This window comes from Lycium barbarum, chromosome 11 (genome assembly GCF_019175385.1).
Source record: "Lycium barbarum isolate Lr01 chromosome 11, ASM1917538v2, whole genome shotgun sequence".
Lineage (NCBI taxonomy): Eukaryota > Viridiplantae > Streptophyta > Magnoliopsida > Solanales > Solanaceae > Lycium > Lycium barbarum.
This window is the reverse complement of record NC_083347.1, coordinates 53711631-53783719: the sequence shown is the minus strand read 5'-3', so window position 1 is coordinate 53783719 and position 72089 is coordinate 53711631. Positions and strand designations below refer to the sequence as shown.

The window sequence follows — 72089 nt, the reverse complement described above, 5'->3', positions numbered from 1 at the left end:
CACCTGATACAATACGTCCGAGAAAAGCCATAGAGTTCAACTAGAACTCACATTTGGAGAACTTCGCATACAACTTCTTATCCTGAAGAACCCTGAGCACAACACGCAAATGATCTGCATGCTCAGCCTCTGATCGAGAGTAGACTAGAATATCATCGATAAACACAATCATGAACAGATCTAAAAAGGGTCTAAATACGCAGTTCATCAAATCCATAAATACTGCTGGCACATTAGTCAACCCAAAAGACCTCACAAGGAACTCAAAGTGACCATATCTGATCCTAAATGTTGTCTTCGGAATATCTTTCTCTCTGACCCTGGCCTGATGAAAACCTGATCTCAAATCTATCTTTGAAAAACATCTGGCACCCTACAACTGATCAAATAAATCATCAATTCTCAGGAGCGGATACTTGTTATTTATCGTTACCTTATTCAGCTGTCTGTAATCTATACACATCCACAACAAGCCTTCATTCTTGCTTATAAATAACACCGGTGCTCCCCACGGCGACGTACTAGGCCTAATAAAGCCCTTCTCGAGAAAATATTTCAATTGCTCTTTCAATTCCTTCAACTCGGCAGGGGCCATCCTATAAAGAGGAATAGATATATGCTGAGTATCTGGTAGAACATCGATAGCAAAATCAATCTTCCGTTCTGGTGAAATGCCTGGAAGTTCGTCTGGAAATTCATTAACCACTGGAACACACTGAAGGGTCAGTGGTTTTGCTTCTGCATTATGGACTCGAACGATGTGATAAATACAACCCTTTACAATCATCTTCCTTGCCTTGAGATAAGAAATAAACCTACCTCTCGGCGAAGCTGTATTACCTTTCCATTCCAGAACCGACTCTCTTGGAAACTGGAACCGAACCATCTTTGTTCTACAATCAACGTTGGCATAATAAGAAGCCAACCAATCCATACCCATAATAACATCAAATTCCACCATATCCAACTTAATCAAATCTGCTATGGTATGACAATTACAGACTATAACTACACAATTCTTGTATATTCGTCTAGCTATCACCGGGTCTCCAACAAGTGTAGACACCTTAAAAGGCCTAATCTTCTCAGGTTCTATCCCGAACTTACCAGCAATAAAAGAAGTGACGTATGATAAAGTAGATCCTGGATCTATCAATGCATACACGTCATGGAAGGAAACTGATAATATACCAGTAACAACATCAAGTGATGACTCAAGATCCTGTTGACCAACCAATGCATAGACACGGTTCTGAGGACCGCTCGAGCTGGACGCTCCATCTCTGCCTCTACCACGACCGGTTGATGTCTGAGAACCCTGCCCCATTGGGCGCACTGATGACGAAGAACCAACTGCATATCCTATCAGCTAAACTACACCTCCACCACCTCTCGGCGGATAACCTCGCATAATATGGCCTGGATGACCACAAGTATAACACGCATCTGAACCCAAACGACACTGTCCACCGTGCAACTTACCACACTGAGAGCAACGTGGCAAAAATGGCCTCATCTGGCCGGAATCACCCCTAGATTGGGAATTGGAAGCCCTGGAACTCTGGCCTGGAACAAAATAAGTAGGTTGATCAAACCTCGGTCCTGGAAACTATGAAGGCACACTAGCCACTAAATAGACTGGACACCTAGGAAACTACTGTTATGACTACCCCGATATTCGCCAAAGGAACCAGAAGATCTAGCCCTCTCACTCTGGCCCCTATCACGCTTTCGATTAACTAGCTGATGCTGCTTACGTTCCTCTAAGCCCTGAGCATAAGCCTGAATACGAAAAATATCCATACCCTCCTAAAGTGAGGCCGTCATGCAACCATTAATCAAATTCAGCCCAAGTCTAATCACAAACCGGTGTACCCGATCCTCCATCTCAGCTGCTATCATGGGAGCATACCTGGCTAGTGAGTTAAAGTGAAGACTATACTCCTAAACACTCATATTCTCCTGGCATAGATTCAACAATCTATCAACTCGAGCTCGCGGAGTCTCCGCTGGAAAATAGTGTCAAAGAAAAGCCTCTATGAACTCCTGCGCTACTGCTGGAGGTGCATTAGTCCCCCTATACAACTCCAACGTCTCATACCACTGAACGGCAATATCCCGCAAATGGTAGGAAGCCAACTCTACTGACTCAGTGCTAGAAGCTTGCATTACCCTCAATCTCCTCTGCATCCGATCTATAAAATTCTGCAGATCCTTATCTAGTTTCGATCCTGCAAATACTGGAGGGTCTAAATTGCTGAAGTCCCGAACCCTAGCACTAACAGCCCTGTCAGCATAACCGGTACCCATGCCCTGATGTTGGGCCGAGCGGCCATTAACTGAGTCAATAACTGAATAGCATCCCGCATCTCCTGGTCGAGTTTATCATATGGAGGAACTACGGGTGTTGTAGCTGCAGCCTCTCTCGAATGGAAGGATTATGAGAAGATCAAGATGGGGCCTCACTTTGGGACACACCTTGGGCCACATCTACCGGTGGCACCCTACTGGTACCCTCATCTGTCATAGCCTTACCTCTATGGCTAGCTGAAGCTCTCCTCATCACAGGTCGCTGAGATCAGAACACGTTATTAGAAAAGGAATCCTGATGATACAGCTCTAACGCACGATCTAAGATGAGAAAGAAGGACAACCTTCATAAATACCCTGCAGCCTCCTATTTATAAGTGTGGTGCACAACACACCATAAACAAGACTCTGCTAGACACGGCTTGTAGACAACCCTTGGACAGAACTGCTTTGATACCAAGTTTGTCACGACCCAAATCGAAGGGCCATGACGGGCACCCAGGCCCTACCTGCCCAACACCATTAATCATACTGTTAGATCGTAATCATAAGCAAGGGTGGACCACTAGGGTAGTCAAATGGAAACCCACTAAATCATAAGAGAAATATACCGAAAAGCAATGAGCCCAAAGAACATGCGTATATAGCTGTGATGGACAAAACTGTACAAGCCGACAAGGCCATCATGGACAACTATAAAAATAAATATAGGCTGAGGGGACCATACAACGTCTAACTGTAACCCAACTGTCTACAAGCCTCTAATAGAGTACATGGCATAACAAGGCTGGAACCGAGCCCCGCCATACCCGTATATACAACAAATATATAACGTACCTAAACACAACAGAAACTCTGGGACAAGAGGAGGGCTCCAATAGCAGTTGAATAGCAACCTACGGAGGCGGATCATCAACCTGTCTGCCTGAACCTGCGGGTATGAAACGCAGGGTCCCCCGGTGAAAGGGGCGTCAGTACGAATAAAATACTGAGTATGAAGGCATAAAAGTAACATAAAGAAAACATAAAAGTATGTAGAATAAAAGGAATGCAACCTGTACATCTGAACTGCCACTAAGGGCCAATGACATGCATAAGTACTATATATATATATATACGTATATAATGCTTCATCATACATTTATATACGCATTTATAATGCATGTCAAACCTCTGTGTGCATCCCATCGTATCATATCGACCTCTGTGGGCATAATCATCATCAGATCGGCCTCTGTAGGCATACTCATAATCACATGACCAACTGATCAGGTGGTAGTGCGTATCTAACGCCGTCACCTTCCCCATACCCCATATGGATATAATATAAATATACGCGTATATAACGCCTCTGGGGTCATAGTATGTATGTGTGTGTATATAATCCAATGCGTGAATATGATACGAGTGCATCCTGAATCTGTCAGAGTAACGTAAGGTCGTTACACCTCCGATCATCATTATGAAATAGCGTATTCATCATCATGTGACTCTATGAAGCATATTGAATCTGAAGAAGGACAAACTATGAATAATATCATTGGAACATGAATCGACATAAGACACCTCCAGCTGCTAATAATGGAATCATTATGGGTAGCATTACGTTTACGTTTCAGTCATAAGGGTCACGCCAAAAGAAAGAAAGTTATCCTTAACATACCTCAAGTCGTCAATACAAACCCACAACGAATCTGACAGACCAGTACCCCTATCTGTTTAGTCACTACAACACGCCTAACAGCCAACAACACAACAACAACCTCATCAAAACAGCCCAATATACGCTTGTATACGACACTTATACCCTTTCTTCTTCTAATAATACCAAGTATAACCTCCTTAATACAATCTCAACACCAACTACTATCCTTACAACAAGATTCTTGCTCAAAAATACATCAACAATATGACTCAACTTAGATTACATCTCAACATAATCTCAAGTTCGTATTTGAGCCTTCCCTCAAACTTCTTTCCCTTCAAACCTAGCATAACCATCATATTAACTCGTAAACATGGAAATACGATAAAATTGTTATACCCCGTATATTTATACGTCGGATTATTCGCAAGCAAACCGACTCAAGGTAAAGCCAGAATTATTTTTCGGACAAGAAATAGAAACCTTTAATTTTCAAGTTTAATTATTACATAAATTGTTTATAAATTTTACTTAGTGTATAAATATTAATGGAGATTAGGGATTATTTAACCATGATTAGATTATTAAGTGGGGATTAAGAATTAATTATTCACTAAATATTGCACTAGTGGTCGTGTGGGCCACATCCATGACATGGCAAAATTTGATTGGCTCTAGCCTTGAGTGGGACACTTGTCACTCCCTAAGGCATCATATAAATATCAAAGTGGATGACTAATGAATTCATTTCATCATCTTCACAATATAGAAAACTTAGAGATAGAGAGAGGAGCTCTCAAACCTAAAGAGAGAGAGAAGGTCACGGCTGCACTGTTCACGGCGGCGCCACTATTCACGGCGGCGCACTATTCACGGCCGTCACTGTTCACGGCCAGCCTTGTTAAAAAAAAAAATTGATTAAATCTCCAAGGTGATTTAAATGTCCCAAGGAAGCAGCAAGTTAGGGTTTAAATTGAAGAAAGAAGAGGCGGTGCAATTGGTGCAAGCGAATGTAGAATTTGCTCCGATTAAATTAAGGTAAGATCTTCTCACTTTATGGTATAGTTGGATTAATGGTGTGGTAATGGAAAGATTAAAATTGTATGAAGTGGAATTGGAAGTAAGAAAATTGCATGATTAAGTGTTGGTGTTGAAATGGACAGAATTGAAGTTGTTTAAGTTAGAAATTGGTTTGATTGTGGTTGTTGTTATTATTGTTGTGAATTATGTGTTAAAAGTAAAAGGTTATGTATGTTGATGTTGAATTATAAATTGAGCCGTGTAAGGGGGGTGTTTTGAGTAAGAATGATGAATTGATTTTAGTAGCATTATAGAGGAATTAAATGGTTAAATTTAAAGTTGTGTTGTTTTATGGACATGTTGTTATCCTTGCTGAATTGAAAGGATTGAGGGTATGATTATGTTCATATGATTATTGTTGTTGTTATCATGGATTATGTGATGAGAATGAAGGAATTTAATGGTTAGAGTTGGAGTTAAATTTGTTGTGGGTTGTTGTAGGGATTATAATGATAATAATGTGGTTTACTTGCATATGGATAGATGATGTAGTTGTGGTGTAGCTGCTGTAGTATTTCATTAAATTTGCTGAAAAGATTGCATGAAATAATGTATAAGTAGTGTATGTGGGCTGCTTGGTGTATTGTAGGTGTTCGGTAGAATTTCGGGCATCTTTATGTTATAGTTGGGGGTTGTTTTGATATGTTGTTGTTCTTGTTGAATTAAAAAGAATTGAAGATATGGTTGTGCATATATATTGTTGTTGGTATTTTTGTGTCTACAGGAGAGTAATTGGAAATTCGGGATAGGCGAATATATAGGGGAGGTGCTGCCCGATTTTCGTCAAGTCTTTAGATAATAGAAAGCCTTAAAACGAAAATATGTGAACTAACGGATAAGTTCTATAAGGAATGGGCTATGGAATTGTGAACCAGAAAATGTAGTTACTAACGACAACGTTACTTTATATAAATAGGCTAAAAGAGCGATAAGGCGAAAAGGATTCGCGAATAAGCGCTAAAGGTATGTTAAGGCTATTCCTTCTTTCATTTTGGCATGATCCTTGTTGTTATTCATTCTATAAGTACTCCATATGATTCCATTCTTAGACGAGTAAGGTCTAAATGTTTCTTGTGATGGTTTATTGATATTGTACTCCTATTCTGTTCCGAAGGGAACATCCATAAGGTGCCAGTTGAGATGTGTATAAGGTTTTACTAATGATTTCGAGGAAATTAGTTTTATACTAAAGGAAACATAAAGTTAGATTTTCAAAACCACTCCGAAGGGGGTGCGAGATTTTACTATTTAGATTTTCAAAACCACTCCAAAGGGGGTGCGAGATTTTACTATTTCATTTCATTTACGACTTATGTTTACATTCCACGCCATTATTATTATTGAGCCGGAAGCGGCTGCCCGAAGGGGCCATTATTATTATTGAGCCGGAAGCGGCTGCCCGAAGGGGCCATTATTATTATTGAGCCGGAAGCGGCTGCCCCAAGGGGCCATCATTATTATTAAGCCGGAAGCGGCTGCCCGAAGAGGCTATCATTACTATGCCGGAAGCGGCCGTCCGAAGGGACTATTGTGATACTAGCTGGAAGCGGCTGTCCAAAGGGACCATTTTATTAATATGTCGGAAGCGGCATGTGTGTTAGATTGCATTAATTACTTAAAGAATGTGTGCTAGATTGCATTATTTACTTAAAGATTGTTTTGGAGACTTCGTGTATATGTTTATGTTTCTTCCAGCGAAGGCTGCAGGTATTGAGTTAGATTGTGATTTCTTCTCTCCTAAATCAAATTATGATTATGATTTGGTACCACCTTACATACTCAGTACATTGTCCGTGCTGACGTCCTTTTGCCTGGGGACGCTGCGTTCATGCCCGCAGCCCCAAATTGTTTGGTAGGTTAAGTATATAGCTAGGATGCTTGGACGTCAGCTGGGATTGGCAAGTTTCACCTCATTCGGGAGTTGTGCTGAGTCATGTATAGATACGTATGATTACGGGTATGTCAGGGCCCTGTCCTGACTCATAGTGTTCAGTTTACTCCTTAGAGACTTCTGCAGACAGTGTCCTGTGATATGTTTGTCGAGATGTCGACAAAGTGATATCAGTTGAGTCATTTATGGATTTTAAAAGAGTATGTATTTTTTTGATGATTTAGATTGGTCTAAAGTACTTATTGATTGAAGTTTTTCATAATCTGTATAAAGGTAATGACCTCTATTTGGAAGAGTTTCATGTTTTTAAAAGTTTTTGAAATGACAGGTTTTAACAGAGAGAATGTCTAAGGGTTCGCTCGACTCTGATGAGAGTCGGGTGCCCGTCATGCCCTATCAAGATGAGGGTGTGACAGAAATCTTACCTTAAGAGCTCAAGAACACTTCAATTCCAAGATTACTTCACCTTGGAGTATCTTTCAAAGCTTGTACAAGAAAGAGAAACAAGCTTCAATCAATACTTTTTAAACACTTAGCACTTGATCTTCTCCGTTGATCCTTGATTTTACTAGGGGGTTAATTAGGTATGTTGGAGAGAGTTTCTAGAACGTTAGAGGTCAGAGGAGATGAAGGAAATGAGATAAAATGAGGGGTATACAAAATATTTTTTTAAAAAAAAAAAAATCTGAAACCGACATAGAAATACAGCTATAAATACTAGCCGTATATATATACGGTCTAGAATGCTAGCCGTATATATATACGGTCCAGAATACTAGCCGTCTATATATACGGTCCAGAATACTAGCCGTATATATATACGGTCCAGAATACTAGCTGTATAACTGGACCGTACTTCCCAACGAAATTTCTGCCCTCTCTGCCAAGAGAAGTGTGGATCGTATTTCAAGGAACGGTCCGTATTTCTTTTCCCAAACTCAAACTCCGATAGAATGTATTCTCTTCGATTCGTTCATCCTCTAATCCTCCAACACATACTAAACATGAACTTAAACCTTCGTATACTCAAGATGAACATGTCTAATCCTATAAAACCTTGAAGATAATTCTGCTCTCAAAATCTTTAACCAACAACTCACAAAGATGATTAACATACAAAAGTACGGGGTGTAACATCGCAGATGCGAGCCTTGGCATATAAACATCGCTTCGCATCTGCAACCCATCGTCCGCAGATATGGTTGCACAGATGCGACCCTTCTTTTCACATACGCGAGATGACTGAAGCCAGAAAGGAAAATCTGCTAAGTCTAGAACTTTGACACGACATCCGAAACTCGTCAAACCTCTCCCCCAGCACAAACCCAGCATACGCATCAATCCAAAATACACTACAACTAGATACCAATTGGAATCGACTAGATTCCAATTTGAATCAACCATATACCAATTTGAATGAAATGGCACGATATGAGTGAAAGAATGGAAGTTTCCTAAATGTCCTATAGCCTCTCGCGGACAGGTATGAACTTCTACATACCATTCCACGAGACTCTACTAGGAATTGCTCTTGTACTCGTGAGACCAGTAACCTAGGGCTCTGATACCAACTTGTCACAACCCAAATCACGGTCATGATGGCGCCTACACTATCCCCCGCCCCGGTAGGCATATGATTCCTAAATCATTAACCTCGTTTAGAAAACAAGTGCGGAATTTAAGTGTGTAAAAGCATAACTAGAATCATAATGACATTAACAAAGGAAGAAAAAAGACTTTTATAAATAAATTTCCCAAAATCTGGTCTTACACGGTACAAGAGCTTCTATACGGAATTACAAGAATTGAAATAACATACAGACTCCAAAAGTAAGTAAACATTGTCGGTAAGGGTATAATAGAGAGAGTACATAAGAAGAGACTTTAGAATGCAAAATTGGCTAGTGGCTCACCCAGAACGTCTCTGTGAAATCCTTGGAATCTACCCCGATATCTCAAACATCAACTTGGAACAACTCTACACCCCGAAAAAAGGTGTAGCAAGAGTATGAGTACAAACACACCTACTCCTAGGTATCATAGGCAGACAACGATTAGTTCACATATATAAAAACCAGTAATTGACAGATAGAGCAGATAAGCAGATCATATAGACGCTCAACGTCAATAATAATTATATATCTCGTAAACCACAAGTTATAAGCCTAGGTTGAGCCATCTAACCCACAAGTCTGTCAAATAAATACGGAGTCCTCACCACAAGCAACAACTCAATATCACACACAAGAATCAATAGTAAATGAGATGTGATGATGTGAAATGGAATGTAATGATATGTCATGCAATGCAATGCCCCCAGGCCTCCTCTCCGTATCGTACACAAATGCTACAGACAGAGTCTCATAGCCATAACCCATGTGGGACCTGCAAATTCCATGGACCGCTCGTTCCAACAAATGACCTCAGACACGAGCACTCTCTGCTCCGCTAAAGACCTCGGATCACGGTCACACATTCCGCTCCAGTAAAGACCTCGGATCACACTCTCTCATCTAACTTTTACGCTCTCCGGCAAAGACCTCGAAGGCTACACTCTCTCACTCTTCATCATTTCCAGTTTCATAATCATATCAGAACCACAGTTATATCATGAAATAATGAGATAAGATGTTATGCCATGCGTGAAATCAATTCAATCACTGCACAGTAACAGGGTTAAATTGGAGATAATCCAGGGCCAGAAAGTAAATTAAAGCATAGTCACTCATCACAATTCCGATCATGGAATTCATAACACATATCAAGAATACAGAACTCGACCCCACATCATTGTACCATTCCCTCCCGATCTATAATTCAGGCAAAAAATCACAAACCACAATTCAACATGTTTCATGGAACCAACACATATTACTGCCCTTTTGAAGATTGATAAGACCTTTCCCACCATATATGCATCAATTCTAAGCACAGTCAATAACAAATATGGCGAGAAGCCCAAATAACAATTGACAGAACCAACCTAATTGGTATCAACCTCCACGCCATGCCTGAAAGCTTATCATGCTTTCCCCGTCAACAACTTTCTACCTACATATGATTCGCTAATTGGAGTCTTTGCTAAAGTAGAATGTAACCTACCTCGAAGCCGAACAGGAGCCACGAACCATCTATCTTGAGCTTCATCCCTTTTTGGCACGCATCCAAATGGGCGAGGTCTAGTCAAATAAGAATTCAAAATTAGTAAATGATATGGCGAACACTCAAGCTACCAGACTCCTAGGACTCAAAACGACTTTAAGAAAATGACCCCTGGCCCACAAGGGCAAAATCAGAAATTTTACGTAAAATTAGTCTACTTGAAGCTCCAACAATCAACAACCTAAGTTTCATACTCCTGTAACCCCAAACGAGCTTCCAATTCCTCTAATATACTAAAATCCCCAAAGTTCAACCAAAACCCAAAAGTTAACCCATTTGCAAATCCATTTTAGAAATTGAGATTTGAGTTGAGAACAACATGCCCAAGCCAAAAATTATGAAATCCTTCTAAACTAATCCATGATTTAAAAATAAGAACAACCTTCTATCCACCTAGGGCTTTACAAGCCCAAAAGGTTTTCCCCAAACCCAAAACCTAACTTGGATTTAGCCAAAGTAAGAGGTAAAGATTAAGAAGGAGAAATGAAGTACGGTTAAGATTGTGACCCAAGCCAAAACCATGGAGGTCTCTGAAATCACTTTAAAACCATCTCTAGGAACATTTTGGGGGTGAAAATAAGGTCCAATCCTGAAGTGGGGAAATAAATATATGATTTGTTCAGCAATTTACGCTCAGGCTAGACATCGCCCACCTACGCAATTTCGCGTCTGCGAAAAGTATTCCGCAGATGCGGATTCATTAATCTCTCAGATTTCTTGCATACGCGGATGAGTTCCCGCAGACACGGACTCGCCGAAGCGGCCCATCAATTGCAGGTGCAAGGCACCTGTTCAAAAAATTCTAAGTTGATTTATTTCTTTCCAAATCAGCTCTAGGTCACCCTTACCCGCTAATCCCGCGCGTAAAATGCTATCGTTACGGATCCAAACGAGGGGTACTTTGGAGAAAAGAGAAGGAATTCTCATAACGACCAAAAAGATCGTTACATCAGATACCAATTAAACAATCGTTCGTCCCCGAACGTAGAGTGACGGAAAGGAGGTACGTAGAACCGGTAAAGAGTCAGAGACATTCATCGCGCCTGCTAGCCCTGGCCTCTTAAGGGATTCTTCCTAAAATGCGTAGAACGACTAACTAGGGAATGACGCTCCTTATTGTACCAAAACCCAAAGGCACCAACCTTTAATCATGAATGCTCTCGTTGTGAGTAACTTGGGGCTACCAAACCGAAAACACATGTTGAAATTGTAACTCCCCAGAATGAAGGTAATCGGGATACTTCAGCTCGAAAGATAGAAATGAGTGCTTCAAACTACCGGTCAACCTCGCAACGCATGTCCTTACTTCCTCCTTTGAATTATAGAAGAGTTGGTCCAGAAGGTATGACACGGTCTTGGTTTTCCAAGCATGTTCCAATGGTCTCAAGTTACCCCACATCTCTGGTGACTTCGACACACTACCCACGACTGTCTCCTCTCCATTGATAATGTCGTTGCAAATCACAATACATCTCTCAGTGCTAGAAATGGTGGAATGCGTAGGTGGTGAATTCTCCCTGTCTAAAATTTGTCGCGTATCCTTGTCTGCTAGATTTGAAGAGCCATTTTCAATAAAGGATTGTATCCCCTAGAAGTCCACCATCTGATAAGATTTTGCCTTATGGAGTTTCTCTTATTTGATATGCCATATAAATTGTTGAACTGAAGCCAAACTGCTTGGGCAATGCCACTCTTTAGGAACAAGTGCCCCTCAGATTCTTGGACAAGATTGGTGCAGCAAGAGCATTTGGAAGCAAAGGCAATACCAAATCTATAAATGTTGGTATCCACAGCGTCTTGTTTCTGATAACCCTCCAAGTGAAAAAAGGACACTTTAAAGGTTCCTTTTTATGCCAAATAATGTTGTTGATCAGAGATTGGGGGTGCTATTTCCTTACTGCATTCCAAGCTGAGTTACAACTAAAATTTTCAGGTAGATGTGGAGATCTGACGTTAACTCCTAGAATGTAATGAGCAATGTCTGGTGGAAGGCATTCATGAAGCTTCTGAAAATTCCATCTACTATCTATTAAGAAGGAAGAGACATGTATATTAATAAAAGTGGAGGCATTTATATATTGGGATAATTGTCCCTTACCAGACCAATTATCCCACCAAAAAACTTGCATTTCCACAATCGATCTTCCAAAGAATAAGATGATCAATTTTATCTCTGATCTTCATTAGCCCTCTCCAAGCATGAGATTGAGTGTAACTAAACTTCTTAGTCAGAGGGTGAACCCTCCTGCAATACTTAGTTTTAAGAAAGTTAGTTCATAAAGAAGTTTTGGATCAAATATAACAAACTTAATGATTGAGATATGAATGATTAAGATGAAGATGAGGCCACCTAACTATTCCATCTGCTAATTGCGTTGGGCAGTTCATTAAACTTAAATATATCATTTTTGCACAATTATTAAATGGAGGCAAAATATAAATCTTGCCATATATCTGTTATATTTCTGCAAATCACTCCAAGTTTATTCATTTACTAGTGAATTAAACCACGCTCCGCACAGTTATTTTATGAGAAAATATCAATAATATATATGCAATTGTTTTTTAGCTAAAGTTTAATCAAGAGATGAAAGAAGAACCACAAACTATTAATTCCATCTATAAAATCACGCCTATTAATATCATTATAACAATAATTTAGGTAAGCTGAATAATGAAAGAAAAAATGTAATGTTTATAATCTACATCTTTTTTTTTATTATTATTTCATATGAGCTAGTCCTAAAAATTTAGGAAAACTCAATTATTCAACGTATATTAGCAGTGCATCACTATTTATACTTCTAAAATTTTACTAAATGTGCTTTGAAGAGATTTGGTGACATTATATTATTTAAAAGTTGTAACCCGTAATTCCTTGAATAAAAGGGAAAAGAGAATATAGGTTTCCAAATTTCAAATTTATATTGCTATTACTAATATTCCACTTTAGTTTCTTCTGTTTTTATGAGAAGATAAATTACAAAGAAAATTATCTTTAATCTACATATTCCGTTAAATGCTTATAGAAATATATTTGATTATATTTCTCAAGAAGAAACTTTTTTTTTTTATATAATTTTTTAAGCATTTGAATAAACAATATTTTGATGTGCATTTACTATTTATTTGATTTTCTTATACATTAATATTTATAAGATGGTAGTTTCAATTTTATTCCTCAATTATAGCGTGAGTTTTACTTTCCAAATTTTTTTGGTTTATTTTCTTTTTCTCCACCCACCCCCACCACCCGGTCCCGCCCCGCCCTGTTCCCTTCCCCTACACGGTTATTCTTACCTTTTCCCTCTTCTTTTTTTAAATTATATTTTTTCCTTTTTTTTATTCTCTCCTTTTTCCCCGTAATTGTTATTTTATTCCAGATATTTAGAGTTTGTTATCCCTCCTGAATAATTATATTTTATTCTTCTGCCTCCCAAAATTTTTCGTAAAATTTGAAAAATGCATTTCTTTCTTTAAATATCTTCTTTTATTGTTTCGACACCCGCCCTTTTTTCCTTTTGCTTAGACACCCCTTCACATATAGACATTTTGTTGTCATTAAATCTTGCCAATAGTCACTTCCTTTATTTTCGTTTTAGAATGACAAAAAAGGTTCAAACTATATAATAAAGACACGACTAAAAATTTGTTAGATAAATATAATAGTAATAGATCTTCACAATATTGTAATATCAATTACAACCATGCATAGGGTGTAAGAAGTAAGAAAATGCATGATACGATGCAACATATGTCAAATTCTTCACATAGCACTCTCCCCACACTTAAAAAAAAAAAGTGTTTCTCCGCAAGGCACAATAAAATTTACCAAAATTCATAGCAAAAAATATTTATTTATAGATATAGAAACTTTACCCTCTATTTGAAAACAAAGGAAGAAAAAAGAAAAAGGAGGAGATAATTGAAGAAAGATTTTTTTTTTTTGAATCCTCATATTTGGTTTAGGTATAAACAAAACTAATAAAAATAGAATATAAAACTAACTGACCTTCGTTTCTTTTTCACATGAAATTAAATCTTTAGATGAAGATTTTATTTTGAAACCAAAACTTCATCAAGAAGGCAATGATGTATCAGTTAGCATTCTTCATGATCGACTTTAGATGTTCTCTAAATCACAATTGCTCCAGAAAATGTCAATTAGAAACGCTTTAATGATATCCTCACAAACAAAACACACCAATCAACCTGCAAAAAGACAACCAAAATCAGTGGCAAAAAGAAAGCATCACAAACTTATATAACGTGCTAGGTAAAATTAAAGCAATTCAAGCAACAAGAAAAAAAAAAACGTTCCGCAAACATAGTTTATCACATTGAAAGATGGGGAAGGAGTAACTGCAAAGGAGAGACATATACCTAAAGAGAGAAAGCACAAAGAAGCAAACAGGAATTATCAAACACACATAATCACATTGAAAGATACCAATCAATTTAGTTCATGAAATTTCCTCATCTTTTTTCCCACTATTGTCTGTCTGTTTAGGTCTTGATTGATATTATCTACTGGTTATCAATAACAAAAAAGAGTTGAAAAGAAGAATGAAAAGGGTAGCAGCTACATATTGTAGAGATATTACAATTTCTTTTTTTGTTCTAGTTGTGTTGCTGTTGCTCATAATATACTGATAAAAGTATACATGAAAGTTACACTTCTGAAGAAGAAAAAGAAGATATCTGCAGAAATTTAGGACACAGGGTTACTTCTTTCAAGCTTACTCTTTTATATCCTAGTCTCCTTTCTCATCTTTCAGTTCTTACAATAGGAATTGCACTACTTACTTTTGTTGAATTCTAAATAGTGATTGAACAGCTTCAACCAAAAAGACTAATAGCTAAACCAAAAAAGAGTGATTCACCCACAAATCCCCATATTCACTCCCTCCCTGATGATAGCAATTATTTCAGGAGAGTTTTTCTTCTCATCCTTAATCTTTTTCAACAGTCATATGACAGATTTTTGCATGCCTTAAAAATGTATATATAATCTAATGCATTGGTATTGCTTATAATTTTGTTCTTGCCATGCTTAAGCCAGTTTGAGGCTTGTAGTTTAGAGGGATCATTAGCAATTACTTCACCCACCAGCTCTCTGTCATATTCCCTTACAGGCCTTATATTTGCTTCAGAAGAGCCATATTTGGGAGCTATATGTTGAACGCTCTATGTTCCTACATATATGCTATTAAAGATTTCTCATTTATATAACATTCTATACAACCAATAGCTGCATTATAATATAATGCAGACTAGTTAAGGGCACATAAAAGCACCATAAGTCAGTATACTGTCACATGAGGTAAATAATAGCATTATGTATGTAGACCTTTACCAATAATCCTAGTTAAAGGATGATCAAGTAGTCAACAGACCTTTAAAATTGATTTTTTAATCCAAAAAATAACCTTTAAGTTATAAGGTATTTCCACCCTAGTAATAATCAGTGACTGAATCTGCATCTTTGTCCCCTTAAATTTGGAAGGAACTCCAAATCTACTTGAATAATATTGCACTTACCCTTTAAGATCTATAATTATATTAAGGAAGTATCATCAAGGAAGTAAAATGTTTATTTCAAGAACAAAAATGCAGATTCAGTAACTGATTCGGATATGCCGCAAAGGAAATAAAAGGAGTTCACTATACAAGCCAAGGATAGCTGACTATATGTTCCACATAGAGTGAAAGCACAAGCAAATAACACGTGATCTACTTTTATATAATTAAGCTACTACTCTGGCATTCCAATTATTCAAGGGCTATTACGGTAATGGAAAAACTATTTGGGATTGGCCAGTCACATCACAGTAGAAAAATAGATGATTTTTACCTTCTGTTTCATTTCAATAGAAATAGCAACTGCTACAAATAGCAAGGCCCCTTCTCTGAAGTTTGTCTTGTCTGAGGCATGCTTCCTTGTCTACCAACCATGGAAAACAAGCAACTGAAAATGAACTTGTGTTTTCCAGATTCGACTCCATGGCCACTTCCCAAGGTTGCATTTGGAAGACATTAATCAGCATGTAGTGTGTCCAAATTCCATCAAGCTTCAAAATCCTGATATCAATTTACTTGAGTTAAATTTGACTAGCTTTCATCTTAACCAGGAATCTTGACTTATATTAATACTGTTCTGACAAAAGTATCAGCCTGTGCTCTCACATATGCACTAAACTCATGTTTAGCCTAACAAGTCAAATGATAATCCAACGTAACCATCAGTCTAGCCAAAGAACAAATTTACATAGGATCAACAAACAAGATAAGATACACCAGTAAATTAGAAAAATCTAGAAGAAACCTAAACCTGTCCAGCTTTATATTCAAAGGTTACCCACATAAATCATCCCGACATTGATCCAGTTAATTAGGTGACATGATCGGAATTTAAAGTATTGAATCCTGATGCTTTTGGTTTCTACTTTGGTTAAGCTACTGACTAATGCTTAGTCGCTATTAAATCAGCATATCAGTCCATAGATTTATGATGGACCCCCAAAATTCTACTATCGACCAACAATGTGTTGATGAGCCACCAAATTTTTAGCACACCCACTGGTTTGCCTTTTTTGAAGAAGAGTGACTTCTCACCTAATTCAAGCAATCAAAATAAAGAACATCTCGTCACATCAATTTCCCAAGGTAGCATTTGGCAAACCATGAGTTATAGTAGCTTCCTTCAAGCAATACTTTCATACTTATCTCTTCTTCTTTTTTCAAATCTGTCGATACTCCTTGTGCTTCTCTTTTCTTAAACAAGACTTGAAAAATAAAGAAACTAATGAACCAACAGCAAGAATAAGAGATTGGCACTCAATCTCAAATTGTTCTTTAATAATAACGTAGGAATCAATGTATAAAAGCATTTACATGTTCCGGCCAAAACTATTAGCTGAAGAATATAAACAATTATATCTAGTAGATATCAGAACTGAAAAGATCAAACTTGCTAGGCAAATTGAAGCATTTGAAAGCCCTTCTAAACATTCAACCCCAACACATCACGGAAGAAAAGATAAAAAAGGACTAGATTCCTTTATAAATACTCATCAAGTCATAATGCATAGTGAAATATAATTTGCATACAAAAATCATGTCGAAAGAATGTGGAAGGGTTATTAGATAATTGCACATAGCATGTTATAATTGTAAACGGTTGGTCAAAACCTGTTATATTCATGCTTCTTGTTCACTTGAAGATGGTGTTGATGAAGGGTGACAAGACCGTGCACTTGTAATCTGTTCAACTCTACTCTCTAAGTCATCCATGCATTTTTTTAGTGATGCATTTTCTTTTCGAGTTGTATTCAACTCATCCGGCAGTGCAGCCTTTGAAGAGTTAGCACCTTTCAATCTAACAAAACAAAGATGATAAATTCCTAATAGAAGCAAATGTAATTGATATCACCCTCTGTCACTTCTAGATGATGTCACACAAAGTTCCAAGACAGATCCTATGGAAATGCTTGGAGGCTAAAGTGTATCTGTGGCGTACATTAGGGTGATCAAGGACATGTATGAGGGAGCCAAAACCAGGGTGAGGACAGTAGGAGGAGACTCAGAGCACTTTCCAGTTGTGATGGGGTTGCATCAAGGATCAGCTCTTAGTTCGTTTTTATTTGCCTTGGTGATGGATGGATTGACACGACAAATTCAAGGTGAGGTGCCATGGTGTATGCTTTTCGCAGACGACATAGTCCTGATTGACGAGACTCGTAGCGGAGTTAACGCTAAGCTGGAGTGTTGGAGACATACTCTGGAGTCTAAAGGGTTTAAGCTGAGTAGGACCAAGACAAAGTACTTGGAGTGTAAGTTCAGTGAAACACCTCAGGAGGCTGACTTGGAAGTAAGGCTTGGTACCCAGGCCATCCAGAAGAAAAGTAGTTTCAAGTACCTTGGGTCTATTGTGCAAGGCAGCGGGGAGATTGACGATGATGTCACACATCGTATTGGGGCAGGGTGGATGAAATGGAGGCTTGCTTCCGGAGTGTTATGTGACAAGAAGGTGCCACCAAAACTTAAGGGCAAGTTCTACAAAGTGGTGGTTAGACCGACTATGTTGTATGGGGTGGAGTGTTGGCCAGTTAAGATTTCTCACGTTCAAAAGATGAAAGTTGCCGAGATGAGAATGTTGAGATGGATGTGTGGCCACACCAGGAGTGACAGGATTAGGAATGAGGATATTCGGGATAAGGTAGGGGTGGCCTCGGTGGAAGACAAGATGCGAGAAGCGAGATTGAGATGGTTTGGGCATGTGAAGAGGAGAGACACAGATGCCCCAATGCGGAGGTGTAAGAGGTTGGCCATGGATGGTTTCAGACGAGGTAAGGGTAGGCCGAAGAAGTATTGGGGAGAGGTAATTAGACACGACATGGCGCAGCTACAGCTTACCGAGGACATGACCTTAGATAGGAGGGTTTGGAGGACCCAAATTAGGGTAGAAGGCTAGTAGATAGTCTCGTTATCCGTTCTTATTAGTAGTCGCATTATTGCAATATAATTTCTTGTGCTCCGATTTCTGTTATTATCTGTTATTTCCTGTGCCTTGATTATCCTGTGTTATCTACTCCGATTTCTAACTCCGCCTGTGTGAGCTCGCTCACATTGCCGGTCCCAAGCCCGGATAAAGGAGGAGGGTTGCCGAGGGTCAATCGGAAACAGCCTCCCTACCTAGGTAGGGGTAAGGCTGCGTACATCTTACCCTCCCCAGACCCCACTATTGTGGGATTACACTGGGTAGTGACCAAGACCAAGACCATCTACTCCGATTTCTGCTATTATCTGTTATTTCCTGTGCTTTGATTATCCTGTGTTATCTGTGTCGCTTGCATTATTTCATTTCCATATCGCTTTGAATCTCTTATCCGAATCTCTTAACCTTATCTGACTTCTTTTTATGCTTTTATTGAGCCGAGGGTCTTTCGGAAACAGCCGTCCTACCTTGGTAGGAGTAAGGTCTGTGTACACTCTACCCTCCCCGGACCCCACGATGTGGGATTTCACTGGGTTGTTGTTGTTGTTGTTGTTGTTTAATCAACTTAATCGACCAAAAGTAACTCATAAATTTTGCTCTTCTATGCATAGTCACAATGATGTCTCAAAGATCTAAGTGAGCTGACACACCCAAACCATTTTACAGAATAGAATTGAATGTTTTTCTTTGGCAGCAAAGATCAAATTACTTTTTTCAAAGCTTTCAAATTAGTCGATCATAAATAACTTTTTTTCTTGTTTCGTTGGCGTACTTTTAGCAGAAACAATTAGAATTCATAGATAGTGAACAGATGTCTAGATAATCAAAAATTAATTGGAGATGTTTGATGTCTCAGGTGTTTCATGTTTAATTAGTAAAATGGTCAAATAGTACTTCTTACTGAGAGGAATAAGTTTGGATATAGAAGGACCACAAACATACAAAATATTTTCAACATGCCATCAGGTCATTGTCCAAGAAAAAAAAAAAAAAAAAAAAAAGGATATTGATAAAACAAATCGGAAATCAGCCCTTCAGGTACATAATGGTTAGTGGCATCATAATGTTAGATAACTAGAGCAAATTACCAAAGCTTAGGCGTTTTAAAGCACAATCCCCCCTAGAGCAATTTGTAGCTAGTTTCTAATTCTTTTGATTGTCATACACCTTGCTCATACACTTAACTAAAGATTAAAAATTTATATCAATTCGACACTCGGAATACATACATGAATATTACCGGGTTTACAATCACAAGTGATTGCGCCTTATCAAAAATCAAGTCTCTACTTAGTTATCTCCGTAAAGTTTTATTCCTTACTTACTTTTACTTTTACTTATACTTACTTAGGTCAGCCATTGGTTACACCTTAACCTGCTACCTAGTTATCTCTATAAAGTTTGATGCTTTACTTATACGAATGTAATTTTTTAAGAAAAAACCAAGGGCCAAACCTTAATTTCATGGAAAAAAAAAAAAAAAAAACTGCTGATACAAGATCAAGTTTTTCTCTAACAGAATACTTCTACAGGCAAGAAACACAAAAGTAAATTTGCAAAATTATACATTAACAAAAAGAAGCAGTAACAAGAATTTCCCCAAGCCCTGCAAAGGCCTAGATGGCGTAGGTGAACAATTTCCAAATTTCACATAATGATAATCTTCAGGCTCCCGGAGGGATAATACCAGGTTTATTCAGAGAAAGAGAACAGGGAGAAAGAAACTAAGACAAGAGGAGGATTTGAAACATATGCAAAAACTTACTTTGATGATCAAAGGAAACCGAACACCCAGTTGTAGCACCGAAGAGTCCAACTTCACCGATGATAGAGAAGAGAAGGAAATCGAAGAGAGAGCTTCAAAACTTGAATTCTATATATATATACACTTCTCCAAGGAAAGCCAATTTCAGTATTCTCGACGATGACAACTGTTCACATAGAGAATTTCCCCGTTGAAAGCCCATTGAATTCGGTAGGGGTTTTTCTTTTCCTCTTAGTTGGGGGGTAGGGGGGATGGTGGGTTGGGGAAATTCTCTTATCAGCAATGTCCTAGAAGAGTCGTGGGTTGGGGAAAATATTGTGGGAAAAATATAGCGTCCTTTTTTTAGGTCAGTTAATTTATTAATTTTAACAACCGAATATTATAATTTTTAACGACTGAATTTCATCCCCTCATTAATGGTGAACTAAAAAATGGGCTATAACGATCAGCAAAAAAACTGGTAGCTATAAATATGCACATAACGACTGGATTTATATCCCGTCGCTAAGAAGTGGTAGTTAAAAGCCACTTTTCTTGTAGTGTGGTGGGGGCGGGGTGGGTCTGGTGTGCGGATGTTGGGGTTGGGGTGGGGTTGGTGGGTCTTGGGTGGGTATTTTCTGAAAAATGTTTTCTACTAACCAATCAAACATGAGAAAATAAGTAAGAAATTCAATTATTTTCCACTAACAAACGAAATATGAGAAAATAAGTAAGAAATTTACACTTATTTTCTAAGAACACATTTTTCTCCATACCGAACACACACGCGCTCAGAGTTGATTTATTTTATTTATGTATATTCATCAGACTTGTATCCGTTTTGGGTTGAAATTATGTGTTGTGGTTCGCTTCGACACGGTAATTGTTGGGTGCCAATCACTGCTCGGGTATTTTGGATTGTGAAAATTCCATAATTGACTAACCTCATAGTTTGGAAGAAGGAACCACCTTGGCATTTCCCAAAAGATCTTCAAGTACTTCCCTTCAAACTAAAAACATATCATTTTGGAAAAATTAAATAGAAGCAACAGTGGATAAAGAAGTAAACAAAGCAGACATTAAATTATACCTTGTATCATCCAATTTTCCATCCAGAACTCACAGACGGGTAGAATTTGCTTAGCTGACAGAGAGTGAAACTTTATAGCAATATGATGATACTTCAAACTACATACATGATCTGACAATCAAGCATGTAAAACAGCCCAATTACACTCCATGATGTTATATTCAAATAAAAAACCAAATAAACAATATAAGACAATATTTCATGCCATGTGTACGAATCACATACATTCTTCAAATATTAACAGATAGGACTGTAGGGTACTCTGGAGCTAGCTGCAACTAGTGTGCATATCACTAATGGATGCCATGCAGGAGATATACTGTCCTTAAGAGAAAGAAGAACAAATTAAGATCCCAATGGATTTACATGACTGGAATCTCTTTTCAAAACATATAGCAAGAAACCCATCAGCTAGAGTCTTTGCTAGCTGCTAAATCCATGCAACGGAATCAGCCAACATACAGCCACAGGCCACACAAAAGGATCAGCCAATATATATATATACAACAACAACAACATACCCAGTGTGATCCCACAAGTGGAGTCTAGGGAGGGTATGATGTACGCAGACCTTACTTCTACCTTGATGGGTTAGAGAGACTGTTTCTGGTAGATCCTCGGCTCAATATATATATATAATTGAAATTGCAGAAAAGTTAGCCAGCATCGAGAGAAGCATCAAATAAATAGTTTGTATATTTCTGTAGTGGTGTTCCTTCCGCTCTAACAAAAGGAAAATTCAATGCACACACTAGTCCCTCAATAATAGAGCTAAGTTGGCAGTGTGTTAGAAACATCAACCCATAAAGTAATTGAGGGTCCAGTAACTAGCTTGACCCTGCGACAAGCATATTTTTTTGAGTCAAAGGTAACCAACCCTGCGACAAGCATATTACTTTAAGAGAAAGAAGAACAAACTAAGAAACCAATAGATTTATATCTCTTTTCAAAATATACACGCAAGGTTACGAGGACAACAACTAGCTTTAGAATACATGCCAAGATTGGCAAAGCAGTAAATTTGCAGTTTAATATCATAAAAAGACATGATTCTGAAGACGTATTCCTTCTAAAGGACATTTCTAAGCATTGTCTGCAAGCATCTCCTTTCGCTTCAACTCCAATGCCATACGTTCATTCTCAAGTTTTATCCTCTCATTCTCCATTCTCATCACTTCCAATTCAATGTCCTTTTCCTACTAAATCTTTGCCAATTGAAACGCTCTTTATCCAATTCCAACATTTGTGCCTGAATATGCAGCTTCTGTTCTTGTAGCTGAAGCGAGCGGTGATCCATCCACTGTTTCTGTAGAATATCAGCTTTGTTGCCTTCAGTATGAGTGTCCTCCTATTAGAATCGAGATTAACAGTTTCATGACCCTGGCATTGTTTTATTCTCTTTTAAAAGCCTCCCCCGGTATGATTGTCTTCATACTCATCTTCTTCATCATCTTCATCTTGGAGGTTCTTATTATTGTCCTCATACTCATCTTCGTGATCAGCTTCTTCATCATCTTCATCTTGGAGGTGCTGATTATTGTCATCATCTCTATTTTTAAGAGCCAAACACAATGAACGCTGCAATTCAGGGTCTGGTGGGAAATGTAAGCGGTTGCCATTATGGTAGGAGCACATCTCTTCATAATGCAGATCTTTTGAACTTAGAATCTTCCTAACTTCCTCCTTTCCTTTGTGTGAATCGTGATCCAGGACATCCAAAAGAGCAGGATTTTCAACAACCTCACATAAAGTACCTCTACCTAGGATCTCATTGAGTCTGTTGTACCTCTTGTTAAGGTCATTGAATTTATCCTCGCACTGTTGAGGTGAAACAAAATGAGCCCTTTCTGCTATGACTTTTGAGACAGACTTCCATTTGCCTTTCTTAGAACATTTCCTTGTTCCACCATATTCTTCTTTTTCCCCTATGTAAGAGACAGCAGTAATCAACAGCCTCACCATCTCATCTGTCCATTTCACACGCTGCCTTTGGGGGGTTCCCCCCTTTTTCCCTTCAGGTTCATCTTCATCACTTGCACACTTACCCAAACAAATATCCTTAGGGAAATGAGACTGATAATGTTGAAGATTAGCCCTCGTCGAACCTTGCAAATCAAAAACCCCCATACGAACTACTATTCCCTCCAATCAGATTTCCTGATGATAAATTGCCTTCCATTATTATTTATTAATACAAAAATACAAGAACCATTTCCAGAAATTCAAACCCTTTTCCCAAAAACCCTTAAGACAAGCAAATCAAACCATAGTGTCGATATCAACTATGCAAAATCAGCAGAAATATCTAAGACACCAAAAACTGAATATCTATTTCAGTTTGAGAAAATGAATTACTCTTCCAGGAATAAAAGAACAAGAACTTACACAAAGCCGATGATCTGTTGAGAGAATTTCTAGCGCTTGAACAGTAGAGCGTTGAGAGAATTTCTAGCGCTTGAACAAGCCATTTCACTACAAGACAGTAGAGCGTTTTTCACATATATTAAACTAATTTCCCATAGTTGTAGTAGATTCAATGTATCGAGGATCTAAGGGGCCCCTTTCGCCATTTTTGTCGTGTCTCACACACAGAGCTGAATAATCCCCGAGACAGGTTTTCTTTTTCTTTTTTAGTCCTCGAAATAAGTTTAAAAAGGTAATGTCATTCAGCTAAAATAATATACTCCAATAACACCCCTATGCCGTATTAATAGGGCTTATGGGTGACAAATGGATTATTTAGGCTAAGTTTAATTAAGTCAAAATGAGTTGAATTAATAAATAGGTTATTGCGGACCAAGTGGACAAATATTCGCTTTTGGGATCACCATTTAAACTTCATCCAGTGTTGATTTTTTTTTATTGAATTTTTTTTATAAGTTTACCCGCTTCGGCCAAACCTTCAGACGGTCGCGTCTGAGTTTAACAACTTCAAACATTAGCATCTAAAGTGTGGACAGTTTTGTCTGAGTCATGTGCGCCTGAATTTTTCATGTATGTCTGAACTTCAATTGTACATTATTGAAGTATTAAGGCATGTATGTGTGAAATTATTTTGTCGAAAAATAAAATTGTTCTCCGAATTTCAACTATCCAACACATGATTCAACGCCCAAATATACTTCAAATAAGTTCAAATTTGAAACATAAATTTTATATATCATAAAGGACAAACCCTAATTATTAATTTGTAAAAACAATAACATATCTAACAAACTCATTTAGCACTATTTGTTTTCATGTATGTATGTACTTTAGTCATATATGACTGAACTGCATCTAAAAATGTAACTACCTGTTTGGTCGTTATTGCTTTTTCGATGCTTTGACCTATTCCCGAGCTTTGTTAGCTCACATTTGACCCAAGGAGACCGTTGACATGCTTCTCGAGGTCTTTGGACATGATTTGGACGATTTTGTGGAAATTTGGGCTTAAAGCGAAAAAAGGTTGACTTAAAGTTGACTTTTGGGTAAATGGACCTTTATCAAAAATTCGTCAATTTCAACATGTCCAGATGGTCGTTTAGAACTTGTGTGTATATTTGATTTGGTTCTCAATGCACTCGGGTGCATTTTGAGACATTGGTTGGAAAGTTAGTTTTGAGTTATCGGGGGTTGAATCGGTCAACGAGACCTCTGATGGGAATTCCGAGGCCACGAGTGTGTTCGTAGTGCATTTTTATGTATAACTGCATATTTGGTTTGTGTTCGAGGGGTTCTGGGATGGTTCCGTGTGTTGATTTCAAGTTTGGAAGACACCAGAATTTTCTGGTGTTAGGTGACCGCTTTGGCGCGGAAGCGGTAGCGCGAAAGAGGTGAGCAAAAATGATGGCCTGACTGCTAAAGCGGTTGCCTTCCCGCGGAAGCGGTAGCGCGGAAGCAGTGGCCTGACAGCGAAAGCGGCCGACGGACCAGATTTTTATTTAAATGCCTTATGTAATCCCTTCTTCCTCCCATTCCTAAATTACATTTCCTTAGCATCTTGGAGGCGATTTAAGGAGGGTTTGGTAAAATTTCTCATGAGGGTAAGTTCCTTAATCTTAATCTCTTTCATTTACCTTCCCTAAGTAAGAATCCATGGTAGTAAATCTTTAGAACTTGAAGGATAAAATGGGGTTTTTATGGTTTCTTCGCTAACTGGGTTTTAGTCTTCCAAAGTGAGAATCATTGTGGGTTTAGCTTCTTTAAGCATGAAAGTTGTTGAGATAATGATTAATAGACTTGAATCACCCATTACTTGTTGATGAATTAAAGGGGGAAGATGAGTTTTATAATAATTTCTTAAAATGGATTCTAGAATTCCTAAGTACAAATTGATGATGAAGTTGGCTAAATTTTGGGATTTAAGGTTAGGGTTTATACCCAAATTTGGAGATTTCTTCTAGAATTCGAATTTCTCTAATCTATGAGTTAAATTAGTTAATTGTTGATGGGAATTGATCACCTAGAATACTAATCTCATGTTGAAACTCATAAATTCCTAATTTCATCTTGTTAGTTCATAAATCCCATTCCTTATGTTAAGATTTAGGGGTTAAATAGGAGTTTGGTTATTTGGGTGCCTTCTTCTTGATTCTAATTCCATATTCAGATATGGCTAGACTTTATTTACTTTGAGGCCCAACAAAAAGGCAGACGATTGACACTTCGAGTTTGCTATTCGGCCTTCCAGGTATGTTATGATTTACCTTATGGTGAGACTTCGATTAGCGAAGTGTATGTTTAGATTATATTGTCGGAGAATGCATGTAAAACTTTGGGTATGAAGCTGGATTGGATAATGTCGTAGGTTGGGCCTTGTTGAATGATTTGGAGGCTACCCACTCTGTTGTGTTGTTGACTTATCTTGATCTATTTACTTATTGGCTCGTTGACACGTTAAGACATTAGGTATTGGTGATTAGTGATATATCATGATTATGATATTGCAGTACTTTACTTTGATTTGATATTGAGTAGAGAATTGTGATTCCACTATAACTTATTGTGTAGCCTAATTTATTGATACTACTTGTGTGCCATGTGTGGTATTGTTTGGGATTGAATTGGTTATTGATATTACATTGAATCGTATTCATACTCACTTCTGTGATACATTGATATTGCATTGTTGAGAAGGAAATACAGATTCATTGAAACACATTATATATCGAGTCATCTCTAGGTTGTGTTTGGAATGACTGATATGAGACGTATAGTTGGGAAGGAATCATCTCTAGGCTGTGTGCGGAGTGATTGGTACATGGACTTCGTGGGTCCCCCATGGATTATTGTTATATCCCGTGTTTTCACACCTTTGGAAAATTGGAAATAATTTGGACTTGTATGAAATAAGGTCATAATTGAATTTATGTAACCCTTGAGTTGTTATGAAAGAATATTAATATGGAAGTGTCGAGAAACGTTAAGGGCAAATTTGGGATTTCGAAAATTATTTTCGGGAATTACAAAACGGGAATTATAATCCATTGGGCCCAAATAATTGAAAGAAAAATTAGGCCCAAGGATGAAGGGTGGCCGGCCAACTTAGTGGCCCAAGCCCATGTTGTATAAATTTTTCACATGTGCAAAAACAAATTAACTAAGGGACCATAGTGTATATATCATATATTACACAATCTTCATCCCTTAGAAGATTCATGAAAGAACAAAGCAAAAACAAGAGAAAATAAAGGGGAGGGTTCGGCTTGGCCATAGAAAATTTGCTACCAAAAATCTTGCTTCTAAAATTTTGTTCTTGTTGGATTCCTACTAAAGTGAGTGCCCTTTTCAACTTGGTGTAGTTGGTTTGGAGAGAGGAGCATTAAATTCATCAAAGTGACCATTCACTCAAGTGAAGAAGACTAGGGAAAAAGGTAAGAATTCATCTCTTTTTATTGTGTTATGAAGTCATGTTTATGTTGTAGTATGTAGAGATGAGTTGACTGTATGGAGAAATGGAAGTTTGCAAAGTGGGTGTGTGGTATGTATATGTAGCCGTGAGTATGTGTGGATTGTATACCTATAATGTGTTGAATTTATGTTATATTCTAGTTGTGGTTGGGGTGAAATGCATGTTGGGAATGAAAGTTGAATGAATTTGATAGAAGTTGGTAGTGGGGTGTTTGGCCGTGTGGTATGGAGTGTGTGGGATAGAAATGGATTAAGTTTGTTTAGTGTGTTAGTTGTGTTATTGTGATTCTTGCAATATAAATGAAAGTAAAATGATATGAGGTTGCTTTGAAATGGAATGTAGAAGTTTATGTCGTTTTAGAACGATTTTACGACATTATGAAAGTGAAGTTATTAAGTTGCAAATTATGATGAGTGTTGATGAAGTTGGAAGCTAGAAACATATTATGAATATGTATGCCAAAGATTAGAAGTTTTGAATGAGTTACGACTTTGGCGGAAAGTTTGTATATTATGTATATCGTGTGTATAATTTAAGGAAACCATATGAAACGCTTCTAATCTATGTTGGGATGGTCTAGTTTGGTAATGTATGTGAAATCATTGAAATTGGTTGGAAATTGAAGTTGAAATGAAGGTTATGGCATTATGTCGGCAAGTAGAACTAGTTGTGCCATAATGTGTTTCTAGTGTTTGTTGTTGATGTTGATGTTGTTGTTTGGGTTGTTGTTGATGATTGTGAGCCGAGTTGAATTCTCGGGGGTGCTATATGTATAGGGGAAGTGCTGCCGAAATTTCGGTAGACAAATAAGAGTTGAATTGAATTTGTAGCATCTATAACTTACAATTGGTAAACGTGACCATTTGCAGATTTTTGACGAAACGGGAAGTGAGTTTGGAAAGGCGTAAGGAGCTTGAAAGGTATGTAAAGCTACCCCGATCCTTCTTTTGGCATGTCTAAGTGTTTTAGGATCGGATTCGGGCCTCAAAAGACCTTCTTGGCCATCAGAATCCGTAAGAGAAAATCTCAGTTTTTCCTTCAGTAGAATTGAACCATTTTGATATGCTTTTCCTGAAATTATGCAAACTTTCTCTAAACTCCTTGAAAAGCTATAGAATGTCCGTAGAACCTTTATAGGTGACCCCATAAGCTTAAAGGGCGTAATTTGAGCCCACCGCCTTGCTTGTTCCGAGGTGGGCCCGCTATTCCCGGTTTTGCCCTTAATGTACTAAAGTCCCCTTTTTGAACGATTTTTGAAAGAAATGTTTCGACTACCCTTTTAATTACCTAACTAATATGGTTTTAAATATTCCATTAAGTCTGATAAATTGTTTTGATACTCGAAACTCATTTACTATGATTCCTTCCGACTTCATCGGATCGGTTTGTCTTTGATATGCCTCATCGAGTCTATGGAAACATTTATGATATTTTACGTGCATTAGTTTCTCACGACTCTATTCGTGGATGCCCCAATGTTTCCCACACTGAGCCCGGGCCAGGATATGTTGTCAAGCGTAATCCCCTGCATTGTTCGCCGTGCCTCGATGTGAGGGGGCAGGTATATACGTACATGGGTTTGTGGAGTATGCTGTGCCATGTACGTTTGTTCTGATATGATTTACTATGGCCATATGATATGACATATTATGTTACGGGGTTATGCCCCTATTCTGATTCTTCTGTGTTGTGGCACCAGCGTCGGGAGGGTGGCCACGTTCTGTCTGCCGAGTTCCTTGGCAGGGGCCAGATTTGATATGACATATGTTCTGTACACACTCTGCATGTTTTGGAAATATGTATCTGATACGTTGGATTTTCCGTTTACTTTCTGTATGTTCTGCACCAGTTATGATTTTGTTTTTGCAACTCAGGCTTTACATATTCAGTACATATTTCGTACTGACCCCCTTTCTTCGGGGGCTGCGTTTTCATGTCGCGCAGGTACCGACGACAGGTTTGCTGATCCGTCTGCTTAGGATCTCATTCTGCTATTTTTGGAGCGCTCTTTTATTCAGGGCCATCTTTTGGTATAGTCTGTCACTTCTATATATGTATATTTCTCGTTCATGGGTACGGCGGGGCCTTGTCCCGTCATATGATTCTGTCGGTCTGTTAGAGGTCTGTGGACATGTTTGTGGGTTGGGATCTTTCTGTACAGTTGGGTGCTTATGTTGTGTTTGGGCGATCCCATTCGCCGCGGCGGCCGGTCCGCATATATTTAAACGTTGCTTTGTTGGCCCTGTGTGGCCTTTGTTGGTATTTTCTGCGTGCAGGATATATGGGATAGTCCGTAAAACAAAGGAAACTCTGCCGAAATTTTTCGACAAATTTAGCTAAATTTGAAATAAAGCCTTATCGGCTTCTGCCATATACTAGAATGCGTGTGAGTGCCCAGATCGGGCACTAGTCATGGCCTACGGGGATGGGTCGTGACAAAAGTGGTATCAGAGCGGTTCGTCCTCGGAATGTCTACAGACCGTGTCTAGTAGAGTCTTGTTTATCGGTGTGTTGTGCACCACACCTATAAACGGGAGGCTACAGGGCATTTAGGATACTACCCTTCTTTCTGTCTTAGATCGTGCGATAGAGCTGTGTTATCAGGATGAATCCTTCCTAACGAATTGTTACATTTGATGTTATGCCTCCAAAAAAGGCGACAGCGGCCCAAAAGGCCAAGGCAGCAGCTGTGGGAGAGACTAGTCGGGCCCAGAGGGTTACCAGGGCCCATGCTCATATTGCTCCTGATATTTTGCCCCCGGTAGAGGGCTCTTCCACACCGCCACACGTAGAGGAGATTGGAGCAGCAGCAGCTGCAGGTCGAGGGGCGGCTCCACCGCCAGCTCCCGAGATTCCAGTACCTGAGCCTCCAGCTCCACGGCCAGGGACTGAGGATCAGACTATGAGAGAGGCAGTCCAGCTACTGACTAGACTTGTGGCAGGACAGGTTCAGGGGCACGGACTGGGAGGTGACCGGGCTTACAGGCGTGACAGTTCGAGAGCCCGTGAGTTCTTGACTTGTGGCCCTCCAGAGTTCTTCGGGACAAAGCCCGAGGAGGATCCCGAGGAGTTCATCAGGAAGATGCGGCGCACCTTACAGTTTATTAATGCTTTCGAGACAGAGTCAGTTGCATTGGCTTCGTACCGGTTGTATGATGTAGCGGCAAATTGGTACGAGTCATGGGAGTTATCCAGAGGCGACGGCGCTCCCCCAGCAGTTTGGGATGATTTTTCTCAGGCCTTTCTTAGCCACTTTCTGCCTCCGGAGTTACGGCGGGCCAAGGCTGACAGATTCTTATTGCTGAGACAGAGGGGTCGCAGTGTTCGAGAGTACAGTATGGAGTTCGACTCATTGGCCCGATACGCACCTGCTGTGGTAGCTACTATGGCTGACAGGATGCACAGGTATATTATGGGGCTGGACCGTTATTTTGTCGACAGCTGTTTGGTATTGGCTGGTCAGCCCGGCATGGATATTGCCCGGATTCAGGCCCACGCCCAGGGCATGGAGGACCGACATAGGGAGCGTCAGCCTGATAGGAGCCAGGATCGGAGACAGCCCAAGAGGGCGAGATCATCTGGATATTCTGGAGATTTTCGGGGCAGGCAGCCTCAGCAGCCTCAGCAGCCGCAGCAGCCTAGCAGACATCTATCCCAGCCGGCACAGAGCGCACCTCCACAGCCTACAGGTCGCAGATTTGATAGCCCAGGTTATTCAGGAGCAGGTCAGAGCTCCAGGGCTTCAGGTTCGCGGACAGACAGGGGTTCTGGTCAGACGAGGCCACCTAGGCCTCAGTGTTCTTATTGTGGCAGATACCATCCTGGAGAGTGCTACAGAGCCACCGGTGCATGTTTTTCTTGTGGCCGTCAGGGCCATTCTGTGAGAGATTGCCCGTATAAGGGTAGTTCGGGTGGTGCAGCGCAGCCTACCGGATCAGCCGCCGGGTCTTCATCTTCATCAGTGGCTATGCGCCCTACGGGGCCAGGTACTTCAGCACCAGCAGGTCGCGGCAGAGGCCGTGGTGGAGCTTCTGGTACTAGCGGTCCTTCGAACCGCATTTATGCTCTGTCCAGCCGCCAGGATCAGGAGGCATCGCCTAATGTCGTTACAGGTACATTATCAGTTTTCTCTCGGTCTGTGTATGCATTGATTGATCCAGGTTCGACCTTGTCATATATTTCGCCTCTGGTTGCTAGTAAAATTGGTATAACGTCTGAACCTATAGAGCCGTTTGAGGTAGCCACACCGATTGGGGACTTTATTGTAGCGAAACAGGTGTATAAAGACTGTTCTGTAATTATATGCGGCCGAGACACTAAGGCAGATCTGGTGGAGTTAGATATGATCGAGTTCAATGTTATTATGGGTATGGACTGGCTAGCTTCCTGTTATACTAATGTTGACTGCCAAAATAAGGTAGTTCGTTTCCAGTTTCCCGGGGAGCCAGTTATAGAATGGGCCGGTAATACAGCATCGCCGAAAGGTAAGTTTATTTCATACCTTAAGGTGAAGAAAATGATCAGAAAGGGTTATTTTTATCATCTGGTTCGGGTACAAGACTTGACAGCAGAAACGCCGACTCTTCAGTCAGTTCCCGTGGTTAATGAATTTCCAGATGTGTTCCCAGAAGAGCTTCCAGGCCTTCCTCCAGAGCGGGAGATAGATTTTACTATTGATTTGCTTCCAGATACTCAGCCGATATCTATTCCCCCGTACAGAATGGCACCGGCAGAATTGAAAGAACTGAAAGAGCAGTTGAAGGATCTGTTAGAAAAAGGCTTCATTAGACCCAGCACTTCGCCTTGGGGAGCCCCGGTATTATTTGTGCGTAAGAAAGACGGGTCGTTGCGTATGTGTATTGATTATCGACAGCTGAATAAGGTAACCATAAAGAATAAATACCCCCTCCCCAGAATTGACGATTTGTTTGATCAGTTGCAGGGCGCCAAGTATTTTTCGAAGATAGATCTTCGGTCTGGCTATCATCAGGTACGGGTACGGGAGGCCGATATTCCTAAGACAGCATTCCGGACCAGATATGGGCATTATGAATTCAGAGTTATGTCTTTTGGGCTGACTAATGCTCCTGCGGTATTCATGGATTTAATGAATCGGGTATTCAGGCCATTCTTGGATATGTTCGTAATTGTATTTATCGATGATATTCTGGTTTATTCTCGATCCGAGGCAGAGCACGCAGATCATCTGAGAGCGGTATTGGGGGTACTTCGGCGTCAGAAATTATATGCAAAATTTTCTAAATGTGAATTCTGGCTGGCTTCAGTGGCATTTCTGGGGCATATTATTGCAGCTGATGGTGTCCGGGTGGATACACAGAAGATTGAGGCCGTGAAAAATTGGCCCAGACCCACGACGCCCACCGAGGTACGTAGTTTCCTGGGGTTAGCGGGCTATTACAGAAGATTTGTGGAAAATTTTGCTTCGATTTCAGCGCCTTTGACAAGGCTAACTCAGAAGGGAGCCAAGTTCCAGTGGACTGATGCTTGTGAACGAAACTTCTAGTTGCTGAAAGAGAAGCTGACTACAGCCCCAGTTCTGACTCTTCCAGAGGGACCCGATGGATATGTTATTTATTGTGACGCTTCTGGCGTGGGATTGGGCTGTGTATTGATGCAGCACGGTAGAGTTATAGCTTATGCTTCTCGGCAATTGAAAAAGCATGAAAAGAATTATCCTACTCACGATCTGGAGCTTGCAGCGGTGATCCATGCCCTGAAGATATGGAGACATTATTTATATGGTGTTCATGTTGATATCTATACAGATCATAAGAGTCTCCAGTATATTTTCAGACAAAAAGAGCTTAATTTGCGGCAGCGGAGGTGGCTGGAGCTCCTGAAGGACTATGATGTGGATATTCTGTATCATCCGGGAAAGGCTAATGTTGTGGCAGATGCGCTTAGCCGGAAATCTATGGGCAGCTTGGCAGATTTACAGCCGGACAGGAGAGAGATAGTGCGTGACCTTCATCAGTTGGCTAATCTTGGGGTTCGTCTGGCCGAATCTGGAGGTACACGGATTTCTGTCCGAGGGGTTTCTGAATCATCTATTAAGGAAGATATCAAACGGCATCAATATGAAGATCCTGTTTTGGCACGATACAGAGACACAGCCTATGATAAGGAGAAGACTCCGTTCGAGTTCACTCCGGATGGGACTTTATTATTCAGGGGCAGGTTGTGTGTACCTGATATTGCAGGCCTTCGGCAGCAGGTTATGAGCGAGGTACATTATGCTCGCTATTCGGTCCATCCTGGGTCTACGAAGATGTACCATGATCTCCGATGCTTATACTGGTGGGATGGCATGAAACGGGACATCGCAGAGTTCGTCGCCCAGTGTCCCAATTGTCAGCAGGTCAAGATTGAACACCAGAAACCGGGTGGACTGTTGCAGGAAATGGAAATTCCGACGTGGAAGTGGGAGATCATTAATATGGACTTCATTACAGGGTTGCCTCGCACTCCACGGAAGTATGATTCCATCTGGGTTATTGTTGATAGGCTGACAAAATCAGCCCATTTTCTCCCCGTCAGGACTACTTATTCCGCCGAGAATTATGCCAGGCTTTATATTAAAGAAATAGTGAAGCTTCATGGAGTTCCTATATCTATTATCACTGACAGAGGTGCTCAGTTCACAGCGAACTTCTGGAGATCTTTTCAGGAAGGATTAGGGACCCAGCTGAGCCTGAGCACAGCTTTCCATCCTCAGAGTGACAGACAGGCCGAGCGCACTACCCAGACACTTGAAGATATGTTGCGGGCCTGCGTTATTGATTTCAGAGGTAGCTGGGAGGATCACTTGCCATTGATTGAATTTTCTTATAATAACAGCTACCATTCCAGCATCCAGATGGCTCCGTACGAGGCTTTATATGGTAGGAAATGCAGGTCACCTATTGGCTGGTTTGATATTGGCGAGACAGAATTAATCGGCCCAGATATGGTCCAGCAGGCAGTTGATAAGGTGAAACTTATCCGGGAGCGACTATTGGCAGCCCAGAGTCGACAGAAATCATACGCTGATAAACGGCGTCGTCCTTTGGAATTCCAGGTTGGTGATTGGGTATTTCTAAAGGTATCGCCTATGAAAGGCGTAATGCGGTTCGGCAGAAAGGGTAAGCTTAGTCCGCGTTATATTGGGCCTTATCAGGTTATTAGAAAAATTGGAAATGTCGCCTATGAGTTAGATCTGCCATCAGATTTGGAAGCGGTACATCCGGTATTCCATGTGTCTATGCTCCACAAATGCATTGGTGATCCCTCCAGGATATTTCCTGCGGATGATATTCAGGTGACGGAGCAGTTATCTTACGAGGAGCAGCCCGTAGCCATTTTGGACCGCCAGGTAAGAAAGCTCCGGAACAAGGATGTAGCCTCTGTTAAGGTGCTGTGGCGGAATAATAATAGGGAGGAAATGACCTGGGAGTCCGAGGAAGAAATGAAAAAGAAATATCCTCATCTGTTCCCTGTGTCCACAGGTAACCTTAAACCCCTGCTTAATTTCATTTCAATGCCAATCGTATGTCATATGTGTTGTTTGTGACCATGAACTCCCCCAAAGTGTTTTCAAACCCTATAAGATTAATTTTACATTCGAGGACGAATGTTCTAAAGGGGGGGAGGATGTTATATCCCGTGTTTTCACACCTTTGGAAAATTGGAAATAATTTGGACTTGTATGAAATAAGGTCATAATTGAATTTATGTAACCCTTGAGTTGTTATGAAAGAATATTAATATGGAAGTGTCGAGAAACGTTAAGGGCAAATTTGGGATTTCGAAAATTATTTTCGGGAATTACAAAACGGGAATTATAATCCATTGGGCCCAAATAATTGAAAGAAAAATTAGGCCCAAGGATGAAGGGTGGCCGGCCAACTTAGTGGCCCAAGCCCATGTTGTATAAATTTTTCCCATGTGCAAAAAACAATTAACTAAGGGACCATAGTGTATATATCATATATTACACAATCTTCATCCCTTAGAAGATTCATGAAAGAACAAAGCAAAAACAAGAGAAAATAAAGGGGAGGGTTCGGCTTGGCCATAGAAAATTTGCTACCAAAAATCTTGCTTCTAAAATTTTGTTCTTGTTGGATTCCTACTAAAGTGAGTGCCCTTTTCAACTTGGTGTAGTTGGTTTGGAGAGAGGAGCATTAAATTCATCAAAGTGACCATTCACTCAAGTGAAGAAGACTAGGGAAAAAGGTAAGAATTCATCTTTTTTTATTGTGTTATGAAGTCATGTTTATGTTGTAGTATGTAGAGATGAGTTGACTGTATGGAGAAATGGAAGTTTGCAAAGTGGGTGTGTGGTATGTATATGTAGCCGTGAGTATGTGTGGATTGTATACCTATAATGTGTTGAATTTATGTTATATTCTAGTTGTGGTTGGGGTGAAATGCATGTTGCGAATGAAAGTTGAATGAATTTGATAGAAGTTGGTAGTGGGGTGTTTGGCCGTGTGGTATGGAGTGTGTGGGATGGAAATGGATTAAGTTTGTTTAGTGTGTTAGTTGTGTTATTGTGATTCTTGCAATATAAATGAAAGTAAAATGATATGAGGTTGCTTTGAAATGGAATGTAGAAGTTTATGTCGTTTTAGAACGATTTTACGACATTATGAAAGTGAAGTTATTAAGTTGCAAATTATGATGAGTGTTGATGAAGTTGGAAGCTAGAAACATATTATGAATATGTATGCCAAAGATTAGAAGTTTTGAATGAGTTACGACTTTGGCGGAAAGTTTGTATATTATGTATATCGTGTGTATAATTTAAGGAAACCATATGAAACGCTTCTAATCTATGTTGGGATGGTCTAGTTTGGTAATGTATGTGAAATCATTGAAATTGGTTGGAAATTGAAGTTGAAATGAAGGTTATGGCATTATGTCGGCAAGTAGAACTAGTTGTGTCATATTGTGTTTCTAGTGTTTGTTGATGATGTTGATGTTGTTGTTTGGGTTGTTGTTGATGATTGTGAGCCGAGTTGAATTCTCGGGGGTGCTATATGTATAGGGGAAGTGCTGCCGAAATTTCGGTAGACAAATAAGAGTTGAATTGAATTTGGAGCATCTATAACTTACAATTGGTAAACGTGACCATTTGCAGATTTTTGACGAAACGGGAAGTGAGTTTGGAAAGGCGTAAGGAGCTTGAAAGGTATGTAAAGCTACCCCGATCCTTCTTTTGGCATGTCTAAGTGTTTTAGGTTCGGATTCGGGCCTCAAAAGACCTTCTTGGCCATCGGAATCCGTAAGAGAAAATCTCAGTTTTTCCTTCAGTAGAATTGAACCATTTTGATATGCTTTTCCTGAAATTATGCAAACTTTCTCTAAACTCCTTGAAAAGCTATAGAATGTCCGTAGAACCTTTATAGGTGACCCCATAAGCTTAAAGGGCGTAATTTGAGCCCACCGCCTTGCTTGTTCCGAGGTGGGCCCGCTATTCCCGGTTTTGCCCTTAATGTACTAAAGTCCCCTTTTTGAACGATTTTTGAAAGAAATGTTTCGACTACCCTTTTAATTACCTAACTAATATGGTTTTAAATATTCCATTAAGTCTGATAAATTGTTTTGATACTCGAAACTCATTTACTATGATTCCTTCCGACTTCATCGGATCGGTTTGTCTTTGATATGCCTCATCGAGTCTATGGAAACATTTATGATATTTTACGTGCATTAGTTTCTCACGACTCTATTCGTGGATGCCCCAATGTTTCCCACACTGAGCCCGGGCCAGGATATGTTGTCAAGCGTAATCCCCTGCATTGTTCGCCGTGCCTCGATGTGAGGGGGCAGGTATATACGTACATGGGTTTGTGGAGTATGCTGTGCCATGTACGTTTGTTCTGATATGATTTACTATGGCCATATGATATGACATATTATGTTACGGGGTTATGCCCCTATTCTGATTCTTCTGTGTTGTGGCACCAGCGTCGGGAGGGTGGCCACGTTCTGTCTGCCGAGTTCCTTGGCAGGGGCCAGATTTGATATGACATATGTTCTGTACACACTCTGCATGTTTTGGAAATATGTATCTGATACGTTGGATTTTCCGTTTACTTTCTGTATGTTCTGCACCAGTTATGATTTTGTTTCTGCAACTCAGGCTTTACATATTCAGTACATATTTCGTACTGACCCCCTTTCTTCGGGGGCTGCATTTTCATGCCGCGCAGGTACCGACAACAGGTTTGCTGATCCGTCTGCTTAGGATCTCATTCTGCTATTTTTGGAGCGCTCTTTTATTCAGGGCCATTTTTTGGTATAGTCTGTCACTTCTATATATGTATATTTCTCGTTCATGGGTACGGCGGGGCCCTGTCCCGTCATATGATTCTGTCGGTCTGTTAGAGGTCTGTGGACATGTTTGTGGGTTGGGATCTTTCTGTACAGTTGGGTGCTTATGTTGTGTTTGGGCGATCCCATTCGCCGCGGCGGCCGGTCCGCATATATTTAAACGTTGCTTTGTTGGCCCTGTGTGGCCTTTGTTGGTATTTTCTGCGTGCAGGATATATGGGATAGTCCGTAAAACAAAGGAAACTCTGCCGAAATTTTTCTACAAATTTAGCTAAATTTGAAATAAAGCCTTATCGGCTTCTGCCATATACTAGAATGCGTGTGAGTGCCCAGATCGGGCACTAGTCATGGCCTACGGGGATGGGTCGTGACAATTATGCTGCCATGATGTGATGTTCCATCAGTCGGAGTGCATATGTACGGTGCAAGGCATTGCATTCATCATTCATACGCTATTATATTGCATTGTACCTCTTGGTTTTCTGTGATATTGTTGTGATATGATTGTGAAATACTGGTTCGGAATGTTATATTGAGACTTGGTACAGTTAGATTTAGATGCTATAACATAGGTAATGACTTGTTGTGCGATGATTGTGATATACTGGTTCAGATTGGTTACCCTGCGACTTGACACAGTTGGGTTTAGATGCTATAACATAGGTGATAACTGGTACCGTGGTTATTGATTCATGTTGACTTGTACCTTATTTTTCTTAACGTGTTTCTCTTGCTTTGTTGTCTTTATATACGTTAGCTAGTCTTAGTCGGCCTATGATACCTACCAGTACTTGTTGTTGTACTGACATGCACTTGGTGCATTCTTTTAGGAATGCAGAGTACCAGGTTGGATCTACTTGTTCCCCTTCTGGCTGATTGTCGAGGTTACTGCCGAGTCTTTTCAGGGTAAGCATGAGGACGTTCGTTGCCCGAAGACTCTTCTATTACTTATGTCTTACTTTTCATTCTGATACATGATTTGAGATCGTTTATGTATTATTATCGCTATTCCGACTTGTAGTATTTGACTTAGATGCTCTTGTATGACCAGACCAGATACTGGGGTGAATATCATTTACTTCCATACTTATATATATTATATCTGTGAGACTTACGTTATTTTACTTTCTTCCACTATTTCTATTAGTTGTTGAATGTTGGGTTAAGGGTTCACCTACCGAGGTGAGAAAGGTAGGTACCCGAACGACTTAGTGAAATTGGGTCGTGACAAGTTAGTATCAGAGCCCTAAGTTACTCGGTCTATAATACAAGAGCGTGTCTAGTAGACTCTAGCGGATTGGTACGATGAGCTCCGTATCTATCTGCGAGAGGCTATAAGACATTTAGGGAACTTCCAATTATTTCATTCTCTCGTGCGAATTCATCCAAATTGGTATCTAGTCGATCTCAATTGGTATCTGAACTTTCTTATCTTAGTCACCCATGGAGGGTGGAAACTCATCCTCGATTTCTTATGTGAATGGTTGATCTATGACGTGTTGTGGTATGGTACGAGGTACTCACGTTTTTTTTCTAACTATGGCTTAAGCGATTCGATTGTGTAGAGTCGTGATTAGATTCGGTTGTTGTGTGGAGTAGCGATTTGACTCGTTTATTATGAGAGTTCATGAGAAATAGGAAAGATAGTTCAGAGGGTCTCCATGTTTCAGCGTTGGGTTGCTCCGAAGTGACAAAGTGCATTGATGGCTTAACAATAATGGGTTGCTCGATGATATGATCGACTTGGGAAAAAATTTAGCTTCGTCATGGCTTTATAATGGTGTGCGTGACACTGATGTACCAATGGCGGGTCGATAATTCAGCAGCGGTAGAGTATTAGACGTCGGTATGTAAGGACAAGTGTAAGATTGGTAATGAACATTAAATTGGGCAAACATATTGTGATCGCGTGTAATAAAGAAAAGAGTTGACAATAAGGACATGAAGGAAGACTTTTGTGCAAAGCATATAGCGGAGCAAGACTTCATAGAATATCTTAGACATGAGTACTTTTCGTGAGATTGGGAAGGGAAAAATTTGTATCTTACATGGTTGTCTGGATAAAGTTGCGACTGATGCTAAGGGTCATTCTTGTTATGGGCTCGTTAGTGTTAAAGGACTACTCTACTATAAAGAGAATGTTATTGGCATATCGATTGATCGGTAAATTTGACTGAGTTGTAGGCTTCTGAGGAGCTAGTAATTGACTGATAGAAATGACTTCAATTACAGGCATATGCAATACGTTAATGACTTGGGGAGTTACTAGTTGTTACACTTAGATTTGAGGAGAAATATTGATATTGTTTGTGGTTCGTTCGGCTTAGAGGGATGATTAGTTTAGAGGATCGAGTGGATTTGAGTGTTTGTTAGTTGATAGTGAACAAAGTGATTTAAAATGAAATACGGGAACTGAAGGATTACAATGAGGAATCATGCTATTGGGTTCAAGGGATTAAGGTTCGTAAGACTTGAGGTGAAGTAATATGGGTACTTGAGTCGTGTTTGGATTGCGGGGGTGTTATATCATAACGTACAGTAAAGGGGTGTGATCGATGAGGTTGATTGGTGTCTTCGAGGTTAAGGGTAGAAAGGAAATCGTTAAAGCAAGAATTAGTGATGTGAGAGCTTGGTTGCGATTGTATAGTGTAGAGTGGGCTTGACGGTTTATGGATGAGTTGGTATGTTCAGTTATGTCAAAAACTAATAGAGGTTAGTGGCAGACTAAGATTGGGAACCCTGTATTCGTTGCGTAAAATTGACTACATCCCGCTATTAGTGATATATCATCATTATGATATTGTGGTACTTTACTTTGATTTGATATTGAGATGAGAATTGTGATTCCATTGTGGCTTATTGTGTAGCCTGATTTATTGATACTATTTGTGTGCCATGTGTGGTACTGTTTGGGATTAAATTGGTTGTTGATATTACATTGCATCGTATTCATACTCACTTCCATGATACATTGATATTGCATTGTTATGGTACTGAGGATGGAAAGTGAGAAGGAAATACAAATTCATTGAAACACATTATATATCGGGTCATCTCTGGGTTGTGCGCAAAATGACTGATACGAGGTGTACAGGTCGAAAGAAGTCATCTCTGGGCTGTGTGCAGAGTGATTGGTACATGGACTTAGCGGGTCCTCCATGGGTTGTGCTGCCGAGATATGATGTTCCATCGGTCGGAGTGAATGTGTACAGTGCATATGCATTGCATTCATCATTCATACATTATTGCATTGCATTGTAATTCTTGGTTTTCTGTGATATTGTTGTGATATGATTGTGAAATACTAGTTCGGAATGTTATACTGAGATTTGGCACGGTTGGGTTTAGATGCTATAACATAGGTGATGACTTGTTGTGCTATGATTGTGATATAGTAGTTCGGATTGGTTACCCTGAGACTTGGCACAGTTGGGTTTAGATGCTATAACGTAGGTGATGACTTGTACCGTGGTTATTGATTCGTGTTAACTTATACTTTGTTGTTTTACGTGTTTCTCTTGCTTTGTTATCTTTATATACATTAGCTAGTCTTAGTCAGCCTATGATACCTATCAGTACTTGTTGTTGTACTGACCAGCACTTGGTGCATTCTTTTATGAATGCAGAGTACCAGGTTGGATCTACTTGTTCCCTTTGCGGTTGATTCTCGAGGTTGCTGCCTAGTCTTTTCAGGGTGAGCATGAGGATGTTTGCTGCCCGAAGAATCTTCTATTACTTATGTTTTACTTTTCGTTCCGAGACATGATTTGAGATTGTTTATGTATTATTATCACTATGCTGACTTGTAGTATTTGACTTAGATGCTCTTGCATGACCAAACCAGATATTGGGGTGGATTTCATTTACTTCCGCACTTATTTATATAATATCTGTGAGACTTACATTATTTTGCTTTCTTCTGCTATTTCTATTATTTGTTGAATGTTGGGTTAAGGGTTCGCCTACCGAGGTGGAAAAGGTAGGTGCCCGCACGACTTAGTGAAATTGGGTAGTGACAAACAATAAGCTCAAATTTCAATCATATGGATTTGAATTTTCGGTCATGTATGTAACGACCCGTTAGATCGCTATGGGCATTTAGACCATTTTTACCCCTGCTGGTTCCTTCCCAAGTGTCACGACCCAACCCCGTGGGCCGCGACTGGTGCCCTACTTAGGCACCCCAAACAGACTCACAGCCAGATCATCGCATTCAGACTCATTCAAACTCAACATACGTTATTTGAACTGAAAATGGACAACAGACGCCAGACACAAACATTTATCGAACACTTATCTTAAGCGGTCGCCCGTTCAAATTAGTCAAATCAAAATTAGAAAGGTGGCGGAATATACGTCGCCCAAATGCACACACACACATCAGAAAGGGGGCGGAATGTACATCGCCCAAATGCACACACACGTACAAACTCAGGGGCCGTCTTGGCCATAGTAGCGTACGGGCCGCTTAAGAAAGCACAACAGATTCACATACAAACACACCGCACCCACGACCCACAAATGTGACTACAGGCCTCTAAACAAAACAGAACATACGAACATATGACGGGACAGGGCCCCGCCTTACCCACACATCCACAAATGTACAGAATACCCACACAACAAAAAGGTATGTACCAAAAGTTAGGCTCCGGATCAAAGGGAGCTCTCCAACGCAACAGAATGAGTAGCCTAAACCGGAGGACCACCCAAACGAGCTTCTGTACCTGCGGGCATGAAACACAGCCCCCGAAGAACCGGGGGTCAGTACGGGAGAAGTACTGAGTATGTAAAGCAGATGGTACAGAAATCACAAACACAACTGGAGTCAGAAGAAACAAACACAAACGTCAAAGTAGCAAAGCAAACCTGTGCGGAAGGCAAATGTACAAATGCAAATGAAATCATGTATAGGGTTTAGGAACGTGGTCACCCCCGACGCTGGTGCCACAACACATCATAACTCCAGAAGTTTTCAAATCTCCGTACAGTCTCCAGACACATCATATCACACACATATCACATCATCAGAACATATCAAATGCCATATCACATCATAACTCCATAGACGGTGACCGGCCCTATGGCGAGGCCTCGGAAACCGTATCACATCATAACTTCCGAATATGGTATAGCGCGCACGATCACAAAGCCGGCCCGGGTACCGACGAGCGAATTCATAGTGGATGGCACGAACGGAGTAGTGCAGAAACCATATGCATATTAAAAGTAAGTTACCGGACTCGACATATAGTTACATATAGGGATATACCGACGCCAGAGGGCTCGGTGTAGAGGTCAGGTCGATCGAAATTAATGTATGGAAGTCGCGAAGTTTCAGACTGCAGAACCTTTGGAAAAACCATTCACGGATCATTTTCCGAACATCTAACATCATTCATAGTGCAAAACGTTCCATGACGATATAGAAATTTTCAAACGAACCTTTGAGTCACAGACAAATGATTACTTTTCATATCGAACGAAAACAAACCAAACAAGTCGAATAAGGGAAGCCTCGGGGCTTGCGGGCCCACCTCGAGTCAAACTGAGGCGGCGGACACAAATCACTGACTCTAGGCTCCATAGAGCCATCTACGAAAGTTTCGGAGAGTTTCGGACACAACGGCAAAAGTTATGAAGGTTCGAACATTCTTTCAACCAAATACAACGAATAGGGTTCAATTGCGCTGAATGAATAGTATCCAAACTTGAATCTAAATTTCCAAGAACAGAGTTATCCCCGAGGGTCCGATCTTAACCTAGTATGACTAGGACATGCCAAAAGAAGGATAGGTAGGCTTTACATACCTGGATGGCGCCTTACGCTCGTCAAATCTCAATTCCCGTTTCGTCCGAAAACTGCAAATGGTCACTTTTACCAGTTACTATTCATGAAAGTTAACATTTTCATCTTTGGGCTATACTTGGCTACCGAAATTTCGGCAGCACTTCCCCTATAAATCTAACATCCCCGAGACTTAGCTCGGCTCAGAATACAACTACAACAACAACCCAAACATCATCAAACAACAAAACCCATAATCAAACCACTCTAGTTTCAAAATTCTACCTTACTACACAAGTTGGCAATTCTTGATTCAAACTTCAAAATTCCAAATCTACATCCATATCATTCAAGATTATTCATTCACATTACAAACAAGTTCCAAACCATATACAAACTTTCCCAAAGTTCATTACTTTCCATATTTCATTCAAAACATCAAAAGTCACGACGAACATTCTAACTTGCGTCGTTTCTTTCCGAATTCATTAACATCAACTATATGTCACATTTAAAGTCTTTAGCACCCTAAATATACAATGATATACACCATGATACCAAAGGTATACACTTTCCGATAATATCCGAAATCATTTTCTAACGCCAACTCAATTCTTTAATCAATCTTTTACGACATAAAGATCACAACAACGCATTATTCAAACTAAACAAGATAAAATTCCTATGCCTTGCACTTCATGAAACTCACGGCCAAACACACCCTTTTTACACCCACACGCCATACACAAACACAACACCATCCCATAATCCTCGTGCAACATCAATTACTATAACATATAAATCCATTTCATAACATAAAAACATAGATTTCTTACCTTTTTCTTGAAATTCCGATTTGTCGCAAACGTGGTTCTTGTACCAAACTAATTATACCCCGTTGAAGAGGGCCTTGAGTACTTCGTAACTATGTAGAACTTAAGATTTTTAGATCAATAACCAAGCTTGGAAATTTTCTTTTTCTTTCTTTCTCTTCTACGGCCGAATGCCCTTTTCTTTGGGTGTTCTTGAATTTTGTTCTATTTTCTTGATAATTACCAAGGATCATTGATATATATCCACTATAGAAAGTCATGTGCATAGCACATGACATTAAACAAATGGGTTTGGGCCAACCAAGTGACCGGCCACCCCCAAGGACTTGGGCCTCAATTTCTTGTTGTCCAATCTTGGCCCAATTCATTAAAAGTCCCGTTTTGTAATTCCCGAAACTAATTTATGAAATTCCAAATTTACCCTCGGCCTTTCCCGATGTCTTAACATTAAAATTTCCATAACCAACATAGTCATATTCACCAAAATCAAAAATATTTCCTTATAACACACAAATCTTAATTATTTGTCGAATTCCACTTATACGAAACGCGGGACATAACACCAAGACTAGGAACGAGTCTAGTGATAACTTAAGGAGCTAGAACTCTGAAATAAAGGCCTCTGATTGTAATTGTGCACTTGTTTGAAAACTTGACTTATTTCTGTTGAGTGGTAACTTAGTAAATTTGTCCTCCATTGGGAATTTCGAGGCTAGGGGTGGGTTCGTAGGATGTTTTTACATTGATGTGCATGTTTTGTTTCCGTCTGTAGGGCTTCAGATTGATGTTGGCATTTTGGGTGGAAATCTGGTGAAAAGCTAGTCGGATGAGACCGCTGCAGCGGGTGTACTACCGCTGCAGCAACTCTATCATAGCGGGGCGAGGGTCGCCGTCGCGGGGAGTCGGGAAATTAATGAGGTCAGCCGTAGCAGAAGAAGTTCCACTACCGCGAGACCGCTTCAGCGAAACGTTGATGTCACGACCCAACTAGAGGGCCATGACGAGTAACGGGTACTAGCCTACCGAGCACGTCTGATCCAACATCCTATAAGCATTTCTAGGTAGGCCACATAGGCAACTCGTGAATTGATTACTTAAAACAGTTATCGACAGCTATGCTCATAAGTGTAGGCCAACAAGGCTACCTGTCACGCCCCAAAACCCACCCTAGATGTGACCGGCATCCGACGTCATGAACAACATCGGAAGAACCTAAAAGATGCAATAATAACACTTGAACCCGCCAGGTTCTATAATCACCTCCAACAGTTTATAAAATAAATTCAAACGAATCATGAGATATGAATTAAATTACCGGAAGTCTTTAATATTATAACACTAAATCAAATGCATCACGTGCCCAAGAGTTAAACAACTCGACAACTCCCCACAAGAATGTATACTATCTGGGGAGCTTCTAAGATAATAAAGAATGTCTAAAAACATCGGGACGCAGCCTGAAACTAAAATACGAAAAAAAGTAAAGATAGAATGATGCCCCATGAACAATCATGTGGGCTCACCGAATAGTCTTAAAAGCAGCAAGTTCTCTTAAGTCGTAGGCGTATCGCGAACCTGATCCTTAATGATACCTAACATACCATAAAAAACAAAAATGGTATGCTTGAGTACTGGGTACTCAGTAAGTGTCTAAGGGGCAATAGTTAATAAAACCAAGTAAGGTAGTACAATCAATAAAATGACATCAAAAGAAACAGTTCAAACTCCAGAGATAAGTAAGCCAGTAAACTAGGGAAATCACCAATAAGAGCCAACATACAGGAATATATCAAGTTCCACTTATGTTACCATTCACATCATTCTATGTTTCATTTACGAACTCAAGGTTTCCACAAGCCACTCACAGGAAAAAAAAGATACAAAACAAGCCACTCACAGGAAAATCAATCAGTCGATACTCCGAGTTAGGGAACCACGGAGGCTAATCATCCTCTGGACTAGCACATCAATTGATACTCTGGGCTAGGAAGCAACGGAGGTTAATCATCCTCTGGACTGACACAACAATAGATACTCCAGCTAGGAAGCAATAGAGATCAATCATCCTCTGGACTGACACAGCAATAGATACTCCAACTAGGAAGCAACGAAGGTCAATCATCCTCTGGACTGACACATCAATACTCGTATCGATATGTTAGGATCCATAACGACTAATCATCCTCCCGAATAGCAAGGCAAAACACAAAACCAGTTTCAATGAAACCAAGTCAACAATGTTTTTTAAGTTCATTATGCCAGTCTGAAAGAATGTTTATTTCAAAGAATGCCTTGCAAACACTTAATCATATCACGTAGATTATAAGGTTTATACATTCTGTGTTTAATGTGGGCTTGTCCCCTCACGCACGCAAACCATTAACCAAAACATGTAATAGATTTCAAGACCTACAACTTGTATTGAGAAATTTGTCCCAAATTCTCAACATATTTTCACAAAACTGGCTTAGAAGTTACACCTATTGAAATTTAGACGAGTTTGAGAACTCTTACGAACTTCACTATTTGGGTTGACTTCAAAACGACTGCTTATCACCCAAATTCATCCTGAATGGATTAATATAGCTAAAATATCATCTTATTACTAGTTTTACACTTTCAAACCTAGCCAGATTTATGGGGTGTTACACTACCAAAATATTATACCACAATAAGAACTAATGACGTTTAAGGAACATCTAGCTACATACATCTGTCTACGAGCCTCTAAAATGAATACATATGACCATAAGGACCAATACCAATACACTGCAGCTCCGAAGTACGTGGAGTGCTCCTGAGAATCCGCTGATAAATCACCTATGGGTTAAATCTGTGTACCTATCTACCTGCGGGCATGAACGCAACGTCCATAAGAAGGGACGTCAGTACGAAAAATGTACTGAGTATGTAAGGTATGAATAACAACGTAATAAGAAATATAGAACATAACATGAGATAAAGATAACCCGTACATCTGATTGCCTCATAAGGTGGATACCATGCATGCTTAGCTTTCTTTAATAAAAACATTCCTCATATATATATATATATATATATATATATATATGTATATATATATATATATATATATATATATATATATATATATATATATATATAATAGTGTTGCGGAACGTGCAGCCCGATCCATAAATATTTTATATTGCTGCGGAACGTGCAGTCCGATCCATAAATATTTTATATTGTTGCGGAACGTCCAGTCCGATCCATAAATATTTTATATTGCTGCGGAATGTGCAGCCTGATCCATATATCATATCATCATTTTACATATATGTTGCCACGGAACGAACGGCCCGATCCATTTATCCATATATCCCACGTCCGGGACGATATCCAGCTGATCAGGTGGCTATGCGAATATAATGCCTCACCTTGTTCCCATATCCCTTATACACACACACACACACACACACACACACACACACACACACACACACATATATATATATATATATATATATATATATATATATATATATACTTTATATACATATATAACATAAGTAGCATGCATGAGAGCCCAAGTAAAACTTATCACTTTATCGGAGTGACGTAAGGTCGGTAACCTCCGATTTATATTATGGAACAATCATCATCGCTTTACCTCACCTTTAAGGAACAATGATTATGAGGTGAGATCAACAACAATGAGTGGAATCAAGAAAATCATGAAATAAGCTCAATAATCTCATCTTAGCATTAAATTCATAAACTTGAAACTTCAAGAAATAGGAGCATCATCATCATCATCATCATTTTCATCATGAAAACATAATCATCTTTAGCGACGTAAGAAACTTTAAGGATCATGAATATTTAGCTCTTGGAAAAGAGGACATTACGGAAGACATGTATGGATCCACAAGAAAGAAGTCATTATTGTCATCATGGTCCTCATAGAAAACAACTCGTCTTTAATATCATAAAAACCTTTAGAATCATGAACTTCTAGCTTTTCGGGAACAAGAATGTTATGGAAGACATGTATGGAATCATAACATAGGAATCACGCCTTTCGAAATAAAGGGACAAGCCTTACATACCTGATTGATTTCCTACGACTTAACGCTTTATCTCCCGAGCTCGTAATTCTACATTCAAGAGAAGTCATACTACGGTTAGATATATAGTCATGTGCCTATCTCAAGTCTTTAAATTAAACTCCTTTAGAATTCTACCAAAATTCGGGCAGCAGCTCCCCTCTTTATATGCCTAGCCGGAAATCATAATTCAACAACTGACAATACCAACATCAACAACAACATTATCAATACCAATATGCTCCATAAAACATCTCTCACAATGTTTTCCAATATTTCGACCAACAAAATTATTATACAACCATTTAATAGTTTTATCTCCGTAATTAAACTTAAATCAATACCATTAAGGAAGAATTCATACCTTACTCCTATTAGAACTGAAATATCTTTAATATCCACCTCATATTCTAGCCAAAATCCCTCGCAATATGATACTATAATTACAACTATACGCTGTCTGGACCGGGATTTAGGGATTATACTTGAGTTGGGCTTAAAATTTGATAAAGGATGGTTGGGAGAACTCTCCAGAGTTGTTGGGAAAATTTAGGGTGTTTGGTCTGAAAATAAGGGGATAAGACCCCTTATATAACATTTTAGAATCTGCCTGCACCGACTCAAAAATTGCTCAGCGCTATCCCGCTGCCTCTTGGCGCGTTCGCGCAGGCTTATTTTTACTGCCTGCGCGTTTGTTCAGTAAAAAGGTCATAACTCTTGATACCGATATTATATGAGGGCCCACGACCTATGGTCGGAAAGATATTTCAATTATCTAAAACTTTCATTTTTGGTGTGTTTTCAAATTCCAAACTTATAATGGTGTTTTGTCCTCTTCAAGTCAGATCATCCTAAAACGTATCCTTAAATCACCCTTTTAGAGGGCTTATGCCCATATTTGGCTTAAGGGTCCTTCTTAAGACTTGCTCAACTTCCCATGTACTACTCATATAACGTTTCATATGTCCTTTATAAAACCCGGTGTGTGGGCCCACTTTAACTTACGGTTACGAGGGCTATTCATCAAGTAACGCATTAACTATTTTACACCATACGGCCTCCAAATGTCATATATATATATATATATATATATATATATATATATATATATATATATATATATTCTTATACTCATATAATATAATCTTTATCCCTAATCCTTGTATAAATTTACTCTCCCTTGAGCTCATACTAAGCCGTCTATAGTCTTGGTAACGCGAAATTTTCCGGGGTGTAACATCCTCCCCCCCTTAGGAACATTCGCCCTCGAATGTTGAAGTAGAGTTCCCTTTGAGGTAGATGCCAATGTTCTTACTTGCATTTACTAGTATTTACCTTACTTACGTGCAGTTTGACTTGCTCATTAAGACTAAACTTATTTGAATTTCGCCACTTATCCTTTTTCTTTTGTGGTAACAACTTATGCTCGTGTTCAAGGTCGCTCCTTTCTCTTTCTAACTCTTCGTGCTCAGTCATTCTCGTTAGTTCGTCACCTCAATCGTCTACACTCCTATATGCTTTTTTCCCTCAGTACATACTTTTATCCAATTTCTAATCCCATTTTCATTTTATTCAGGAATTTTTGTTCTCTCCGATCTCTGCGTATCCTTCTTACACTTCACAAATATCCCTGGCCTTTGTGTTACTGGGGTTGACGCACTTTCCCCTTGGGATAATTTCAAAACTGGTCATATTATAGCCTCCTTTACTTCCTTACAGTAGTCGAATCAATTCCTGCGGTATTTTATCTCTTAGCTAGTGCAATACTAAAATCCCTTGTTTAATCCTTTCTTCCTTTGAGTTGACTTATTGCGCTCGGGCTGGCTATTCGCATCGAGGACACCTTGAACCCTTTCTTTAATGCTTTCTTTCTTAATACATATGCAGTTCTTCCTCATAAAACTACTAGCTCATAATCCTTATGTACCTATGGACCCAAGTTGTTGAATTTCTTGCTCGATCGATTCTTGGATATCATTCTTCTTCTTCCTATGGCTAGAAGTCATATCGTATTGACTGTCATCCCTTCTTCTTATCACCTGTTTGTCCACTAGTCCTTCATACTTTATCATCTTCACTGTCCTTTTTTTTAACCTCTATTGTTTATACCTTTATATGTTCGTGTACCCAGTGCTTACCATATACTTTTATCCCTTTTTGTATGGTCGAAACTCTTATTCCTTAGACTTTTATGTATCCTTCTTACGCTTTACAGATATTCCATGCCTTCATTTTCTCGTAGCTTAACTCATCCTTCTTCTCTCAAGGACAACCTCAGAAACTGGTAATATAGCATCTCTCGCTTTTCTATAGCGACTGAATCAATTTTCTATTTTTTTTTATAGTCATCATAACTCTGAAGTTTCCTTTCACCATCTGCTTTACTTGACCCTCGCTTTTCTTTTATGATCGGTCTAGGCTATCGGTAATTCTCATACTTACATCCAAAATATCCTGAAATTTCCTTTCAGTACTATCGTAATCGATGTACTATCGTATCTATTTTTCATGACCCGCTATTTCATTTGCCTAGCTCATACTGCGTTGTAGTTTCCCTTAATTAGGTGGTTGTACCATAGTCAGACGCCCTAGTTATTCCAATATCTTATCAATCTTTGTCCCCTTCTTATCCTCCCTTCAATACTATAACTTGTTCATATTTTTACATATCCCTCGTATATTCATCCTATTTTTCTTTGTAATCAAATTCCTGTACTCTTTATCAAGACTCTTATCCCCTGTTATTGATGTGTTGTCTCTTGCCCAAACTCGTTAGCCTATTAACCTTCCTCTTGTCCTCAGTGGCTATTTCACTTAACTTTTATCTTAGTCTACTATCTACTTCGAATACCATCATACTCAATCCTTCTCTGCCTCTTCATCCCTGAACTTCCTATTACACCCTTATCTTGAATTTTTGAGTAATTTCATCTTTCTTAGTGTACTCCCTTTCAATCTTTACTTGGTCGTGCACATGACTGATTGGTTATGGTTATCATCAAATCGTCATTTCATCTTATCATCCTGCTAATGTAGTATCCCTTTGAGGTTGTTTCCACTTCCTTTATTGCCATATTTGCCTACTTCTGGTCCGATACTTGTTTGTCTCATCTCTCCCCCCCCTAGGGTGTTAGCCCGTTTATTCTATATTTAACATCCCATTAGTTCGTCTTTTCCTTACAAGTACACACTATCAGCGAATCCGTAACCAATCTTAGTCATAACTATTCGCCGTCTAAATTTATCTGATCGGTTGTACTTATTCGTAACGAGTCACATATCCTCATAGACGTACTGATCCTGGATGGGCCTAAGCTTTCATCAAAAGGATCTTCATAGTTATTGTTCTTCCAAGATCACCTTTCTCCTATTATTTGCTTTCCCCATTTCCTCACCGTGATGGTATCTAGCGCCAATTTTTTTTATTCTCAAAATCTGCCCTGATTGTTAATGTTCCTCCTTCTCTTTGCCACATAACCACTCGGTCTTTAGACAAACTTCTTCTAAACTACAAATTCATCTTCTTAATAGAGGGTACATCTTATATCAATTCGCGGCTTCCAACTCATTCGCCTACCACTACATAACCAATCTCTTCAAAGCATCATTCACCCCCCCCCCCATTCCTTAGGTATTCAGCCTTATATTACTAACTACTCAATAATCTTGTGACAAGAAGATCTTTCGAAGAAAAAAAGAATCTTTCTGTACCTTAGTCCTAACTTTGTCTTATATCCATATATCCTTATACTCGTACCTCCGTACAACATCCTTGCCCATATACGTTATATGATAAAAGGCCCTTATCGATATCTAGCTCTTTTAGCACGCAGATCATTCTCTTACCTCTTCTACCCCTTTACTCTCATCAATTGCTAGATTATTTATACTCAAGGGTCATTCATAGATATATACTTATCCCTTCTACCTCTTACTTCAAGAAGAAGTTACAATTCCCATCTAATCATACTATCGTCTCACTAATGAAACACTTTGAAAGGTTTAATCAACTCAAGTTTCGGCCCAATCCAACCAGCAATATAAGGGATAACATATAGCAATGTAGAACTCGGATCAATCAACGCATATACATCATGAGAGAATGCTAATAATTTACATGTGACAACATCGGGGGAGGTCTTAAAATCCTGTCGTCTAACTAGTGCATAGATACGGTTTTGAGGACCACTTGAACTGGATGCTCCTCCCCTACCTCTACCACAACCTGCTGACACCTGCGAACCTTTCCCCACTGGGCGTACTGACGATGAAGAACCAACCGCTGATCCTATGGGCCGAGCCTTATCTCTGCCATTCTTCAATGGACAATCGCGCATCATATGACCAACCCAACTGCAGGCATAACAAGCACCCGAACCTAAGCGACACTGTCCAGAGTGTGGCTTACCACAATGAGCACACCGGGGTGAAGGTGGTCTCACCCAGCCTGAATCATCCCTATACTGGAAACCTAAAATTCTGGAGCTCTGGCACGATCCAGAATAAATAAGATGATCAAATCTCTTACCCGTAGATCAAGGAGGTGCACTGGCCACTGATTGGCCTGAATGTCGGGAATACTGCTGCCTTTGACTCACCCTGAACTCGCTAGCAGCATTGGAAGATATGGCCCTCTTACTGTTCCTTCTATCAAAATCACGCTCGTCCCTTTGCAACTGCTGCTGTTTCTCCAAATTATTAGCATGGGCCAGAATACAAGCAATATTAATCCCATCTTGGAGCGAGGCTGTCAAGCACTTCTTAATCAAATGAGGCCCCAACCCACTCACGAATTAGTGTACACGGTCCCCCATATTAGCTACCATAGTTGGGGCATGCCTAGCCAACGAACTAAAGCGAAGACTATACTCTCGAGCGCTCATACTCCCCTATCGGAGATTCAAGAACTTGTCAGCTGGGGCCTGTCAAACCTCCGGTGGCAAGTAATGCTGGAGGAAAGCTTCCACGAACTCCTGCCATACTGGGGGAGGTGCATTTGCCACTCTAAAAAACATCCAAGTGTTACACCAGTGAACGACCACATCCCGTAGTCTATAGGAAGCCAATTCCACTGACTTAGTATCAGAAGCATGCATTAATCTCAACGTCCTCAATATCTCATCTATAAAACCCTACGGGTCTTCATCTAGCTTTGACCCATAAAATTCTTGTTACACCTCAAAAATTTCCCCATGAACGTACAACGAATAGACTAACGAAGAATAAGGGTATATGATGTTTTAATAGGAAGGGAACGACGTTTGACGACCCTGAGTAAGATTTCAAAGATAATTGCAATAAGAGATAGGTCATGCCCCACAATGACTAATCATAGGTTTTGAAAATGTGAAAGGTTGCAGATTTGCATTTTGGCCCAGTTGGTCGTAAAATGAAATACGGACCGTAAAGTGGTATACGGCCCGTAAACTACCATGTCGTATTTCAACTTACAAAACTTCAACTTTCTGCCAAATGTTCAAATGGTTAATTACGACTTGGAATGCGGACCGTAAATTAAAATACGGCCCGTAAACTGCGATCGTAAATCACTATGACCTCCAGCATACCTTTCTGGTTCTGTTATGCTTAAATACGACCACGAAATACGGCCCGTAAACTGGAATACAGACAATAAATTGGGTTTACGACCATTGTACACTTCAAGTACTGTTCATTCCGGATCAGATTTTAAGTTATTAAAAAGGAGACCCAAGCTCATTAATTCATTTCATTTCCACGATACTTCTCTCTAGAAACCTCTAGAATACTCACCACTCTTCACCTACAAGAAAACAAAGGAAATCAAGGATCAATATCAAGAACCCAAGTGAATCAAGTGTATGAAACTCATCAAAGCTCATACAAGTTAAGGAATTTCAAGAGAAGTAAGCTAGGGTTTTGGGTGCAAGAAGAACAATACCACTCTGGGCTTGTTCCTACAACATCTAAGGTAAGTTTTATGATATTTACATGTTATTTAGGGTATGGAGGATTTGAAACACTTGAATTATAGAAGGATGTAAGAAATGGGTCATGAAAGTATGATAGTAGCATTGTTGAGTAAAGGGTTGAATTGAGCCATGATCATTGATAAGTTGTGATTATAAAAATGTTATGAATGAAATTTAGAACATGAAATAAGTATTATACACGAGGAAAACGCGATAGTAAGCTATAACCATAAATGTGGAGAAATAGAAGAGAAATGGTTGATTGTGGCCAATGTATATAAATGATGATTGTTGATTGCAGTATTGTGGATGTTATTGTGAGCGTTTGGGAGTTGATATAGAATATGGGAAAAGTGGTATAAATAAAGGAAGCGCTGCCCAATTTTCCCTAGAATTAGTAACGCGTTCTTATAGTCGATTAACTAACGATAGTGCGAATTCTCTCTTGAAGGTAGAAACGTGATATCGAAGGAGAACAAGCAAGCGCTAGCTTAGTTATACATCAAAGGTATGTAAGGCTTATCCCTTCCTTCAAAGGCATGAATCTTTCAAGCTTTCTATGATCCTCCTATACGATGGAACTTATGAGTCCTTAAATATACTAAACTACATTCGAGCATGATAATGATGATGATGAGCTAGAGTATAGAGATCCGATGGTTCATGATACAATGCTAATGATGTCATTATTGTTAACACTCACCTTATGCACTATTTCCTTCGAGGTGAGGCAGGATACTCATAAATGTTCATAATATAATCGGGGGTTTACGACCTTACGTCACCCCGACGTAGTTATGGTTGTCTTCAAAGCCAAATGTATGCTTCTAACAATGAATGTGAAATAACGCTAAGTCATGATGTGTCTATAAGATAATGAATAGTGCTAGCTTGTAATATGCCTATGTTATGTATGGAAGTTGTCGAGCTATGATAAGATTATGATACGTTCATGAGATGTGTAATAGTGATGGGTTATGATTGATTATGTGATGATATGATTCCACCGCGCCAAAATGCCCGGGCATGTCACCGCTAAGGCGGGCTGCATACGATTCCACCGAGCCTAGATGGCCGGGCATGTCACCGCTAAGGTGGGCTGCGATGTTACACCGAGCCTAGAGGGCCGGGCATGATCACCACTAGTGGGCGGCATATGATGGTTACCCGAACGCGGGTTAATTGTCACGACCCAACCCCGTAGGCCGTGACTAGTGCCCGATCTGGGCACCCAAACCCAACTATCAAATACATTCAAGTAAATAGCAGAAGCCGACAAGGCTGTATTTACAAATTTCGATAATTTCCAGAAAAATTTTGGCAGAGTCTCTTTTGTTTTTCAGACTATCCAGAATAACCCTGTACACAACAACCACCAACAAAGGCCACACAGGGCTAACAAAGCAACGTATAAACATATGCGGACCGGCCGCCTCAGCGTATGGGATCGCCCAAACAACATATACACATATCCATACAGAAAGACCCTAACCCACAAACATGTCCACAGACCTCTAAACAGACCGACAGAATCATATGACGGGACAAGGCCCCCGCCGTACCCAAATAGTTAGATATACAGAAATATATATACATAGCAAAAGATGTATGTACCAAAAGTGGACTCCAGATCAAAGGGAGTACTCCGAAATAGCAGAAAGTGGAGCCTACAGTGGTGGATCACCTGTGTCTGTACCTGCGGGCATGAAACGCAGCCCCCGAAGAAAGGGGGTCAGTACAAAAAATGTACTGAGTATGTAAAGCATAGAGTACAGAAATATCGGCCACAACTGAAAGCAACAGATACAAAGGGAAGTACTGAATGATATATCAAAATTTGTATCAAAACATATATATATAATGCAAATAAAATCATGCAAAGCTCAGGAACGTGGTCACCACTCCGACGCTGGTGCAACACACAGCATAACACCAGAAGGTTCAAATCTCCGTACATCCCCGAGCACACATATCAGCATAACATATCACCAGCCATATCACAGCATAACTCCAAACGGAACCCGGCCCTATGGCGAGGTCTCGGGAACCGTAACACAGCATACGACCGAATTTATCATAGCGCGCACGAATCATAGCCGGCCCGGGAACCGGTGAACGAAATCATAATAAAGGCACGAGCGGAGTCGTTAGAAAACAATGCAATTTGTATATCAAAATAGTCTTTCGAAACTTGATTACATCATAAGTCATCTCATTAGTCAAAGTAGTCGAATAATTTGTTAGTACGGAAGTTCATTTCACAAAGGTGTTCTCAAAGTGGTACGTATGGCTCAAAATATAGTTTAGTACATTATAGTAATCAAATCATTCTTTCATAGAAGACAATTTCATAACCGAAGATCCCTTATCAAAAATTTTCCAAAAAGAGAGCCTAATAGAACAAATAAGGCATCTCGGGGTTAGCGGGCCCACCTCGGGTCAATTCGAGGTGGCGAACATGAATTACGGACATTTGGGGTCTATGGGATCATACATAAAGGTTTCGAAGTGATCCGACTACGTTTGCATAAGTTTCGGACGTTTGGTTACTTTCTAGTCTAAATAGGGTCTTTAAGCTTCAATTGAATTGAATGAATAGTAGCCATTCTCTAATTCGGATTTCGAGGAGCAAAACTGCTCCCGGGGTTCCGATATCAACCTAGCATACTAAGACATGCCAAAAGAAAGAGTGGGGAGCCTTACATACCTTATATGTGTCTTACGCTCGCCCAAAACTCAAGTCCCGTTTCGCTCAGAATCTGCAAATGGTCAAAGTTACCAATTAGGGATTTCAAGGCTTAAGAATTCACTTAACCTCATTTTTATCTACCGAAATTTCGGCAGCATTTCCCCTCTATATATAACACCCCCGAGACTTAGCTCGGCTCAATAAACATCAACCACAACAACCCACAATATCACAAACATCACAAGTCATACAAAATCACTCTAACGTCAATATTCTTTCTTTCTACATAAATCAACAACTTTCATCCAAACTTCACAACATCGAACTAACACCCACATTATTATATTCATTTACTCGTTCAAAGTTATTCAAACACATTCCAATAATATTCCCAGCGATATACATGAATTTAAGCAATCCGCTACTTTCCATATTCTATTCAAAACTTCTACGAATGCACAAAACTTCCCAAATCACATTGTCTTCCTTCCAAATTTATTAACAACAACCATAATCCACATTTAAAGTCTTACTTCCACAATTATATAAGAATACACATAAATCATATATTTTCCCATAAAAACCCGCAACCATTTCAATGCCAATTCAACTCGCTAAACATTCATTTACGTCATAAATGCCACAACGACGCAACTAACAAACTAAACAAAAATCAAATTCGTCTCCTTCACCATAACATGGCTCACGGCCACTTCATCACACACACACACACACACGGTTTCACACACACACCAAAACTACAAAATTCTCGTTTATTCTCAATCCTTATAATATTCATACAAATTCCATAACACAAAAGTAGCAAAAATTCTTACCTTTTCTTGAAATTCCGACTTGCCGCAAACGTGATTCTTTCGCCAAACTAATTGTGTCACGTTGAAGAGCGTCTTGAATATACTACGAATATGAGAAGAACAAGATTTTTGGATTAGAATCAAAGCTTGGAATTTATTTTTCTTTCTTTCCTAAGTTGGCCGAAACCCTCTCTTGGGTGTTCTTCAATTTTTTTGATTTGCTTGCCTTTTCTTGAATGTTCTATGGTTAGCATATATATAGTACTCCTTTAATTAAGTTGTCACATGTTAACCACATGACAACTTGTTATGGGTATGGGCCAAAGACATGGCCGGCCACCCCTAGCAATTTGGGCCAAATTTTCATATATTTTTTTTGAGCCCAATTTATTAGAAATCTAGTTTTGTAATTCCCGAAACTAATTTTCGAAATCCCAATTTTGCCCTCGGCCTTCCCCAAGGTCTTTGCACCAATTCTTCCATAAACAACATAAACATATTAACTAAAATCAAATTATTTCCTTGTAACATACAAGTCTTAATTATTTCACGATTTCCAATTATACGAAAACACGGGATATAACATTCTCCCCCCCTTAAGAACATTTGTCCCCGAATGTTAAATTAGTCTTATAAAGTCTTACAGGCATAACGGGGAAGTCTCTCTTTTATAATTAGCACACATGATTTATTCGTCAATTAATGCAACAAACTTAAAAGTTTAGATTACCTGTGGGTGTAGGAAACAAGTGGGGGATATTTCCTCCTCATCTCCTCCTCTGACTCCCAGGTCATCTCTTCCCGGTTGTTGTTGCGCCATAGGACTTTAACAGAAGGCACTTCCTTAGTGCGCAGTCTCCTTACCTGTCGATCCAGAATAGTTATAGGCTGCTCTTCATAAGACAGATCTTCCGTTACCTGAATATCATCCACTGGGAATATTCTGGAAGGATCACCAATACATTTCCGGAGCATGGATACATGAAATACCGGGTGTACTGCCTCCAAATCGGATGGTAAGTCCAGCTCATAGGCGACCTCCCCTATCTTTCGAACAATCTGATATAGCCCGATATACCGCGGGCTTAACTTACCCTTTTTACCGAATCTCATAACACCCTTCATAGGAGACACCTTCAGAAATACCCAGTCGCCAATCGGGAACTCTAACGGTCGACGTCGTCTGTCTGCATATGCTTTCTGCCGACTCTGAGCAGCCAATAATCGCTCCCGAATAAGTTTTACTTTATCCACTGCTTCCTGGATCACATCTGGTCCAATTAATCTGGTTTCGCCCACATCGAACCAACCAATAGGAGATCTGCATTTTCTGCCATAAAGAGCTTCGTACGGTGCCATCTGAATGCTGGAGTGATAACTGTTATTATAAGCAAATTCAATAAGCGGCAAATGATCATCCCAGCTACCCCTGAAATCAATAACGCAGGCCCGCAACATATCTTCCAGCGTCTGAATAGTGCGCTCGGCCTGCCCGTCGGACTGAGGGTGAAAAGCTGTACTAAGGCTCACCTGAGTCCCTAATCCCTCCTGAAATGACCTCCAGAAATTTGCCGTAAACTGGGCACCTCGGTCAGTAATAATAGATACAGGGACTCCGTGAAGTCTGACTATCTCTCTGATGTATAATCTAGCATAGTCCTCGGCCGAATAAGTAGTCCGGACTGGGAGAAAGTGGGATGATTTCGTCAATCTGTCAACAATAACCCAAATAGAATCATACCTGCGTGGACTGCGCGGTAACCCAACAACGAAATCCATATTAATCATCTCCCATTTCCAGGCTGGGATTTCCATCTCCTGTAATAATCCACTGGGCTTCTGATGTTCAGTTTTCACTTGTTGACAATTCAGGCACTGACTAACGAACTCGGCAATATCTTTCTTCATACCGTCCCACCAATACAAACATCTGAGATCATGATACATTTTAGTGGAACCAGGATGAACAGAATACCGTGCATTATGTGCCTCACCCAATTTGTCGCCGTAAGCCTGCAACATCCGGTACACAGAATCTGCCTTCATATAATAACACCCCATCAGGCGAAATCTCAAACGGAGTCTTTTCTTTACTAAGAGCCACATCCCTGTACTGAACCAGAATAGGATCTTCGAACTGTCGCTGCTTTACTTCTTCTATAATAGATGATTCGGCAACTGCACGAACAGAAATCACAGAATCTCCAGAATCCGCCAAACGAACTCCAAGGCTGGCCAACTGATGAATTTCACGAACCAAGTCTTTCTTATAAGATGGTACATCAGCTAAACTGCCCATGGACTTGCGGCTAAGTGCATCCGCTACCACATTGGATTTCCCAGGATGGTACAAAATGTCAACGTCATAATCTTTCAATAATTCAAGCCATCTTCTCTGCCGCAAATTTAGTTCTTTCTGCTTAAAAATATACTGGAGACTCTTATGGTCCGTATAAATATCAACGTGGACCCCATATAAATAATGCCGCCAAATCTTCAAAGCATGAATCACTGCGGCTAACGCAAGATCATGAGTGGGATAATTCTTCTCGTGCGGTCTGAGCTGCCGGGAAGCATAGGCTATGACTCGACCGTGCTGCATCAACACACAATCTATCCCAATACCAGAGGCATCACAGAAGACAACATACCCGTCTGATCCTTCTGGAAGAGCTAACATTGGGGCTGTAATTAATTTTTCTTTCAACAGCTGGAAACTGTGCTCGCAGGCATCGGTCCACTGAAATTTCGCTGCTTTCTGAGTAAGCTTCGTCAGTGGTGCTGCAATAGAAGAAAATTTTTCCCACGAACCTGCGATAATATCCGGCTAACCCCAGAAAACTGCGCACCTCTGTCGGTGTAGTAGGCCTGGGCCAATTCTGTACAACTTCAATTTTCTGCGTATCGACCCGAATACCATCTGCTCCGACAATATGCCCCAAGAAAGCCACAGAAGTTAACCAGAATTCACATTTGGAAAATTTAGCATACAATTTCTGTTGACGGAGAGTGCCAAGTACCGTCCTCAAATGATCCGAATGCTCCTCTGCTGATCGTGAATAAATCAAAATATCATCGATAAACACAATCACGAACATGTCCAGGAAAGGCCGAAATACCCGATTCATCAGATCCATAAATACTGCTGGAGCATTAGTCAACCCGAAAGACATGACTTTGAATTCATAATGCCCGTACCGGGTCCTGAAAGCTGTCTTTGGGATATCAGATTCTCGCACTCGCACCTGATGATAACCTGAGCGCAGATCCATCTTTGAAAAATATTTAGCACCCTGCAACTGATCAAACAAATCATCAATCCGGGGGAGGGGATATTTATTCTTTATAGTCACCTTATTTAATTGCCGGTAATCGATACACATGCGCAGTGACCCGTCTCTCTTTCTTACAAATAATACCGGCGCTCCCCAGGGTGAGGTACTAGGTCTAATAAAGCCTTTAACCAACAAGTCTTTCAGCTGCTCTTTCAACTCCTTCAATTCAGCCGGTGCCATTCTGTACGGAGGAATAGATATAGGCTGCGTATCCGGCAACAAGTCTATAGTGAAATCTATCTCCCGTTCAGGCGGAAGACCCGGAAGCTCATCTGGAAACACATCTGGGAATTCATTAACAACCGAAACAGACTGAAGAGTAGGTGTCTCGGCTGTAGTATCGTGCACACGAACCAAATGATAGATATAACCCTTCTGAATCATCTTCTTAGCCTTGAGGTACGAAATAAACTTACCCCTCGGCGATGCTGTAGACCCGAACCACTCTATAACTGGTTCCCCTGGAAACTGAAAATGGACTACCTTTTTCTGGCAGTCAACATTAGCATAACAGGAAGCTAACCAGTCCATACCCATAATGACATCGAATTCCAGCATATCTAACTCTATCAAATCAGCTTTAGTGCAGCGATTACCTATAGTCACAGAACAATCCCTATAGACCTGCCTCGCTATAATACAATCCCCGACCGGTGTAGCGACCTCAAATGGCTCTATAGGCTCAGACACTATCCCAATTTTACTAGCAACGAGCGGGGAAATATATGATAAAGTAGAACCAGGATCAATCAGTGCATATACAGATCTGGAGAAAACCAGTAATGTACCTGTGACGACATTCGATGAAGCCTCCTGGTCCTGGCGACTGGCTAATGCATATATGCGGTTCGAGGAACCGCTAGAACCTGAAGCACTGCCACGACCTCGACCGCATCCCGCCGGTGCAGGCATACCTCGCCCCGCAGGGCGTGCAACTGATGGAGCAGATGATGAACCAGCGGCTGATCCCGTCGGCTGAGCTACACTACCAGAACCGCTCGCTAACGGACAATCTCGCATAATATGGCCCTGACCGCCGCATGAAAAACAGGCTCCAGTAAGTCGATAACACTCTCCCGGGTGCGACTTCCCGCAATGGGAACAACGGGGCCTGGGTGGTCTGGGCTGACTGGGACCTCTGGATACCTGTGAACCTGATGCTCTGGAGCTCTGACCGGCCCCAGACTGTCCTGCACTGTCAAATCTCCTACTGGCTGGCTGTGTACCCCGGCCTGACGGAGGAGGATGTCTGCCTGACTGATGCTGCTGAGGCTGTCCGCCTCGAGAATCTCCAGAATAACCTGCGAATCTGGCCCTCTTGGGCGGCCTCCTATCCCGATCTCTGCTGGAATAATCAGCTCTATGTCGGTCCTCCATACCCAGGGCATAATCCTGTAGTCGGGCAATATCCATGTCTGCCTGCAATGCCACCGCCATACAGCCATCAATCAAATAGCGGTCTAACCCCATCACGTATCTGTGCATCCGATCGGCCATATCTGCTACTATGGCAGGTGCATACCGGGCCAAAGAATAAAACTCCATATTATACTCACGGACGCTCCGACCCCTCTGCTGCAGATGTAAAAATCGGTCAACCCGCGCCCGCCGTAACTCTGGGGGCAAAAAGTGGTGAGTGAAAGCAGTCACGAACTCGTCCCAAGTAGCTGGGGTAGCACCCTCACCCCTGGATAGCTCCCAGGACTCATACCAGTGAGCAGCAACATCCCGTAGTCTATGCGAAGCCAACTCAACAGACTCAGTCTCTGAAGCCCTGACCAAGTCTAGTGAGCGCCGCATCCCCCGAATAAAGTCATGGGGGTCCTCGTCGGGCTTAGACCCGTAAAACTCTGGAGGGCCACATAATAGAAACTCTCGAACCCTCAGGCTGTCACGCCTGTCGTCATCATCATCATCTCTCCGCCCGCGTCTGCGAGCCTGTCCCGCTACCAGAGTGGTCAATAGCTGCACAACCTCTCTCAGTGTCCTGTCCTCCGCCCCTGACTGAGGAGATGGAGGCTCGGGTGCGGGTACTCGGGCCCCTGGAGCTGCTGATGGACCTGCTCCAGGATCCGCCGGTGGTGTAGCGGATCCCTCTGAATGGGGCACAACCTCGGGTAAATCATAAACACGAGCCCGGGTAACTCGCTGTGCCTGACTAGTCCCTGCTATCCCTACCTTGCCCTTCTGGGCCGTCGTTGCCTTCTTCGGAGGCATCACTGCAAACACAAATAGCGAATCAGATCAGAATCATCCTAATAACACAGCTCTATCGCACGATCTAAGATTTCAAGGAAAGGCAACACCCTAAATGCCCTGTAGCCTCCTGTTTATAGATGTGGTGCAGAACACACCGATAAACAAGACTCTACGAGACACGGCCTGTAGACATTCCGAGGACAAACTGCTCTGATACCACTTTTGTCACGACCCAACCCCGTAGGCCGTGACTAGTGCCCGATCTGGGCACCCAAACCCATCTATCAAATACATTCAAGTAAATAGCAGAAGCCGACAAGGCTGTATTTACAAATTTAGATAATTTCCAGAAAAATTTCGGCAGAGTCTCCTTTGTTTTTCAGACTATCCAGAATAACCCTGTACACAGCAAACACCAACAAAGGCCACACAGGGCTAACAAAGCAACGTATAAACATATGCGGACCGGCCGCCTCGGCGTATGGGATCGCCCAAACAACATATAAACATATCCATACAGAAAGACCCTAACCCACAAACATGTCCACAGACCTCTAAACAGACCGACAGAATCATATGACGGGACAGGGCCCCCGCCGTACCCAAATAGTCAGATATATAGAAATATATATACATAGCAAAAGATGTATGTACCAAAAGTGGACTCCGGATCAAAGGGAGTACTCCGAAATAGCAGAAAGTGGAGCCTACAGTGGTTGATCACCTGTGTCTGTACCTGCGGGCATGAAACGCAGCCCCCGAAGAAAGGGGGTCAGTACGAAAAATGTACTGAGTATGTAAAGCATAGAGTACAGAAATATCGGCCACAACTGAAAGCAACAGATACAAAGGGAAGTACTGAATGATATATCAAAATTTGTATCAAAACATATATATATAATGCAAATAAAATCATGCAAAGCTCAGGAACGTGGTCACCACTCCGACGCTGGTGCCACACACAGCATAACACCAGAAGGTTCAAATCTCCGTACATCCCCGAGCACACATATCAGCATAACATATCACCAGCCATATCACAGCATAACTCCAAACGGAACCCGGCCCTATGGCGAGGTCTCGGGAACCGTAACACAGCATACGACCGAATTTATCATAGCGCGCACGAATCATAGCCGGCCCGGGAACCGGTGAACGAAATCATAATAAAGGCACGAGCGGAGTCGTTAGAAAACAATGCAATTTGTATATCAAAATAGTCTTTCGAAACTTGATTACATCATAAGAGAGCCTAATAGAACAAATAAGGCATCTCGGGGTTAGCGGGCCCACCTCGGGTCAATTCGAGGTGGCGAACATGAATTACGGACATTTGGGGTCTATGGGATCATACATAAAGGTTTCGAAGTGATCCGACTACGTTTGCATAAGTTTCGGACGTTTGGTTACTTTCTAGTCTAAATAGGGTCTTTAAGCTTCAATTGAATTGAATGAATAGTAGCCATTCTCTAATTCGGATTTCGAGGAGCAAAACTGCTCCCGGGGTTCCGATATCAACCTAGCATACTAAGACATGCCAAAAGAAAGAGTGGGGAGCCTTACATACCTTATATGTGTCTTACGCTCGCCCAAAACTCAAGTCCCGTTTCGCTCAGAATCTGCAAATGGTCAAAGTTACCAATTAGGGATTTCAAGGCTTAAGAATTCACTTAACCTCATTTTTATCTACCGAAATTTCGGCAGCATTTCCCCTATATATATAACACCCCCGAGACTTAGGTCGGCTCAATAAACATCAACCACAACAACCCACAATATCACAAACATCACAAGTCATACAAAATCACTCTAACGTCAATATTCTTTCTTTCTACATAAATCAACAACTTTCAGCCAAACTTCACAACATCGAACTAACACCCACATTATCATATTCATTTACTCGTTCAAAGTTATTCAAACACATTCCAATAATATTCCCAGCGATATACATGAATTTAAGCAATCCGCTACTTTTCATATTCTATTCAAAACTTCTACGAATGCACAAAACTTCCCAAATCACATTGTCTTCCTTCCAAATTTATTAACAACAACCATAATCCACATTTAAAGTCTTACTTCCACAATTATATAAGAATACACATAAATCATATATTTTCCCATAAAAACCCGCAACCATTTCAATGCCAATTCAACTCGCTAAACATTCATTTACGTCATAAATGCCACAACGACGCAACTAACAAACTAAACAAAAATCAAATTCGTCTCCTTCACCATAACATGGCTCACGACCACTTCATCACACACACACACACACACGGTTTCACACACACACCAAAACTACAAAATTCTCGTTTATTCTCAATCCTTATAATATTCATACAAATTCCATAACACAAAAGTAGCAAAAATTCTTACCTTTTCTTGAAATTCCGACTTGCCGCAAACGTGATTCTTTCGCCAAACTAATTGTGTCACGTTGAAGAGCGTCTTGAATATACTACGAATATGAGAAGAACAAGATTTTTGGATTAGAATCAAAGCTTGATTTTTTTTTCTTTCTTTCCTAAGTTGGCCGAAACCCTCTCTTGGGTGTTCTTCAATTTTTTTGATTTGCTTGCCTTTTCTTGAATGTTCTATGGTTAGCATATATATATAATACTCCTTTAATTAAGTTGTCACATGTTAATCACATGACAACTTGTTATGGGTATGGGCCAAAGACATGGCCGGCCACCCCTAGCAATTTGGGCCAAATTTTCATATATTTTTTTGAGCCCAATTTATTAGAAATCTCATTTTGTAATTCCCGAAACTAATTTTCGAAATCCCAATTTTGCCCTCGGCCTTCCCCGAGGTCTTTGCACCAATACTTCCATAAACAACATAAACATATTAACTAAAATCAAATTATTTCCTTGTAACATACAAGTCTTAATTATTTCACGATTTCCAATTATACGAAAACACGGGATATAACATTAATGATGGGGATTGTGATGTGACGAGACATGTGATGTGATGACATTTGTACCATAATGATGTAAAATGTGATATATGTACAAAATGTATTTGCTTATGACACTCTTGCAGGTTGTATCTTTCTCTTATGGCTCACAATCCTTCTATTATATTTATTTCACTCTTGTCTTACATACTCAGTACAATGTTTGTACTGACATCCATTTTTTTGGACGCTGTGTTCAAGCCCACAGGTAGACAGGGAGGCGAGCTTGAGCTAGACTCGTAGGAGCTGTTAGCTGATTGAAAGCACTCCTTTGTTCCGGAGGTGCTTGATTATTCTTTTGTGTACATTTGTATATGTTAGGCACGACGGGGTCCTGTCCCGTTTACATGTCTAATACTCCAGTAGAGGCTCGTAGATACACAGTGTGGGTTATGTGGTGTCACGAGATTGCCGTTATGTATATGTATACATCTATTATTTTGATAGCCTAATGGCTTATGTATGTAAAAGAGTGCTTTTATGTTCCCAAATGAAAGGATGATTTTCTTATGTCCTCAGCATAAATCGATAAAGAAATGTCGGATGAGTATAATGAGTAGTAGAACGAGTGGTGCTCGGTGGTTAGCCCCGGGTACCCGTCACGGCCCCTAGCTGGGTCGTGACAATTCTAGAGGATTCAGAGTAATAAAATCTCGGGCCCTTGCACTGACCGCTCTATCACCTTGGCCCGCACTTTGTCGCTAGGCCTGAGCGGCAACCAACTGGCTCAGCAACTGAATAACCTCGGTGATCTGCTAGCCTGGGTATCTAGTGGAGGAACTGGAGGTACTAGGGCTGGAGCTGAAGCCCCTTTTATGCTCCTCTTGTAGGGGTTGAGTAGGAGAGGTCCGAGGTGGAACCTCATTATGGGACTCACCCTCTTTTATCTCGATCGGTGGCTCCCGTTCAGTCCTTCTTCCGGCCACCGTCTTGCTCTTCTGGGCTGCTATAGATTTTCTCTTCATAGGCATTATTGAAATCATAACACACGATTAAGAGGAAGGGAACCCTGCTAACATGGCTCTATCACACGATCTAGGATTAGAAAGAATGGTAAATCATTCCTAAATGCCCTGCAGCCTCCTGTTTATAACTGTGGCATGCTTCACACCCATAAACAAGACTCTACTGGACACGGCTCGCAGATACTCCCTAGGTTGAACTGCTCTGATACCACGTTTGTCAAGACCCAACTAGAGGGCCATGACGAGTACCCGGTACTAGCCTACCGAGCACCTCTGATCCAACATCCCATAAGCATTTCTAGGTAGGCCACATAGGCAACTCGTGAATATCATACTTAAAACAGTTATCAACAGCTATGCCCATAAGTATAGGTCAAAAAGGCTACTAAAATATTATACAACAATAAAAACTGATGACGTTTAAGGGACATCTAGCTACATACATCTGTCTACAAGCCTCTAAACAGAATACATATGGCCATAAGGACCAACACCAATAGACTACAGCGCCGAAGTACGTGGAGTGCTCCTGAGAATCTGCTAATAAATCACCTACGGGTCCAATCCATGTACCTGTCTACCCGTGGGCATGAACGTAGCGTCCACAAGAAGGGACGTCAGTACGAACAATGTACTGAGTATGTAAGGCATAAATAATAACGTAATAAGAAATATAGAACATAACATGAGATAAAGATAACCTGTACATCTGATTGCCTAATAAGGCGGATACCATCCATGCTTAGCTTTCTTTGAAAAAAAAACATTCCTCATATATATATATATATATATATATATATATATATATATATATATATATAACGTGCAGCTCTATCCATAAATATTTTATATTGCTGCGGAACGTGCAGCCCGATCAATAAGTATTTTATATTGCTGCGGAACATAAAGCCCAATCCATATATTATATTATCATTTTACATATATGTTTCCGCGGAACGACCGACCCGATCCATTTATCCATATGTCCCGCGTCCGGGACGATATCTAGCTGATTAGGTGGCTATGCGTATATAACGCCTCACCTTGTTCCCATATCCCCTATATACATATATGTATATACTTCATATATATATAACATAAGTAGCATGCATGAGAGCCCAAGTAAATGTTATCACTTTACCAGAGTGACATAAGGTCGGTAGCCTCTGATTTACATTATGGAACAACCATCATCGCTTTACCTCACCTTGAAGGAACGATGATTATAATGTGAGATCAACAACAATGAGTGGAATCAAGAAAAACATGAAATAGGCTCAATAATCTCATCTTAGCATTAAAATCATAAACTTGAAACTTCAAGAAATAGGAGCATCATCATCATAATCATCATTTTCATCATGAAAGCATAATCATCTTTAGCGATGTAAGAAACTTTGAGGATCATGAATCTTTAGCTCTTGGAAAAGAGGACATTACGGAAGACATGTATGGATCAACAAGAAAGAAGTCACAATTGTCATCATGGTCCTCATAGAAAACATCTCGTCTTTAATATCATAAAAACCTTTAGAATCATGAACTTCTAGCTTTTCAGGAACAAGAATCTTATGGAAGACATGTATGGAATCATAACATAGGAATCATGCCTTTAGAAAGAAAGGGACAAGCCTTACATACCTGATTGATTTCCTACGACTTAACGCTTTATCTCCCAAGCTCATAATTCTACATTCAAGAGAAGTCATACTACGGTTAGACTTATAGTCATGTGCTTATCTCAAGTCTTTAAATTAAACTCCTTTAGAATTCTACCAAAATTCGGGCAGCATCTCCTTTGTTTATATGCCTAGCCCGAAATCATAATTTAACAACGGACAATAACAACCACAATACCAACATCAAAAACAACATTATCAATACCAATATGCTCCATAAAACATCTCTCATGATGTTTTCCCATATTTCCAGCAACAAAATTATTATGCAACCATTTAATAGTTCGATCTCCGTAATTAAACTTAAATCAATACCAATAAGGAAGAATTCATACCTTACTCCTATTAGAACTGCAATATCTTTAATATCCACCTCATATTCAAGCCAAAATCCCTCACAATACGATACTATAATCATAACTATACGCTGTTTGGACCGGGATTCGGGGATTATACTTGAGTTGGGCTTAAAATTTGATAAAGGAAGGTTGGGAGAACTCTCTAGAGTTTTTAGGAACATTTGGGGTGTTTGATCTGAAAATAAGGGGATAAGCCCCCTTATATAACATTTTAGAATCTGCCTACACCGACTCAAAAATTGCTCAGCGCGATCCTGCTGCCTCCTGGCACGTTCGCGTAGGCTTATTTTACTGCCTGCGCGTTCATTTAGTAAAAAGGTCATAACTTTTGATCCCGATATTGTATGAGAGCCCACGACCTATGGTCAGAAAGCTATTTCAATTATCTACAACTTTCTTTTTTGGTATGTTTACAAATTGCAAACTTATAACAACGTTTTGGCCTCTTTAAGTCAGATCATCCAAAAAAGTATCCTTAAATCATCCTTTTAAAGGGCTTATGCCCATATTTGGCTTAAGGGTCCTTCTTAAGACTTGCTCAACTTCCCATGTACTGCTCATATAACTTTTCATATGTCCTTTATAAAACCCCGGCATGTGGCCCCCACCTTAACTTACGGTTACGAGGGCTATTCATCAAATAACGTATTAACTGATTTACACCATACTGTCTCCATATGTCATTTACATATTCTTATACTCATATAATATAATCTTTATCCCTAATCCTTGTATAACTTTACTCTCCCTTGAGCTCATACTAAGCCGTCTACAATCTTGGTAACGCAAAATTTTTCGAGGTGTAACAGTTGACCGCTGCAGCGGTCGACGGAAGGCAGAAACTGACTTTTATATCACAAATTTTGAAGCCATTCCCCACATAACACTAAAATAGTTTCCAAAAAATTGAGAGGCGACTTTCTAAGGCTAGGGTGAAACTCCTCTTTGAAGGTAAGACTTAACCCTTTTGTTGTTCATTCCATTGTCATCTTTAAGTTCCATGATTAGTTTAAGGTCCTCTAATGGTGAAGGGAAGATTAGAACCCTAGAAATAGTAAACCCTTGAATAATTGACGGGTTGTTGATTTTAGTGTTGTATATTTATTTATCTAAGAGTATAGCTTATCACTTTCTAAGATGAGAATTTGATTATTAATGGTGGAAATTTCATATTGAGACTTAGGGTTCTAACAAAATGAGAACTTTAGCATAAAACTGCTTGAAAGGGGTGGAATTGATTACAAACCCATGAATTGGGGATAGTACGATCATTGGGACTAAGATTATGACGAAATTGCAATAAGTGATAGTTCACCCATTTGAAAAGGGTAGAAGTAATTGGGTTTTCTTCCCCAATTGTTGTTCTTGTTTGAGTAGACGATTCATTACTCACTTAGCATTACATTGCTAGAATTTGAACGTTCTGAAGCGTTACGAAAGGGAAAAGTTGTTGCGGAGTAGCTTGCATTGTTCCAGTTCTGCATCTGAGGTAGGTTACAGTCTACTTGAGTTAGACTTTAATTAGTTGAATGTATATGTATAGCATTGATGGGAGAAAGCAGGTATAGGTCTTCGGACAGGAAGTCTAGCTGGAATTTCTTAGGTTGGTACTAATTGATTAATTGATTATGTGGGCTTGCCGCCATTATTTTATGTACTGAAAAACTGAGGCGTAATTGTTTTGTTATGAGAAGGAAGGAGTTAAAATAACTCTTCTTGTTGATTGAGATGACTAAATATTCATGGTGTTGATGAGCTGATTTACATGAGTCTTGATATGACTTGTGGCTTGATGCCTTGTATTTCTTGACATGATATTGATGGCTGATCATATTCCATATTGATTGTTGGGCTGGAAATACGTTGAGATGCATATTGTGATAAAATACGGAAATATATATATAAAGGCACATTTGATAGGGGGTGAGGATGTGGCCTAGTTATGGCCTCGTGATCTGATGTCATTTCTGGAGCGAGTGGTACATGGACACCATGTGTCCCCTGCAGGTCATATCTATTTGGGGAAATATTACCATTTAGCATGTGTGTATACGGTTGAGATGCTATTATTATTGCATTGCATTGCATCAGACTTATATTACTTTGTTGAGGGTTGTGGCTGGACTTATCTTATTCCTGTGCTGGCTGATTTCTGTTGATGACAACATTTGGCTATGTGTTGTTTTGCTTATCTGCCTATCTTTTTAATTTTATGAATGTATGCATGATACCAATCTTAGTTGGCCTATGATATCTGCCGGTATATAGTGTTTGTAGTGATACTACCTTGCTGCACTTTTTATTTGAGTGCAGATTGTGTGCCAGAGACATCTTCTTAACCTCATATTTAGCTTGAGGCCAGTTCCTGATCAGATCCGAGGATGAGCTTCTGTCCATGTTATGCCGCCCGAAGATATTTCTTAATTGATGTATACTTTCATTCCAGACATTATTTAAATTTATAGACAGTTGTTCATTCTTTAGACAGTTATATTTTAGAGTCCTGGTACGATGACTTTCGGATTTTGGGGTTGTAATAGTTAGGATTTCCGTAGCTTTATTTATTTATGGCATGACTAGACAGTTTGATTATTATTATTATTATTATTATTATTATTATTATTATTATTATTATTATTATTATTATTATTATTATTATTATTATTATTATTATTATTATTATTATTATTATTATTATTATTGTTTTATCCGTGAATGTTTTAAAATTGATTAATTAAATGATAATTGGTGGATGAATTGGTTAAGGGAATGGTTCGCCCACTAG

At 40.1% G+C, this 72089-nt stretch overlaps 1 protein-coding gene, 1 long non-coding RNA gene and 1 pseudogene across 2 annotated transcripts; all 3 read right to left on the bottom strand.

The window, feature by feature from the left end:
- Positions 1 to 13730: 13730 nt before the first annotated feature.
- LOC132616648 (uncharacterized) lies at positions 13731 to 17273 on the bottom strand. Its single transcript, XR_009573315.1, has 2 exons — positions 15943 to 17273; positions 13731 to 14300 (listed from the first exon to the last, which is right to left on the bottom strand). It is a non-coding gene; the product is annotated as an uncharacterized LOC132616648 (long non-coding RNA).
- Positions 17274 to 22337: 5064 nt separating this feature from the next.
- LOC132619841 (uncharacterized) lies at positions 22338 to 24044 on the bottom strand (annotated as a pseudogene).
- Positions 24045 to 52318: 28274 nt separating this feature from the next.
- LOC132619840 (uncharacterized) lies at positions 52319 to 53318 on the bottom strand. The gene is made up of 3 exons (XM_060334615.1): positions 53270 to 53318; positions 52937 to 53085; positions 52319 to 52825 (listed from the first exon to the last, which is right to left on the bottom strand). The coding sequence occupies exons 1-3, from the start codon at positions 53316 to 53318 to the stop codon at positions 52319 to 52321; spliced, it is 705 nt and encodes a 234-aa protein (XP_060190598.1).
- Between the last annotated feature and the right edge of the window lie 18771 nt (positions 53319 to 72089).

Excerpts from the sequence above, each read along its gene's own strand:
- LOC132619840 (XM_060334615.1), bottom strand. The coding sequence starts at position 53,318 with ATGGCAGGAGTTCGTGGAAGCTTTCCTCCAGCATTACTTGCCACCGGA. Across the intron at positions 53,086-53,269 it reads AGCATTACTTGCCACCGGAG|CCTCGCTCCAAGATGGGATT; the intron begins GTTTGACAGGCC and ends AGTGCTTGACAG. Across the intron at positions 52,826-52,936 it reads ATGCTGCTAGCGAGTTCAGG|AGCTCCAGAATTTTAGGTTT; the intron begins GTGAGTCAAAGG and ends GGATCGTGCCAG.